Below are 72,089 nucleotides of genomic sequence, written 5' to 3'. Positions count from 1 at the left end.
TTAGTTGAATACCTCATACTTCATTTTTGAAACAATGTCATGTCTCAACTCATTCTTTGTTGCTGTAGAGACTTTTGTGAATGTGTAGTTTGCATTATTTGAGTTGTTCCAAACCCACTTTTGAACCAAACTTCTAAGGAATTCAACCAAGATATCAATGGGGAGATTTCTTGCAGTGTTGAGTGATTCTCCAATGTTGGATGTCATCATGGTGTATCTTTTTGTTTGCGAGTATGATCTTGCCCAAGTTTCATACTTGGCTTTCTCTAAATAGGGTCTAATGCGTTTGTCAAGTCTATCAAGGCCTCTCATGTATTGTTCACATTATGTTTTTGTGTATGTTTTTGCTGCTGCAATGAATTTCATTTGTAGCTCTTCTCCATGGCTTTCATAATTGCTTTTCAAATTATTGAGCAAGTGAAACATGCAAGCTCCATGGAAAGCATTTGGGTACACCATATGTACTGCATTTCCTATGCTTTTGTGTCTGTCGGAAACTATAGCCAATCTTGTGGAGTATAAATATTTTTAAATAAAAAACAAAAATGAAGTATTTTTTATTTAGTTTTTTAATTTTGGTGAAGGTAACCAGTTACTTTATTCAGATACTAAAAGAAATAGCATGTATTTGTGTATTTGGGTTTGGTAACCAGTTTCTTTGTATTTGTAAAGAAGAATATATAATTGAAGCTATCATACCTTTGGGGTCTCCATAGGTGTCTCTCAGTTTGGAGAAGAACCAAAGTGATGAGTTATCCTTTTCAGAGTCTGCTATTCCAAAAGCCAACACGAAAATGTTGTTGTTTGAATCTAACGATGATGCTGAATATAGGGTACCACCATGTGCATTTTCAAGAAAGTTCCATCAACAATAATTATAGGCCTCAAGTATCTCCAACCCTTGATTGAGTTAGAGAAAGCTATGTATAGATATTTGAATCTATCGTCCTTGTCTGTGAGTATGTGTGTTATTGTTCCTGGATTTGCTTGCTTCAACATGTAAAGATACATTGGCAAATTTTGATATGAATCGTCGGGGTTCCCTCTTACTAGACGCAAAGCTTTCTCTCTTGATCTCCAACCTTTTGTGTATCCCATAGGTACTCCGAAGTCATCATTCATATCATTCATGATGTCATTTGGAGTGTAATTTCTTTTGATTTACTTGTACTTATTCTTTATTAATTCACCAATTACGATGCTTTTTGCTTGCCTATGGTCTTCCATAACAATTTCAACAGAGCAAGTGTGTTTTGGATTGCATTTTCGTACCTTGAATAAATCTTGATTTCTGTACTTAGATGCTCTCACCAACCAGTTGAATGTTTCATCTGCGCAGGTAACTGGGTACTCTCTAGAATTTGATCTTTTTGTTTTGAACTGGAAGTTATGCAGCATTGCATAGTAGCTAAGAGCTGATTTGAGTGTGTTCTTATCCTTGTAAAGTTGCCCTTGCTCTATTGTGTTCACTCTGTAATCAGATATTACTATTTGGATTTCCTCCAACTTCTTTTTTCTTTTTGTATTGTCTTCAATTATGAAATCAGCTCCTTCTTCAGCAAAATGAGGTATGTATGGCACATTTATGCCCTCATTTGTTGTGCTTGATATTCCTTCTTCAAGTAACATTTGTTCATTGATGGAAGCATGGTTTGCTTGCATTAATAATGTCCCCACTTCCATTTCTTCTACTATAGCTTTTTGATTTGCTAGTAGAAGAAGGTCATTTTCATTGCTTGATTCTTGAACTATAATGACACACAATGGTAAGTATGTTATTTTTGCAGCAACTTTTTTCTTTATTTCCATGTAGAACAACACTGAATTGTCTGTTACAACTTTCATTGGTGGTGTTCCTTTTTCTACTTGATAAGAAACTTCAATAGTTGTCGTTGTTTCCTTTATCTCCTTTTTTATCAAATTCACTAAGTTGTTGTAATGCCCCAAATTCTCCGATGTGTTTTAATGGCGGGAATAGTAGGCCGGGAGGGCCATACTTGCTTAATTATGCCATTAATTGATAGAATGCATGTATATGTGAATTATATTATAAAATGATGTTAAATGCATGCATGTGGGTCCATATTTTAATTACAGGGGTGTGATGATAATTTGGCCCGTTGAGGGCATAATTGTATATTTGTATGCATGTCGGTGGTATATTGTTGAGACCCCATTATAATGTGGGTTTGTTCGAGCTATTCGGCATGAGACGATCTTGGATTATTGATTAGCGGTCTAGTCATAACAGGTTTAAGTTCGGGGCTCGGGATGAGTCTCGGGGTGATTTTAATGATTAGAACGTTACTGGAAATTAAAGGGTAACGGGACATAAATTATTGGTGTTTGGGATTATCGAGAATAGCGGGAATTGGAGAGCGTTAATTATGATTAACGAGATAGGTTGGAAAGGACAATTTTGCCCTTGGGAATCTTTAGAAACCCTTAATTGACCTAGGGGTATAATGGCCTTTTTACCCCTAGGATAGATATAAACCCTTTATGGCTGTAGAAATGAAGAGAAAACAGAGTGTGATCAAGAGCTTACCGTACCTTCATTCTTCTCCATTTCCTTTGTGATTTTTGAGCACTTGTTGAGGATTCAAGTTTGGGAAGTAGACCTTAGGAGTTTGGGAGAGTGTTCCACCATTGAAGAGCATCACAACCTGAGTTTGAGGTAAGCTTCTAGCCACTAGTTCCCTGGTTTGCTCTGTTTTGGTGTTTAGTTTCAGCTTGTGATTTTGTTAAGGATAGATGGAATTAATGGAAGTTTTGGTTGGGATTTATCTTGGGTTTTGATAAGGGTGTGATGTAGATCAAGTTTAGGGGTTGTATTGGATGTTTGGGTGGTGTTTTGGCTTGGTTTGAAAGGTTGGTTCCAAGGAAAATTGCAAGGGAGGAAAAAACCAGAGAATAGGTTGAACTGTAGGTTGGGCCGCGGCATGGCCAAGGAGAGTCGCGGCTCTTGAGGGGTGCTGAAGGAGGTCGTCTCTGTTTGAGGGGCGGGCCGCGGCATGGCTAGGGAGGGTCGCGGCCCTTAGTGGCATATTGGCCAGAAATGAGTTTTTGGCTTGGGGATTCTAGCCTTAGGCCTTGGGATTGATCCTACTACCCGGTTTAGTAGGATTCGATGTCCCGGAGGCTAGGTTTTGGTTTGGGAATCCTTTGTTATTCATTTTATTGATGGAATCCCATAATTGGTTATGACCAGGTAACCGCTAAAGGACCAAAAGGTCGATCGTTCTCAATGGTCGTTCTTATTATATTTCTCGCTCGAACCTGAGGTAAGAAAACGGCACCTTGTGTATATATGGCATGCGTGATTGCTATTGAGGCATGTTGATTGATAAATGTGGACATGGATTGCATATTAAATGCTAGTGAATGTTGTTTACTTGTATATGGTACTGAATAGTCAGGGACATTGACCTAAGAGTCAGAAACGGCATAAGCGTCCTGAACGCAGGGCCGAATGAAGATTAGATCTAATCGATATCAGCGTTGAATGGATCTAAGGCATTAATGCTGGACCGACCCTATGGTCGATGAACTTATAAGCGCTTGGCTAGTCTAAGACTAGTTACTAGAGCCAGGGCCTAAGGCCCAGGTGACTGTTTGTCACATGGCTAGGGAACGATGTTCCAGGGTTATGACTCTATGGTCATGAGGAGGGTTATGTTGGTGACTAGTCACCATGCACCTATCCTGTTTGAGCTTATAAAAGGTTCACTTCTCTGTTAAGCCTCGGTGACCGTATCGTGGCTATTATTATGATCATTGTTGATATTATATCATGCTTTATTGTGTTTTCTTGCTGGGCCTTGGCTCATGGGTGCTATGTGGTGCAGTTAAAGGGAAAGAAAAGCTCACCCAGCCTTGAGTGGAGAGCTTAGGTGGTGATGTGTACATATGTGGCCGCTTGACCACCACGTCCAAGGAGTTCTCAGAGGAACTAGGGGGTTTACTCTATTTTTGCCGCTTAGGTCGGCGGGTTTGTAATTTTGAAACAGTAATGACCATTTTGAGTTGTAAATGTTTTTTTGGGCCCATGAACAGTGTTATGAATTTAATAAAATATATCCTTTCTTTTTTATTGATTTTCCACCTTAGCCTGTTAATAACACTTAGATACACGTTTTAACCAAAGGACTCGGGTAGTGGGTCAAATTTCCGGTTCACCGATCACTGTAACTGTTCTGGGGTAACCAAGGCGTTACAGTTGTCAAGAGAACAATTTGGTGGTATTAATATCCCAGTCATTGTGTACCCTTGGTACTCGTTGTTTTCATTCCACTTGCCTCCATATTGAACCAAAGAAGTAGTATTGTCCATACCTGCAAAATTTGGCAATTTTTAAGCAATTGGTTGGTTCTAAATGGGCTAGGTAACTGGTTTCCTTAATCTTTAATCACTTCTTCTTGTGAAACATTTAGTTTTTGCAGGGTAACTGGTTAAACTTAGTTTTATATATTGACTGTTTTTCCACTTAGTTTTATATATTGACTGTTTTTGCAGGGTAACTAGTTACACTTAGTTTTTGCAGGGTAACTAGTTACCTTAATCTTTAATCATATATTGATTGGTTTTACTATTAGTTATATATAGTTTTAATTTCCACTTTAGTTTTATTTATTGACTGTTTTTCAAGGTAACTGGTTACTCTATTGTTATTGATTGTTTTTGCAGTAAAAATTCACACCTACATCAAATAATTTTTTCTATTGAAAAGACAATAAAATAGGATCTAAAATTTTCAGATTTCTTGTTTTCTGTCTATTTTTAGTCAATCAATATTCACAACCGATTCAGCCAAGAAAAATATGAAGAAAATAGTAAAACTTTTTATTAATTACTCTGAATTCAGTCAGAGAAAGAATACAAAACAATCCTTTTACTCGGTTCAAGATATGGCATTGAATTGCTCAAAAAAGGAAAGAAGAAAAAAAAAGTACTATATACATGGACATATTGCTAATTAACAGGACATGGTAGTTTAATATCCATAGTGTAACTAAGTAGTGAACCTCATAGATATATCTATTCCTTAATCGTAAAGAGTTTCTTTTAGCAAACCCTGTTGTGGTATTTTCCTTTCATTGTCTCAAGCAAAGTCTCTAATTTATGGCCTCATCACAATCAAGCAACTACATAAAGAGGCCAAATATTTTGATTTCCATATTTTTTTTTCATATTGAAATTATCTTCCATTATTGCAGCTATATATAAGTAATCTTTGCAATGCATGATTATGCATGAAATAGTTTTCTCAAATTTTACAGTTCTTTTTTCATTTAAAATGTGTTTATATTTCTTCCTCACTTTTAGGGGTTGATCATCATCAATCATTGTTGGCTAAAGATTGTATTGATGGGAAGGTAACTGGTTACCTAAATCTGTAGTCTCATACCCTACTGAAACATTTAGTTGAATATTGAACGCCCTGAAAATCAGCACGTACCTTTTTAGGCAGCTCGGGTACAGCTAGCTAAAAAGGCTATAATCGATGTTCCACATGTTCACTTTTCATCCGGGGGAATTTAGCACGATTCCCTAGACAAATAGCTCGAGCTGATGAGGTCAAAACAACATACTACCTGTAACGCCCCAAACTCCAGGAACCATTACAGTGTGCCTTGTAAACAGTACTAAACTCGTTAATCGAGTCATTTGGCCAAAAACGCGTAACTAAGTATGATTAGCGGTTTAGGGATTAAAAATTTTGGTTAAGATATAATGTTTCATTAGAACGTTTACTGTATACATTGGGATTCCAAAAATATAATTTCAGAGTCTATTATAGGAAAATATTTACAACAGGCCGATCTAGGCGGCAAAACAGGGTTTAACCCTAGTTCCTCTTTCAACCCTCGGCCATGGCGGTTGAGCAGCCGCATATGTACACATCGTCACCTAAGCTCTCCAGCTCAAGGATGGTCCAGCTTTCTTTTGCCTTTACCTGCACCACATAGCACCCGTGAGCCGAAGCTCAGCAAGAAAACTTAATATGCTCATGAACAATAATAACATGTCATCAAATCATAAGGCACACGCCTAGCAAATATAGCCCTACTCCAGCAGGCAAATGTGTTCACGTAATGTTGAGTATAACACATCAACCAATGACCATAATAGTCATCCAGGGCTTTTAACCCCAACTAGAATAGTGACAATGGTACATTCACTAAGGTGGGTTCCGTTCCCAATAGCCATGTGACGATAAGGTCACCAGAGCTTATAGATAAGTGATCCTTTCATTAGCTTAACAAGATAGGTATCTGGAGAATTAGTCACCAGCATAACCTGTCGAGTAAATAAGTAATCCTTTTACTAGCTTAGATAGGATAGGTGTATGATGACTAGTCACCAACATAACCTTCCTCATGACCATAGAGTCATAACCATGAAACACTGTTCCCTAGCCATGTGACAAGCAATCACCTGGGCCTTACGCCCTGGCTCTCAGTAACTAGTCTTAGACTAGCCAAGCGCTTATAAGTTCATCGACCTTAGAGTCGGTCCAGTGTTAATGCCTTAGAGCCATTCAACACTGATATCGATTAGATCTAATCTTCATTTGGCCCTGCGTTCATGACGCTATGCCATTTCTGACTCTTAGGTCAGTATCCCTAACTAGTCAGTGCCATATACAAGTAAGCAATGCCACCAAACATATATCACATATCCAATATATGAGTACAAGGTTTTCAGCATGCTTACTTAACAAATACTAGCACAATTAGGATCATGCATAAACACAGAGGCTCAAGCTCTAAACGATATCATACTCAGTATACAAAGCATTTCCTAATCACATGTTTCTCGTGCATCATATGCATCACATATAAACATCCAACATGCATCAAGTACAACCATGCATGTCATATATACCCAGGGTGCAGTTTTCTTACCTCCGGTTCGAGCGAGAATTAAAACAAGAACGACCCTTGAGAACGATCGATCCTTAATCCTTTAGCGGTCACCTAGTCATAACCAAACATAACCTCCGATTAATGAAAATCAACCAAGATAGGGTCTTGGCCTAAACCCCACTCTCGGGACCTCGAAACATGCCCACACGGTGAGTAGATTCGATCTCGGGCCTTAAGGATTGAAACCCCGAGCCAAAAACCCTTAAAAACACTCAAAACAGGGTTCTGAAGGAACAGTGTAGCGCTGCCCTCCTAGCGCCCCAGCGCTCAAAGTAGAACCAAAACCGTCTTTCACTCCCTGCAGGTAGCGCCCTACACTGGGCACTGTAGCGCTACCTTCAGCCAGCATCAGCCCAGAAAACTCTTCCTTCGATTCTGCCATTTCTAACCCAAATCAAAAGCTTCCAAACATCAAATTCAATCCCAAATGAACCCAAATATCAATCCCACATGTCCTAGGGATCACAACCCCAAGAACCCTAGCCAAAACTCCAATCAATTCCCAAGTTTCCAACCCAAAAACCAGCTGAAACTTAACTAAGAAAACAGAGCAAAACCAAAAGTTCTAATGGCTAAAAACTCACCTCAATCTCAGCTTAGCACCCTCTTCAATGGTGGATCATAATCCTAACTTGGCAAAGCTTGGTTCCATGGCTTAATTCCTCAAAAGAAGCTTGAAAATCCGAAGAGAAAATGGAGGAGAAAACTATCGAGAGAGAAGCGAAAGGAAACTCTGTTTTTACCTCTTCTTTCCATAGCCTTAATGGCTTATATCAATCTCTTAGGGTGAAAAGACCTAAATGCCCTCAAGTCTAAAATAAACCTTAACAGCCACCAAGGGCAAAACCGTCCTTTCGCACCTAATTCGTTAATCATAATTAACGCTCTCCAATTCCCGCTATTCTCGATATTCTCAAACACCAATAAATCATATCCCATTACCCTTTAATTCCTGGTAATGTTATAATCATTAAAATCACTCCGAGACTCACCCCGAGCCCCGAACTTAATCTCGTTATGACCAGACCGAACACTTACGTTTCATGATCGTCTCATGTCGACTAGCTTGAACCAGTCCACCTTATAATGTGGCTATATTAATTAATCATAAACATGCACCAAAATACACAATTATGCCCTCAACGGGTCAGATTACCAAGATTCCCTTATAATTATAAATACACCCATATGCATGCATTTACAATCATATTATAATATAATTCACATAAACATACATATGATCACTTAATATCATAATAAATCAATTATGGCCCTCCCAGCCTCCTAATCAAGGTCCTAAACCTTATTAGGAAATTTGGGGCATTACACTGCCTGGAACCATTTGTGGAGTATAACATCAAAAGGTGTGAGCTGACGTTACGCTAGCTCGTGGTATGCCAGAGATCTGACGTACCCCAGGATCTTTATAAAGTTGACTATGCAATATAAATGTGTGTAAACAGACATCATGTGTTTGTTTACTCCCAAATTCCCGGATACGCAATATAAATGTGCATGATCAGACATCACACGCCTGATTTGGACCATGTGACCCATCATCCATTTTACCTAATGATTAGACCACACTTCAATATAAAATGTAAATGTTAATCATTAGTGTCACAAGATGATGTGAGGGATCAAGGGATCATGGGATGACCCCAGCACCTATCCAAGGATCATTCTCCTATAAATACCAAGACCTTGGATAGAAAAGGGGTTGGGTTTTCTCTGTGTAATGCAAATATTCTGTCGAAATAGAGAGAGACATACAGTAATAATATTGACTCGTGGACTAGGGGGATTTTAACCTCCAAACCACATAAAAAGGGATGAGTGTTCTTAATATATCATTCTAAGTAGCTTGAAGAGTGATTATTCTCCTTACGGTTTACCCTTAAGCACTAGTTTATTCCAGCTAATTTTCGTAATACACTGTTGGCAAAAAATCGCGTCAACAGTTTGGTGCTTTCATTGAGAGCTGCAAATTAGTGCCATTGAAAAAGATTCAGGAAAAAGTTCATCATGGTGGTTACTTGTTCAAGGCACGGTAATGAAACGAATCAACATGGTGGGCAGGAGGCTCACCATACCATTGTTTCTGACGAACAAGGCCTGGAGATCCAGCAGCGATCGGGAAAACAACTGATAGGCCACGGCGACACCGGAAGTTCAGCACCTCTACCGCCGAATCCGAACCCGAATTACATGACTGCGGTAGAGATGGAGAACATGCAGTTGAGGAGCCATCTAGCCAAGGCAAACAAGCAAATCAAGGAAGTCTTGGCTCGGCTACCCTCTCTTGCAACCGACGTTAACATCGGAAAGAGGCAAGGCAGGACTCATAAGTCTCGTCGGGATAGTCGACCCAGGCCAAGTCGATCAGTTAGAACCTCAACTCCAAGTTCTACTCCCGTGTCTCTCAATCACCAAGAAACCCCGTTTAGTGGCTTTCCTAGGGATCACCAATGAGTCAGCTAGTCGGTCAGAACCTCGACTCCAAGTTCAACACCACCGTCGAATGCCCATGGCAACCCACGTAGACGGTCAAGGACAAACTCGCAAAGACGGCGTGTCCCGACCGACTTCCCTGTACCGCGATCAGATCGCCATGCACAGGGAACCAGAAATGGTGGAGCAGAGCAATCGCAGGCTATTTTGATCCGACCTAATGGGACAAGAATTGCTTCACCAATCAGACACCCTCTGTTGTCGATCAGGCATCCGTCCCCGCCTCGTTCTGCTCGAGACATCCTTGCCTACGGAAACAACAAGAGGAATCCTCCTCCCGCTGCCCCTGCTCATGTCCTGCGAGCACGCGGGAATGCTTCAGATCCTCATCCTTGACCACAAGCTCTGAGCTTCTCTAATGGAAGTTATTGGATGGAGGATCATCGAAGTGGTAGGACTAGCGCAGATTTGAGAAATCAACTGAGTTCAGCTCAAAACCCTCGGGTTGATCCACATACCAATCTGCGAGATCACCTAAACTCACAAAAGACCAATCCACCTCGCGATGGAGTCAGTGACACTCACCACAAAGGAAGTCCTTCCGAAGTACGCGACAACAGGAATGCCCCACCAAACCAAGCTCGAACTTGGAGGGATAATAACCCGAAAAATGCGTACAGTCGAATGGGAGTTGTTGAACAGCCCCAGGGAACCAAGGACCCAACCCTCGAGAGGCTGGCCCAGATGGAGGAACTAATGAAAAGACTCCTATCAGAAAAGGAAAAAGATGAGTACGACTCAGGGGACGAGCTCGAGCTTTTCGCCCCCAACATCGCAACAACACCATACCCACCAGGTTTCAGGATGCCCCATTTATCAAAATTCGACGGAGATGGAGATCTGTCCGACCACTTGGGGATGTTCAATACCCTAATGATGGCCCATAACATCGGACCCAAATTAAGATGCTTAGTATTCCCTTTGACTCTGGTCGGACCGGCCAGGCAATGGTTCAAGCAATACAAGAAGCATTCTATCAGCTCATGGAAGAGCTTCTCCGCTGACTTCAAGAGGGCATTCGGGCTTCTCAAGCAGCTCGGATAAAGGAAAACTCCCTGGAAAATGTAAAGCAACAGCCCAGAGAGCCTCTGAAGGCTTATTTGAGTAAGTTTGCCAACATTGTTGTGCAAGCTAGGGATGCGGATGAAAGCTCTAGGCTTGTGGCGATGAGAACAGGAATCCTTATCGGGGGCGACCTATGGAAAGAGATCCAGAGAAAAGGCGTCAACACAGTGGACGAGTTCCTGAACAAGGCTCAGAGATGGATCAACCTGGAAGAGGCTCGAGCTTCGATCACAGGAACCAGCCAAGTCCCTGCCCAACTCGTTGGAGAGGTAATGGACTTGGCAGCTACAGCTCAAACCGTTACCTAGAATAACCACGGTGGAGGAAGCAAGAGGAAGGGAAATGGCGAAGGCAGCCATAATGGTTCAAAGAAAAATAATCCCGTGGAGAAATTCAAACCTATCTACGTGACTTACACTGACCTCACAGATACCACGGAGCGCATCTTCTTGGCGAATTCTGCCCGCCTTCCGTGGAAGAAGCCGGGGCCTCTAAAAAATCAAAGGGCGAAGAGAGACCCTTCAAAGTTTGTCGATTCCACAATGACATCGGTCACAACACCGATGACTGCATGCATTTGAAGGATGAGATCGAGACGGTCATCAAGGCCGGGCCCCTGGCTCAATATGCCCAGAATTGAGTCAAATCCTAATTAGCCTGCTAGGAAAAATATTCAATCAGCTCTGAAAGCCCTCGCAAAATAGACTGGAGCCCAGGTGAGTCAGGACACCCCTCCTCCGATAATAGGAGGAGAAATAACCACCATCTCTGGAGGCCCCCATTTAGCAGGCATGAGCAGAAATGCCCAGAAGAGATATGTCAATGAGCTGAGGTCTCACAATGGAGTTGAGTTCGTCCCGGAGCAGCATTTGTCTAAACAGCAACAATTGGAGAAACAACCGATCAATTTTACTAAAGAAGACGCTAATCATGTCCAATTCCCGCATAACGACCCTCTAGTCATAACCGTCCAACTCGCCAATCGGAGAGTTAGGCGGGCCTTGGTCGACAATGGGAGCTTTATGAACCTGCTATTTAGGTCCACATTGGAGAAAATGGGATTTTCTGTGGCTGAACTAAAGGCAACCTCCATGATGTTGTACGGGTTTTATGGAGAAGGTTTGACAGCTATCTGAACGATCGAGTTGGTGATAACCCTAGGTGAAGGACCACGAACTATTTCTAAGCTGCTCGAATTTGTGGTCATGGATTGTCCAACCGCATATAATGCAATCTTGGGTAGGCCCACGCTGATGGCAGTCAAAGCTATAACCTCCGTCTACCACCTCGTGATACCCTTCATCCATGGGAATACGTACTGTCTGAGGTGATCAACTTGCTGCTAGGGAATGCTATAGCATTTCCATGAAGGGAAAATCACAACCCAGGCAGTAGACGATGGCCGTGCAGGATCGAGGAGAGGAATCCCAGGAAGTCAGAGATAATCCTGGGATGGAAGAACCTCAGTCAGTCAGTTGCAGGGGAGCCACCCCGAGTGAGGATATTGATCCCCGAATAGGTGAAGATAGATCTGAGCTCCAACCTATTGAAGACCTCAAAGAAGTAAACATTGATCCCAAAGACGCTTCGAGGGTAGTCTAGCTCGGGAAAAATCTTGACACCGAAAGAAAGGTGGAACTGGTAACTTTTTTACAAGAAAATCTAGATGTTTTTGCTTGGTCCCATGAAGACATGATAGGAATCAACCTGAGTATCATCATGCATACGCTAAATTAGGACAAAATCATGCCTGCGAAATCCTAAAAACAGAGGCGTCTGGGTACGACCCGAGCTGAGGCACTGGAGGAAGAAGTAGCTAGGCTGTTGAAGTGCGGCTTTATCCACGAGGCTAAGTATTCGATCTGGGTCGCCAATCCTGTCCTGGTCCCAAAGCCAAATGGAAAATGGCAGACCTGCATCGATTTCTCCAGTCTAAATAAAGCTTGTCCCAAGGATTGCTTCTCCTTGCCAAGGATTGACCAGTTGGTGGACGCCATCGCAGGGCATGAGCTCATGTCCTTCATGGTTGCGTACTCTGGATATAACCAGATCTCCATGAACCCTGCGGACCAGGAGCATACTAGCTTCATGACTCCAACCAACATGCACTGCTATAAAATCATGCCTTTCAGGCTAAAAAATGATGGGGCGACTTATCAGAGATCGGTCAACAGAATGTTCGCTGATCAGATCGAAAAAAAACATGGAAGTGTATGTTGATGATATGCTAGTCAAGTCAAAGACTGTCGATAACCATGTCTCCGATCTGAAGGAATGTTTTGGAATTCTAAGGAAGTATAATATGAGGCTAAACCCCTAGAAATGTACTTTCGGAGTGGCGTCAGGAAAATTCATGGGATTCATAGTCAACACCAGGGGGATAGAGGCGAACCCAGACAAAATCAGATCGCTGCTACAGATGCCTTCGCCTAGGTCGCATAAAGATGTCCAGAGTCTGACAGGAAGAGTGGCGGCCCTCAATCAGTTTATTTCTAAATCCACCGATAAGTGTTTGCCATTCTACAACCTGCTTCGGGGGAACAAAAAGTTCAAGTGGACTGAGGAGTGCGAACAAGCTTTCATCGACCTAAAGACACATTTGGCCGAGCCACTAGTGTTATCTAAACCAACGGCAGGAGAACCCCTTTTTCTCTATTAAATGCGGCCAATGCAGTGTTGGTCCGAGAGGAGGACTGAGTTCAAAAGCCAGTATATTATATAAGCAAAAGACTTCTCAGAGTAGAATCTCGATATCCCCTAATGGAAAAGTGTTGGTTTATATAGATCAAATCAGAGATTATAAGCAGCGGAACAACAATCAAATTGTTAATTTAATCCCACAAGATTTCTAGATCTACTTCTTCACATGCATATATATATTGAATCAAAGACATGAATAGAAAATTACCTCAGGCCTTCCTTGCTGCTATCTTTTTGTATGGAAAAAATCCTTGAGATCTCACACCAAGATCTTCCAAAATGTTCTCGGCACACAAAGAACGAGTGTGGGCTCGCTATACAAAATAATAGGCAAAATTTATTTATCAGATATTCTCAACACATGAGATCTGACAAAGTTTGGACCTAGGTTTTTTGAAGAACAGCGACCTTTGCTTGTATCACTGTTCTCTTTCTCTCAGAGAGATTTCAAGATATTTTTCTATCCCTGAAAAGTTACGTTCTGAAAAACTGATATCCTATATTTAATATATCTAATATATTAAAAATAAAATATTATTTATTTTAAACAATTTGAAAATAAATAATCAGTTATTAGATTATGTTTAAATCATAATATTTTTATCATATTACAATATCTCATTATTTATTTAATATTTAAATAACTAAAATTGTGGAACCAAGAAACTACTCAGAGTCTCTTATGCGTGTAGCACAGTGACTGTGCACTGTGTTACACGTGTACCACATGCCAGGGATGGCATGTGATTTTTCTCAATTTTTATTATTATTTAAATATCAAAAATCCCAAAAATAAATTAATTCAAAATTAATTATATTTTTTTTAAATCAAATAATTAATTAATTAATTACACATAATTATACAATAATTATGTTTGAAGCATAGAAAAATATTGTACTTATCAAATAAGTCCTTTTGCCCATTTTTGTATTTACCTTTGTCAGTGTTTGTTTGAGCCATTTTGGGGACCATGGACCTATAACATTAAGCTCCAATAAATTGAAGCTAAATAATTAAACTCTTTAATGATAATAATTAATTTATTAATTATGATATTTCTCCACTATAAATTCATAATTGCACTATTTATGTTATAGATATACTTTTACAGAAATCGTATTCTAAGTCATCCATTGATATAACCATCTTTCAATAGTTCAACCCTCTAATTAATTAGTTCATAAATTAGAATGGAACAATTATCATTTTACCTTTCTAATTTACTTCTTATGCCTTAAGTACCATTAATTCACTAGTGAATAATTAATCTATAATCTAATTATAGATTTGAGCTCAAAATCATTCAGTTCCAGAATTAACCCTTAAGGGAACTAATATACAATCCATTAGGAAAGATTAGATTCAGTATTGTTGATACATGTTCCAAGCCATCCATGATATTAAATCTCCAAAACAAAAGTCATTAGCCTCAATCTATGAAGAGACCTTAACGAATGAATGAAAAGATTTAATAAACATGAACAGGAGTTCATGAACATTCAGGATTTAGGTTGATCTATAAATGATCATCAGTTATGATATGAATTACAAGTCTTTATTGTTAAATAGTTTTTGGATAAAGACTTTTATTCATATCGTTCCATGTCATATATAATCATATTATATAAAGCACCTTTACCGAGATGTCTTACCACATCAATAAACCGAATCTAGATTATTTGTATCATCATGATACTCAGCAAACCGTACTTACAACTCCAATTAAAGAATTCCTTAACTTTAATTTGTTGTTGTTGATAATTTTTATTCATTCATGTGATCTTAATTCTCTCGTACTAATACAAGATCACATCCTCAATAATGAATATGGAATTTTTCTTATATTTACAAAATTATTCAAACAATAATTTAACAATCTAAATATAACAATAATAATAAACCATTATATTTATTTATTCACAGAAAAAACAAATGTCTTTTACATGCTTTTAGGACACACTCCTAACAAAAAGATGGTGTTCTGCCTTATTACGGCTTCCCGGAAGCTTAGGCCATATTTCCAATCCCATTCAATCCACGTCATGACCGATCAGCCTTTAAGGCAGGTGCTGCAGAAACCTGAGACATTGGGACGTTTTCTGAAATGGGCGGTTGAGCTCAGCTAGTTTGAGATACTATATATACCCCGAACTACGATAAAAAGCCAAGCCTTGGCTGATTTCATGGCTGAATGCACTGGATTCCAGGAAGAGCCCTTAAGAGAACTAGTGCAGGAATTATGGAGAATTTTCGTAGACTGGTCATCTAATGAGAAAGAGTTCGGAGCTGGGATCATCTTAATATCCCCGGAAGGACATCGTTTCCACTCCGCGCTGCGGTTCGGGTTTGTGGCATCCAACAATGAAGCCGAATACGAAGCCCTATTGGTCAGGCTTAGAGTGGCGCAGGAGTTGAAGGCCAGGACCGTCCACTGCTACAGCAATTCCCAGCTCGTGGTAAACCAAGTATCTGGGGAATATCAAGCTCGAGGGGCCCAAATCGCAGCTTACCTGGCCAAGGTCAAGAAGGAGCTATCAGAGTTTGAGTATAGCCTAGTCGAGCAGATCCCCCGCGAGCAGAACGCCAATGCCGACGCTCTGGCTAGACTCGCTACCTCCAAAGAAGCCGAGACTCTAAGCATAGTACCAGTGGAATTCTTAGAAATTCTGAGCGTGGAAGAAAGTGCGATGGAGGTCGAGATGATTGATATCAAACCGACCTAGATGACTCCCATAATAGAGTCTTTTACGATAGGAAAATTTCCTGGCGAACGGAAAGACACAAGGAGAGTACTCTATCAAGCTCGAAGGTACACAATCATAGACGGGACGATGTACCGACGTGGCCACTCCTTACCTCTACTACAGTGTGTTCTGCCAGAGGAAACCAAAACTATTTTGCAGGAGGTGCATGAAGGCTTCTGTGGGGATCACGCTAGGGGGCAAAACCTGGCTTTGAAAATATTACGGCAGGGGTATTTTTGGCCCACGTTATCAAAGGACTCCATCTCCTATGTCCAAAAGTGTGATAAGTGCCAACGATTTTCCACCATCGCCCGAGCTCCTCCAGTCGAGCTAAAAATGATATCATCCCCCTGGCCATTCGCGGTATGGAGAATTGATTTAATTGGAGCCCTGCCCACAGGGAAGGGAGGAGTTCGCTATACAGTAGTGGCTATCGATTATTTTACAAAATGGATGGAGGTGGAGCCCCTGGCTACAATCACTGCAAAAAGATTCCTCGACTTCGTGGTCAAGAATATTGTTTGCCGATTCGGATTGCCAAGAAAGAATGTGTCAAACAATGGGACACAGTTCGACAACGATCTTTTCACTGAATTTTGTGAAAGACACGACGTAATCCAAAGCTTCTCCTCAGTGACCTACCCACAGGCCAACGGACAGGTCAAGGCTGTAAATAAAACTCTCAAAGCAAGCCTTAAGAAGAGGTTGGATGAGGCCAAGGGAGTATGGCCTGACAGCTCCCACAGGTGTTGTGCGCTTACCGAACCTCCTATCGAACTTCCACAGGGCATACCCCTTTCTCCTTAACTTTCAGAAGTGAGGTTGTCCTCCCTTTCGAAACAAAGAAAGCCACACATAGGCTCCAGACCTTTAGCCCAGAGCGGAACGACGAACTACTCAGCGCATCCCTCGACCTAATTGATGAAAAGCGAGAAGATTCACAGCTATGGCTCGCACATTATCAACAAAAAATCACTCGTTACTTTAATTCAAAGGTCAAGAAGCATGTCTTTGGATTTGGAGACCTGGTACTCCGAAGGGTGTTTTTAGCAGGCAAGGACCCCAAAGACGGTGCCTTAGGCCTGAGCTAGGAAGGGACCTATCAGATAGTGGAAATCGTACAAGAAGGTACTTTTAAATTGGCCCGACTTCGCAGAGAAACGGTATTGCGGACCTGGAATGCTATGCATTTGAAAAAGTATTATCAGTGATGAAACCACCTATCTATGTAAGGCTCGAATATAAAAGCGATTTAATTTTGGAAATATATAAAAAAAAAATGTATATGTTATATTTGTATCTTTGTACGGTTTCATCTGCGTGTTAGTTCAAAGTAACCCAGAAAGTCCACTTCCTGATTACTTGGGGGGCAGACAACCCGACGACCAGGTTCCAAAACTTAGAAGTTGGTTAAATTGATTAACCAATATTTTTCTAAAAAACGCGAGGTGTCAATAAAACTAACGCGAACTACGTTTTTAATTAAAAATCCTGGACACAACCTGTAACGACCCGGATTTTCAAGACTCGATAATGCGGAAATATAAATGTTTTCATTTAACAAAATATCTCAAAAACCTGTATAAAAAAAAACTTTTAAAAAGTCGTATGGCCATACTTAACATTTAGTTACAAACATATTTTATAAGGAGTAGAGTGAGCCTAGTTTCAAAAAATTACACAACATTTCCAAAAATAAAACGGCTTCCCAAAAGGTCGGTCCACATGTACATTTGCAAGGAAGACTCCAGCGCTCACTGCTCTGCCTTGCCCTTGCTCTTACCTACAACATGAAACAACTAGGTAAGCGAAAACGCTTAGTAAGATCAACTTTCAAACAAAAGCATGTAGAGAATTAGGGTTTCGGACCCATCCTGACCCTACACAACCAATTTCAAGAACGTTAAAGCGTCCTGGCGAACTTATGGTCATGCCTGATAACCAATGATAAATTATATTCATAACTAGATAAAATCATGCACTCAGAAAATCCCAGAACAAGAAGATATATTATATCACAACTATATCTTATCAATAATTATATCCCTGCACTCAGAAAATCCCAGAGCAAGCAGAGATATTATATCACAACTATATCTTATCAACAAATATATCCCTACACTCAGAAAATCCCAAAGTAAGCAGATATATTATATCACAATATAATTCGAGACCAACGCTCGACAATTTCCAACAATTCAGGCATAACGCGCCCTCCAACATAATTGTTAATCTGTAAAAGAGAACCGAGTCTCCACACTAAGATCTAGCCAATAAATATCCTCATCAAGGGTAACTATCGTGTTACCTAGGGCATCGCTACTTATCCAAGAGTGTAATCCAATTTACACGGTTTTACAGAGACTTATATGTTAATCAGTGGTGCTGGTGAGCAGTTGCCCCTAGGGTGTTCAGCCTCACTCAATCTTGGCAACCCCTAGTATCTCTAGGCACTCTCACTGAATGGCCAATATTCACAGCTGCTATCTGGGAATAACTTATCTGAGCACTTGCTCGGGTTCTAACCATTCAATGATTAAGTAAGCATGAGGGCCCCTAGGTCCCATTTATTTTGGCGCCCCTAGGTTTAACCAGCTAATCCTCACCTCTTGGCCACTCGTCGCAGTAATGAGCCGGACATAATAAAATCAAGTAGTGTGACGGGGATCAACTGTCTAGGATATGAAGGATATCTACCATTCATATTTTCTAAATCAGCACTCACTAGACTAACGTCTCTAAGCAACTTTCTATGACTGTCTATATATGTGCATGTATCCATATACTAACATACAAGACAATAATCATTTCATGTTGCAGCCATACAATATAAGTTGGCTTACTTGGAGTCCTTAGTGCTCAGCAGTTTTTCACCCTCCAACGTTCAGTCCAGTTACGCTTAGCCAATACTGTAGTTATCCATACAGCATACTCGGATTAATTATGGCACTCATAATTCATTATTATTATTTTGGGTGGTTTGGTCATTTTAATAAAAATCATTTGTAAGGATTTATGATCCTTATTTGGTTTTAAACTTATTAAGGAAATTCATACAAAATATTTGAGACTAAACCCTAAGTCTCGGGGAGACCTATCATATGGTCTCAATACCTAGGCTCGGATATCACGATAGTATTTTCCCACAATTCGCTAAAAATCTTATTCTTTAAAGGTATCGCTATTAACCCGCACTTTCGACAAGTCGGTTAAAATATTTAAGATTTTAGCCGGTATTATATCCAGAAAATACTAATAAATTCCTTAATTATTTTTAAAGAAAATAAACTCTTAATTTCCCTTTTATTTTTCTTAAGGTTTTAAATCTCTAAAAACCGTTTTAAGAAAATTGCCTAATTTGTCTTAATTAGGAAAGGAAAACCGTTAAAAATTTCCCACCTTGACTAGTTAATTTTCCAAAATCAATTAATCAATTTTACTTACTAGAAAAATAATTCATTTAATTATTTTCTCAAAATATAGGGTTTTAAACCCTCTTTTAATTTATTAACTATTAATAAATTAAATCTTTTATTTTTAAAAAGAATAAAAATTCTTTAATAAAAATAATTCACACTAAACTCAAAGTGGTAATTTTAGTGAAAATGTGTTTTCAAGACTTACCAATTTATATCTTGAAATAAGCAAAATTTTACTTTTTTACCTTATGTTCCAAAATCTCATTTTTACACTAAGTGTGAAAAGCATATTTTTCACATTTTTAACTACATGCTTCGTTAGTTCATAACTTGAAATTTACTTACCCAATTGTTACTAAAATTTCCCAATTCCATTTTTGGTATGCCATCTAGGTCTTTGTAAAATCTTAGTTTAAAATGAGCATTTTTTTTATTGGTGAAATCATTTTCCAACAATGAGGTAAAAATGACCTTATTTTCAAGTCCTTATTTTTTCCAAACTTTGACAGTTAATAACTTTAAAACCGTTCAACATTTTCTTACCAAATTTTACAGTGGAATACTAGGTTATGCGAAAAATACTTCCATAAAATTTTAGAAAAAACTGGGTTAATTTGCCCTATACAGTGGCTGTCCAAACTTGGTTCCGAAAATAAGAATACGAAAAAACAGTTTTTTACCTAAACTTTGAAATAACATAACTTACTCATTTCTAAACATTTTTTAGTGTTTCAAAAGCTCAATTTTATGCACTCAATCTCAAAAACATCACAGTAAAATTTAATTTTACAAAAATCAATATACAGTAGCTGCTTGACCCCTTGGAAGTCACAGCTCAAAACATGTTTTGTTTTAGGGTTTCCTACAAAACTCTTGGGGGTTTTGGTTCCTATTTTCAAAAATCAATACACAAGCATCATAAAAATTATAAAACAAGTACCATAACCTTATTACATCACCAATAAGAAACTTTAAGCATTAAATATACAAAATAATGCTTAAAACTAAAAACCCTACAACAAAAATCATCAAAAGTAAACTTTTTACCTCTTTGGTGTTCTTGCTAAGGTGTGGATCTTCCTACTAGCCTTGGCTCCTTCAAAACCTTTCAAAACCCTTACCAACTTCCCCCAACAACATAGTTAATTAGCTATTTAAAACTCTATGATTAAAACTTTACAAAAGTCTAGATTGATGAAACTTTACCTTAGGGAAAACCCTTCCTAGACCAAGACTTAGCTTCCAAGTTTCCTTGGTGTTCTTGGGGTTGAAAATGGAGAGAAAACTTGAGAGGGTCTTCAAAAATCAAATGAGAGTGATTGAGAGAGTGTGAGGGTCGGTTTTGAGGGTTAGAATGGCTCACGCAACTCTTCAAAATATCCTAAAACCACTTGAGTGTTTCACTACCCACTTGCCCACTTGACATTATCCCTAAAAAAAAATTTCACTCTTATTAAGTTTTAAATCAAAAAACTTAACATTAAATAATTAAATTAAATGTCGCACACATTTAATTTAATTAATCACATTATAAAATTTAACCTTAGGTCTATTCATGGAATAAAATTTCTCATTTCGGTAAAATTAGGCATTTAACACAAAATGCCCTAAAATTTATATTTTTCCTTAGGTTTATTATTTTTGACCAAACTTTAATTTTTATGAATGTATTTTATGCCCAAAATATATTTTCCATAGCTTTTCATTTTATTTTCTGAGATTTTTACCCGATCAGGGTTTTTGTGTCGGTCTAGGACCGAAAGTCTTATCTTGACTTTCAAATCACAAAATTCATAATTTGGCTAGCAATAACTCGTGGAATAATTTACAAACAAATATAATATTATTTAAAATAATATTCTTAACTCGGGGACAAAAATCCCGACCCGAGTCGTTTTAAGGTACCCGAAAATATAGGACGTTACACGACGAGGTTCCAAAACTTAGAAGTTGGTTAAATTGATTAACCAGTGTTTTTCTAAAGAACGTGAGATGTTAATAAAACTAACGCGAACTAAGTTTTTAATTAAAAATACTGGACACGACCAGGTTCCAAAACTTAGAAGTTGGTTAAATTGATTAACCAGTGTTTTTCTAAAAAATGCGAGGTGTCAATAAAACTAACGCGAACTAAGTTTTTGATTAAATATTCTGAACACGACCAAGTTCCGAAACTTAGAAGTTGGTTAAATTGATTAACAATGTTTTTTCTAAAGAAAAAGTGAAGTATCGATAAAACTAACGCGAACTAGGTTTTTGTTAAAAAAAAAAAAAAAAACCCTGGATACAATCGGGTCCAGGGCCTGATACTTAACAGGTAAGATATAAATCGTCTTTTTTGGTTCTGACCAGGAATACCGATCTCGACCTAAGGGTTATTTCCTAAGGCTTTAAACGTGCACATCATAAAGCATGAGAAAGAGATCAAGGAATAAATATAACTTAGATAACTGAAAATAATATATATAAACTGTCTCGGGGAGAATAATCTCGTGCTTAATGTTTACAAAAGAAAAATATACAACATAAAAAAAAAAAAAAAAAAGAGAAAGGGCAAATAAAATTAAGACCCTTCAGGCTGCTCTGAGGACGTCACCTCCTTGATCTCCTGCTCGCCAGTGACAGAGGCCTCCCCGGTCTCAGACTGCAGCTCTTGTTGTAGCCGAGCCTTGAAATTCTCGAGGTAGTGCCCCCACACTTCAGAGGCCATGAAGGAGAAGTTGTCGTCCTGATTGAAGGCCCAGCACTGGTACAGCATGCTCTCCATGGAGGATGTCGATGCCTTTTTCTCCTCCTGAATGGCCGCCTCGACCTCCCACTGTTTGGCCTTGGCCCCCTCGAGCTCGGCCTGAAGGGCTACCGAGGCAGCCTTTGCCGCCTGCTCACCTTCTTTAGCTGTGGTTAAGGCAGCCTTCGCCGCCTGTTCACCCGCTTGGGCCGCCGCCAAAGAAGTCTTGGCACTTTGTTCGCTCTGTTGAGAGGCAGCGAAAGCAGCTTGGGCCACAGTCAGGGTGGCCTGAGCAGTCTAGAGCTCGGCCTTGAGTTCATCATTCCTGGCCATGGCCCGAGATATGCTGCGATGTTGAGCCAAGACTGCCTGCAAAAAGCAAAGAAGCAGTTAGGCACATACCAGGGAAAAATAATAAAATTCAGGTCAGGGAAAATGCTTACTATGAGCTTCATCCCCAGGGCAGATTCCATGACGTTCTCCGGGCTCCTCTCCTCAATCGCCCTCAGGTCGTTGGGCTTGGCCTTATAGAAATGCTCCACCGAGTAGTTCGCCGTCTCATAGACGGTCCCCCGAAAAGTGTTTGGAATTTGCTCCAGATCCTAGGGGTTGACGGGGATGCGAACAGTGGAGGTAGGGACCAGTGGAGCTAGAGGACCAACCAGTGCTACCTGATCCCGAGCAGGAGCTGGGGGAAAGCGAGGAGGAGGTGCAGTCGGACCCCTCTTCTCCGGGGCTGTGGCGGGTAGAGCTCTCGAGCCTGAGCCTTTCCCCTTAGCCGGGGATTTGGAAGCAGTCACGGCCGAGGAGGGCATTTTCTTTGACGTGGGTCGAAGTTTCTTGACTGTGGGACCCTCGTTGGATCTCCCTTCCGGGAACATCAAGCGAATGTCAGGTTCCCCTCGCTGTGCCATCTCCTCACCTGAAAAAGAATGGGAATGTGTTAAGTATGCATATACATTCATTAATTTACGAAGAAAATACATACGAAGTAACAAAAATCCTACCCTCCGAGCTAGAGGAGGAGTCTATTTCCACGACCTCCGACCTCGGAACTGCTATAGGGGAAGGAGAGTCTAAGTCAACCACTTCTTGGATTAGGGGAGGTTCCGGGTCAGGCTCTACCTTAGGACTGGACTCATCTCCTCTACGTATTGTATAAGTCTTGGAGCAACTATACCCTCGAGAAGGGAAGGCCACGACCTAAGGTTGGTCCCATACTCCTCAAAGAAGGTCGACCTAAAAGACAAGGTGTTGTCTACTACTACGGTGCCCCTAGGACGGCCCATGTCATGACGTAGTACTAATTGATCTACGCACTGGAGCAAGGTTATATTACGGTCAGGGTCATTTTGGTGACGATGTACGAGTTGGTTTGGGTTAAACCTAACTAGCCTAAGGTCTGCGGCTGCCCTGTCTAGGTCCCGAAAAGGGTATGGGTTACCTTGGCCGGAGGGACCGGCTGCTGCCCCTGATTGAGCTCGGTCCACATCAAGTTCCCAAGCGATCTCAAGAGCTCACCTCTTTTGCACAAGCGGCACCTCGGGCTCTTCTTCCTACTCGTCGCTATCGTTGATCCCAGCGCCTCCCTCGGGGATGGGCGCCAGCTTGCGAGCTACTGAGTAAGTAGCCCACGTCCTCCTCAAGGCCAGAGTCTGGCCTGCAGAGATTAACTTACATGCCAACATCGTGTCATCAGACACGAGCTAGCGGTAGTCCTTCTCATTGGGCGGAAGCCCCGCCAGGGTATCATATTGACCACCAAGGGTCACTGATTTGACCGTCGTCACAAAAATGGCTGCACAATGATGCTCCAATCAGTATACACGCGAAAAATCTAAGAATAAAAAATAATAATAATTTCGCGAGCTGAGAATAGGAAGGAAACTTATGAGGATGGTTGAAGTAATGGTATATGCAATTGCGAAACCCATTCAACATGAAAAATTGGTCTTTGAAGTCGTTGGGATGACTGGGCAGCTCGATGACTGAAGGCGAGTTCGGGAATCGGGTCAAGTAGTAAAACCCATCACCTCGCCCCCTTTGGTCCGGGCTGGCTTTGAGGCAGAAGAAATAGAGGATATATGCCGGAGTGGGGACCTCCCACAACTGCTTCAGGAAGAGATACCTCAGCCCAGCCAGTAGGCGATAAGAGTTCGGGGGAAGTTGAAATGGCGCCAATCTCACATAATTGAGGAAGTCCGTGAAGTACTGGTCGAGGGGGAGAAAGGCCCCGGCCTTTAAGTGCTCATCACTCAAGGCCGCGAAATTGTCCTAGAGTGGTGCACAGCTCCGTTCCCCCTCGTAGGGAGGTCGGGCGATGAGAGCCCCCGTCCCAACCTCGATGTTATGGGACAGCAGGATCTTGTTGACCCTTCCTTGGGTCGTTATCTTGGAGACAATCCTTTCAGGCTCGAAAAAGGCGTCAAGAGCGACTGCGACCTCCTTCTCCACCACGGGGCCGAACTCAGGCAGGGGGAATCAGGGACGACCTCCTTTCCCTTGTGAGATTGCTGGGACGACGAGCCAGCTACATTTTTCTTGGATGCGCCTTTCTTGGGTGCCATCAGCTCGCCTATCGAATAAGAATGACGGAGTTTTTAGTGGGCGACATATAATTTTTTGAACAGGAGAAATAACAAAGGCCAGGGGTCCTAACACGTGAGCTGAAGTAATCTCAGCTCGCGGTGTGATGCCACGCGCTGCCGTGAACACGCGCCTAGGTTTCCAACGAACCCCTGATATTCAGGGATCCGTGTGTCAACTGAGTCAAGCCATTACTTGCCTTGGGGAAAGGGTTTTAAAAAAAAAATGCCTAAGAAACGTGACCCTTAAGCTACCCGATTTTATACCCTAAAAACCTCTCGTCTTCCATATCCCGAATGGGTATTTCCTAAACTTACCCAGAAATCACCCAGAAATTACCTAGTTATGAACATCACAATCCTAGACATGTTTTAGAATTTACTCAATACGCCTAAAATCGAAACCTATGCACCAAAGTTATTTAGGAACAACCTATTGTTGATGTCTATAAAGTGCAGATTCACATGACAAAGAAAAAGGAAGAAAATTGAAACACGCGAAAAACAGTAGCATACAAGTCTCGGAAAAACAGGAAACTTACGATATGTTCTTCAAATGAAAGTTGCAAGCAAAGTAGAAGAAGGGCTCCTAGGGAAATCCTTGATGACTGGGTTTCCGAGGGTATTTTGTAACGAGATTTTGGGGATTTCTGGGATTTTAATCAGAAGAGGAAGAAGAGTTTTTGAAGCTCGGAAGAGAGAAAATGAAGAAAAATTTCGAATGAAAGGTGATGAGTACTGAAAATTGCCAACCCTATTTGTACGTAAAAGGCATAAGGAAACGAGGACCGTCCGATCAAGCTAATGCGAGATACGAGGGTCATGATTCAAAAAATGAAACGGCGGCAAAAAGGTGGCCAGACCATTTAATACAATCCTCAAAACCCGAACAGACGCCAATCATGGCGTTCCACGTGTCCAGTACTCAAATGATGGGCAGGGCCTGGATAATAGCAATGGAAGCTTAAAAGTCCATGTTGTGAAAGTCAGAAGTGACATCATAGAACAGGAGCAAGGACTTGGGGGCAAATGTACGCCCTGAAAATCAGCACGTACCTTTTTAGGCAGCTCGGGTACAGCTGGCTAAAAAGGCTATAATCGATGTTCCACGTGTTCACTTTTCATCCTGGGGAATTTAGCACGATTCCCTAGACAAATAGCTCGAGCTAATGAGTTCAAAGTAACATACTGCCTGGAACCATTTGTGGAGTATAACATCAAAAGGCGCGAGATGACGTTACGCTAGCTCGTGGTACGCCAGAGACCTAGCGTACCCCAGGATCTTTATAAAGCTGACTACGCAATATAAACGTGCGTAAACAGACATCACGTGTCTGTTTAATCCCGAATTCCCAGATACGCAATATAAACGTGCATGATCAGACATCATACGCCTGATTTGGACCATGCGACCCATTATCCATTTTACCTAATGATTAGACCACAGTTCAATATAAAATGTAAATGTTAATCATTAGTGTCACAAGATGATGTGAGGGATCAAGGGATCACGGGATGACCCCAACACCTACCCAGGGATCACTCTCCTATAAATACCAAGACCTTGGATAGAAAAGGGGTTGGGTTTTCTCTGTGTAATGCAAATATTATGTCGAAATAGAGAGAGACATACAGTAATAATATTGACTCGTGGACTAGGGGGATTCTAACCTCCGAACCACGTAAAAAGGAACGAGTGTTCTTACTATATCATTCTAAGTAGCTTGAAGAGTGATTATTCTCCTTACGGTTTACCCTTAAGCACTAGTTTATTCCAGATAATTTTCGTAATACACTGTTGGCGAAAAACTGCATCAACAAATATATTGATTGTTTTTCCAGGTATTTGGTTATCCTAGTGTTACTGAATGTTTTGGCAGTAAAAATTCAAACTATCAAATTATTCTTTTTATTGTAAAGACAAATTAGAATGTAAAATTTTCAGAGTTTTTATTTCTTGTCTATTTTTTTGTTAATCAATGTACACAAACTATTGGGTTTAGATAATTTCTTTCAATTTTTTATTTTATAAATTGTTTGTGTTTTTCAGCAAGCACATCATGATCCTGATCATTTATCTTTATAATCAAGATAATAGTCATCTATAATTTTGATTTTGTATGCAAATAATATTGTTTTATGTAGAAGATTTAAGATAGTTTCCAAATAAAAGAAAATGACGTTAGAATAGAGTTGACAGAGGAGACAATTTCTGCAAACCTTGTTTCTTGATCGTGTACTGGATATGCAGGTCGCCGGAATTTTCAACGATTGGAGCTCGTATGATTGGAAGAATGTTGGAATTTATTTGATTTCTGTAGAAAATGATCAGTCATTATTTGTCAAAGTGAAGAGATTTTTGTTAAAAAAAATTGCAGAAGCTGAGGTCGAACATTTGCTAGTATTGATCGAATGTTGTGGAAATGGCCGGAGGTAGGAGTTGTCGCCGGAGAAGAAAGCTATCGCTGGAGAAGGGAGTGTCGGAGATGGAAGCATTTGCAGAGAGTTACGTAGTTTTGGATAATGCTTTTGATCGTGTTTATGCTTGAGTAGAGACGTTAATTACATTTGTGCCCTTGATTGTGATGATGTGTTTTTGTTTAAATTTCAATTGGCCTATGTACTTAATTTTTCCATAAACTAAGTTTTTCTTAATTAAATTCTTCCATACATATTATAAAAAGATTAATTCACATATTTTTATACAAGATTAGCTAAATAGTAATCCCCAAAATTGTACAACCCATAAATTTACTCCAAATCAGCCTATTATAAGTTAAAATACAGCCCAGCAGGGCCCACAAGAATTTTAAGAGGAAAACACCCAGAAATGCTATGCCCCATAGATACCCATCAAGAAGGTTATATACAAGTTGTTGAAAGAAAAAGTGTAAAGGGTTGATTGAAAAAAAAATTAATAAAATTCCTTTATATACTTTTTTCACCTTTGAAAAAAAATCAAAATCATGCTGGTAGCCCAAATATTTGATTTTATAACAAAGTGATTTAAACTTGGGACCCCTAAACTAGAGGCTAAAGAATCAGATAAAGATATGTTTGTATAATTGGTTTATCTATTTATTACATAGATTCTAACCAGTGGGTGACATATCACAAAATAGATTTTTTTTAAAATAAATGAACGAGTGTTTTTCAATATTTACAGAGGGTAACTTTGTAATTTTCATTTTAAAAATTAAGAAACAATGGTCGGTTTTTGTAAATTTTCCAAAGAAAGTGGTAACAGTGGCACAACGGTGCAGCCACATAACACTTCATCTCTTTCGAACAAGGGAACCAAACCATTGAATAAAGACTTTTCCTTCTAGTAAAAAAAATTAATAATAATAATAAAGAATAAAGAGTTTTCCACGTTTTGGTGTTCGAATATTGGATTTCAATGCCGGCAGGACTTATTTAATGATTAATATTAAAAGCCAACTTGGCTACTAACGTACCATGTTGTTCAATTTTTTTGGTCTACTATTATATGATTGAATTTAAAATTGATTCTAACCATAGTGTAAACCAATATATAAATGACACCTTTTACATGCCAACATTATTTATATATATAAATAAAATATATATAAGAATACAAAATAATAAGGGCACAGATATATGTAAGAGTAAGACCAACCCACCGCGTGAAAACCCGTCATATTAGAAAGGAAGAGGGACTACACCCGATTTCGTAGACATGGATTATTTCATACTTAACTATATGGCCTAATATCTCAGCTGTTAATACAATTGGCTCAGCCGCCACATGAATCCTTATGTACAAAACAAGAAGAGAAATTAAACACAAGCCCACCGAATATATAAATATATTTATATATATATCTTCTTCCCAATCCACTCATTATTATAAATACCACATATTCACATATTAAGCTACTTACTAACTTTTTCTCTTCATCATCCTACTCTTAATATAATCTTTATCTCGTATAGTTTTTTTTAATTTTCTTTTTGGTCCAAAAATTAAGATGGAATACTTGGATCAACCCATAAAACGTTTAGATCAGAGTAAGAGTAATATAGGAGTTGGCAGGGCAGCAACAACAACAAGGCCTTTACCATCTTCTCCTAATGTTAATAATAAATCTTATGGGGGTAGTCTTTGCAATCATCGTTCGGAGTCATTCCGGACATTGGAGAAGGGTGTACCCGCGAAATCAGAATCGGCAGAGGTGAGATTAGCATGGCTTCGTTCTCAGATCATTGGTGGTAATTATGAAGTGGAATACAACTCTCCTTTCGGCAAACGAACCATCGTGTATGCCGATCACACCGCCTCTGGTCGATCCCTTCTCTACATTGAAAACTTCATCATCTATAACGTTCTTCCTTTCTATGGTACCTACTTAATTACACCACCTCATCATTATTCTATTATAATAATAATATATTATATATATAGGGAGCGAGTACAACGCATGTCTTTTTTGCAATATCGGTGCATCATTTTTCTATTTCGGTACCTGAATAGTTATAATCCCAAATATTTTTATATGATGGTGTACATTATACCTATCTAGAACATCCTACAAATTTTCAAGAAATTCTAAATAAATTATGGTACCGAAAGAGAGTATAAACTGTCTATTGCACGCGTGCCTATTTTTTTGTATACGCGTGTAAAATTTGATAGTTTGAACTCTATTTTCGGCTTCCTAAACTATTCAGAATTTCTTGAAAATTTGCAGGATATTCCAAATACCTACAATGTACACTGTCATATAAAAAAAATTGGAATTATATCTATCGAGGTGCCAAAAATAAAAAAGGATGTACCGATATTGAAAAAAATGGAATACATTGTAATCGTTCCATACATATATCACCTATAATATAACAATACTATATTTACCACTTGTGCAAAATTACGTGTAGATAGAGTATGAATTGTTAGTGTTTGTTGTTCGATAGCCTAGAGACTTCCTTATATCTATATCTATATTTATTGAGCTCAATTAATTATTGGTGTCCACAATTATATTTTTGTGCAAGTTGGAAATATTTAATAAATGTTTTCATTCATTCATATCAAAACTATTTAGTATAATAATTTTTTTTTTCATTTTGGTCGTTCTAGGCGCAATGATTTTTTTTTTAAATATATTTAATTGAGGAACATTAAAAAAACAAGGCAATGAAAGAAATATAAATATATATTTATAGGCTATACACAAGAACGACCGATATCGATGGTTGCTTTAGTTTGGTTAAAGGCTTTACTATATTTCACATTTTCAACAATTTAGTATAAGAATCTTATCCTTATAGGTATATTTCATATATCAAAGTTCATATCGAAGGAGCTTTATTTATTAGTTATTAATATTATATTATACAATACGTGTGTAGGAAACACACACACGTGCGACAGTCACGTGGGTCACCGAACAACAAAAATGGTTCATGAAGCAGGGAGCTACGTAAAGAAATGTTTGGGAGGTGGAGATGAGGATGCCCTCTTGTTCTGTGGGTCAGGTACCACTGCGGCCATAAAGAGGCTCCAAGAGGTTATGGGGCTTACGGTGCCATCCATACTGAGAGAGAGAGTGATGAAGAGCTTAAGCAATGAAGAGAAATGGGTCGTTTTTGTTGGACCATTTGAGCATCATTCGAACATTCTCTCATGGCGCCAAAGCTTGGCTGAAGTAGTTGAGATCGGTTTAGACGAAAATGGGTTATTAGATATGGAAGCTCTAAGATTGCAGCTTGAGTGTTACAAATATGCCAACAGACCTATTTTGGGTTCTTTCTCTGCTTGTAGTAATGTGACTGGGATTTACTCTGATACAAGAGCAATAGCCCAACTTCTTCACTTGTATGGAGGCTTTGCATGCTTTGATTTCGCTGCTTGGTAAGTAGACTTTACACACCAAAACACACTAATTATTATTATTATTATTATTATTATTAGTTTACTAACTATTTAGGCTGCACACGTATGCAGTGGTCCCTATGTAGAGCTGGACATGAGATCAGGAGAGATGGACGGCTATGATGCTATTTTTCTTAGCCCACACAAGTTTGTTGGTGGACCTGGAACCCCTGGCATACTATTGATGAGCAAGGCTCTCTATCAGCTCAAGACTTCACCCCCATCAACTTGTGGAGGTGGAACCGTTGCTTACGTTAATGGCTTCTCTGAAAAGGTAATTAGACACTCTTGTTTCAGAATCATTCACTCGATACTGCTAATATTTACATGAATTTTTACTTTTATCTCGTTTTTTTCTTTAATAAGGATATAAAAAATGAAAATTCAGACCGGAAGAAAGGTAGAAATAGTTATAATCATTTATAATGTGAAAATGACGTGAAATCTAGAGCAAGCAAGAAAAGATCTCTAGTTGGAATTATTCTGGCGTACCAAATTAACTCCCATCCCATCTGGTCCAGACCTACACTTCCCAAATGATATCTTCATAAGATAGATATACATAAAAGTAATAATAAATGGATTAAATTGCCGCTAAAACAATTCATATTTTCAAAATGTTTCATTTTTATAATTATTCAAAAAGTAAATATATTCAATGTATTAAAATTGTCACACTTTTATACTTAAATTTTATTTTGCAGCTAATACACTTAATATTTTTAAAATATTACACTTTTATACTTATTTTTTATTATTATTTTGATAAATAATAAAAATAAATTGAAAAATATAAATTTTCAATTTTAAATTATTTTATCTTTCTTATTATTTTCTCAAAATAACAAAAAAAATCATTTAAAATTTTAAAAATAATTAAAATTTATATTTTCCCTTCACTCTTTAAAGTTTAAATTATTTATTATTAATTTTAATAAAATATTTATTATTTTTTAATTTAAAATAATTATTTTGAGAAAAAATAAGAAAGATAAAATAATTAAAAATTTATATTTTTTTCTAAGTTTCATATTATTTCTCAAAATAATAAAAAAATAGATATAAAAATACAACATTTTAAAAATATTTGGTATATTTATCATAAAAAAAATAGTTATAAAAGTTCAATATTTTGAAAATATTTGATATATTTACTGAAAACAAAATTGAGTATAAAAATATAACATTTTAAAAACACTGAGTATTTTAACCACAATTTACTCAAAAAAAAAAAAAAGTTCTTTTATTTTTTGTTTGAAAGGGTATATAGCCAAGTTCAACTTATCAAATATTTAATATGTTGAAAACCCAGTAATCATCATTACTTTTACATGTGATATTTAGCGTTTTTTTTTCTTACTACAAGCTATGTCAAATAAAAGTAACTAATTCAAGTAATATTACTTCATGAATGCAGGAGACGTTATATTACGAGGACATTGAAGAAAGGGAGAATGCTGGGACACCACAAATAATACAAACAATAAGAGCAGCGTTGGCCTTTTGGGTCAAAGAATACATAGGTTATGAAGTGATTAAAAGATATGAGCATATCTATGCAGAAAAAGCACTAAAGAGGCTTCTCCCAAATAAGAACATACATGTTTTAGGAAATACAAGTGTCAAACGACAAGCCATATTGTCGTTCCTCGTTTATTCCACAACAAATTCTTGCTCACCTACAGACCTTAAAAATGGGTGTGGCAATGACAGCAGAGACGGCAAAGAAGGAGGGCTTTTCATGTGGGGAGAGATTGGCAACAATAGAGATAAGCCTCTTCATGGAGCTTTTGTTGCAGTCCTCCTCAATGACCTCTTCGGCATCCAAGCTCGAGGTGGTTGTGCTTGTGCGGGACCCTATGGTCACAGACTGCTCGGAATTGATGAGGCTATCTCTCATGCCCATAGATCTGCCATTGTAGAGGTGAACAATTTTAAATGCTTTAGAACAACATGAATCACAGCACAGCTATAAAATTAAGTTTGAAATCTCTGTTGTGTATAGTTAAATTCACTTTCTTTCTATGAAGAACACTAATACTAAGCCACAAAATTTGCGATTAATTGATAGACATACTTCAATAATGGGATGCTTATTTCTGATAATACTCCAGTTAGAAAAAGCTTAACTAAATCATGTTTTTCCTAATTATGAATAGGGCTACGCCGGAGCGAAACCTGGATGGACAAGAATCAGTTTTCCCTATTATATGTCCAACGAGGAATTTGAGTTCATTTTGGCAGCATTGGAATTCGTAGCTACTTATGGACAGCGGTTCCTCACTCTTTATCACTTTGATATGCGAACAGGTAGCTGGACTGCCAGAGACAAAGCACTTTTATGCCTCATCAAGAATAATGCTTGCAATGTTCATGGCGTTCCTCTAGCTAATGGTACAAATGCAACAGAAGTGGAGAGTGAACAACCCAAAAAATTCATAAACATAGAAGCTAAGCATAATGGAATTGTCACTAAGTTTGAGCAGTATTTAAAGACTGCCAATGAGATTGCACATCTCCTTCCCAAATTCCCTCCACAGCGCACACTTCCGGGAGCATTAGATCTCAATTTTTTGCAATTCAGAGTTTAATCCAATTCTTTTAGTCATATACAACACTTGACATTGTACATTTTTGTTCTCCAATTTATTCGTTTGCAATTTATATACTGTAATTGCTGAAAAGAAAGAGTGTTGCATTTCTTCCCCCTCCCCCGCCATTCCCTCTCTTTCACAACACCTATTATGATGTATCATGCTAGCTATAAATTAATAAGACAACTATCTTTCTACTTCTTTGGTAGATTGAGCCCCTCCTGGGTATTTACATAGCAATTGCTATAATTTTCTAGTTCCCAAATATTGTAGGGTGAAGCAGGGAATCTAGTTTTAATTAAATGTGTAGAATTACCAATCATTAAACATAGCATGTGTCCTTGGATTATCTACCATAAGATCCAGTAATCCTTTGCCTGCAAAAGAGGAATAACACAAAATTTCAGACATTTTAGCTCTATATAGTTAAAACAAACTCAAAAGGAAATGCTAATCTGCAAGAGTGAAAACTTTAAGGAAATTTTTCCCAAAGTGGGATAAGCTACAGGTCCACTGATCAAACACAATGCATGAGCTGATTGATGTATCTTGCACAGCCACACTCAGGTAATCTGAAACTTAATCGTCACCAAATAGCTAAATTCCAGACATTTTAGCTCTATCTAGTTAAAACAAACTCAAAAGGAAATGCTAAGCTACAGGTCCACCGATCAAACACAATGCATGAGCTAATTGATGTATCTTGCACAGCTACACTTGCACAGGAAAGATACTCAATGTGGCTCTCTCTCTCTCTCTCTCTCTCATGAGAGTGAAACTATTCAAGCAGCATATGCAGTTGCTCCTTGGCCTTGCCTTTGGTTTCACAGTAAAAACAATATGATAAAATTTTGAATAAGCTGCATTCATATTAGGGAAAGATGTTTACTTCTATAGAAAATGGCTGGCCATTAGAAGTTGAGGTTTCTGTTTTTCCTCTTCAAACACTGCTGAAGCTTCAGCTTTCATGTCTTCAATTTTTTTATCCCAAATGTCATCTATTAACTTCCAGGTTTCATCATTCACCTTTTGGGTCTGTAAGATAATGAAAAAGAAAAAGGGTACAAAAGTCACATTAATTGTTGAAACAAAAAAGCATAACAAAATCCCAGTAGCATAGTATCTCAGATACCTCCATGGGTCTGGCTGCACCAAACGTTGAAAATCCAACATTGCCAGGTGCAAATGTAACCCTCCCAGGAAGTGAAATCCCATGTATTCCCCATCTCCCTGCATATATTAGGGCTCCATATTCATCCACTGGACTCACAGCCGGCTGGGAATGAATTAGAGTACATAAGAAACAAAATCGTTTAACATACTATCATTAGAGTTGGAACAGTAAGCTATTGTACTACATCAAAATACATCCACTGATAAATATGGCATATCAGGTACAGAGAAAAGAACAACGTAAGCCATGATTGCAAGATTTAAGATGTGTATTGAAAAGCTATTACAAAAACATATTGCATTCTCAAAATAATAGGAAACATATTGCATTCTCAAAATAATAATAGGAAACATATTTCCATTTGGACAAAAAAAAAGTATGCAAAACTAGCTTTGTAGATAATGACAAAAGTAGTCCAAAGAAAAAAGGTAATTCATAACTATATAATAGCAATTATGTTAAGTTAACAACTACCTGAGGTATTTGAGCAGCCCTTTGGTAAATATCCCAAATTTCCTCAGCTTTAATTTCTCCCTTTTCAAGTAAAAGGTCTGCATAATAAAAAGACATGGCAAGCCAAAAAGTATTCAAACATTACAATTTGATATCTAAAGTCAATCTAGTAACACTAATAATGATGTAACCTCAAGCAAAGTAATTAGAGATCAAAGTATACACTGTACTAGTATTAGTTCGAACTTCAAACAAACAAATCATAAACACTAATCACCTGTGATCGTCTCCACAGCTAGATGGTACTCCCTCAACACAGATGAACATTTATCAACAGCATAACGCATATATTCATCCCTAAGTGCTTCAAGCTTAGCTGCAAGCTGTTGCAATTGAACAAAGGCACCAATGCTAGTAATGTGAAATAGTCCTATCAACAAATGCAGGGATTGAAGTTCAAATATTTGGAAAACTCAAGCATACATTGGGCACAAGATCACTCTGATTCCTGTAGAATGCTTTCCCAAAAGCTGTCATTCCAGTCTGCAGGATTAAAAATTCTGCCAGCCTCGAAGCTTCTAATGTTGCCTTTGATGAGATCCAACACAGATTGTCAACCCCAAACATCTCCTCCTCAATAACTCTTGCTACAAAAAGATGCAGTCAATGAACTCTAAGCATATTTATACTTCTTTCTCTTTGATAAGGCTTATTGTTAACAATCACGAAAATAAAAAAATGACAGAAGTTCATTACATATCTACAATAAAAGTAATCAATTACCAATATGAATTAAAAAGCATTTGAAGCACCAAAATCAGGAACAAACCACATGCATAAGGCATGATTAAGAACAGAAACAACAGGCAACCATTTTGACAAAAATAATTCAAACTGTTCCACCATATCTAACCATTTGACCCTAAGCATACATGGTACAACATTCATCAATAAATTAATTAGCTGACCTTATCCCCTAACGACCACATTAAAAGTTTCCCAGTATAGTCCTAATTCCAGGAGTTTAACCTAGTAATGTGGCAGTTGAGCCCTAACCTTTGGCTAAACAAAGAGAGTGACAACTATGCTAGGAAAGTTTAATTTTATCTGTAAAATAAAACGTTTGTAACAAAATTGGTAAGAGTGATTCTTGTATAGCGGACTGGGGCCACATGTGGTCTCCTCCTACTTGCTCCAGCACTGACCCGATTAGCCTTTATTGTAATTAGTATAATTTTTTTTTTTTTTTGAAAAAGAGACAGAGGCCTTTGTCTTAGACTGACCTCCTCTCAAATATATTGAGAGCCCTCACTTTTGGCGGAAGAATACCGTGGTAACAAAAACAAAAACAAGCACAAACCACCCACAACAGAAACCCCCCTCCCCAACACTAAAGCCATAAATTGCCCCAATCTCTACAGAGATCCAAAAAAGAAATCCCCTCAAAACACTTGGATTTAAACACCCAAGTTGCAACCCAAAATTTGATCTTATCCCAAATAGACTCAACTAAGCTGAGCTAGAGAAACCTTCAAAAATTCTACTATTTCTTTCAAGCCATAAGGCCTAAAAAGTCGCAAGCAAAGTACTCTGCCACAATCGAGACACATTCTTGCCTCTCTCTAAACGACCAATAAACAATTGAGAACAAGAAGAGGGCATACACCAAAAGACGCCAAACTCAGCCAACACCTTACCCAAAACCTCCCTAACAAAATGACACTCCAGGAATAAGTGTCTGGTTGACTCCCCTACACTCTTACAGCAAACGCACCAATTAGGGAGTAAACAATAACAGGGTCTCCTCCTTTGCAAGTTATCATGAACATTTAATCTATTATTGAAGACCAGTCAACCAAACACTTTAACTTTCGAGGGAAAAACACTCTTCCACAAATTATTTGCCCACCTCTCTTCTGGACCCATATGAGCATAACTTAACCTCCAAAAAGGCTGACCTGCAAAAGAACATCTCACTAGTGTCAAGAATCCAAGCCCTTCTGTCCTCTAAGATTGCCAACAAAGCAACATTCTCTAACAACTAAAACAGCCGAGTCAGACTAGAGACCTCCTTATCAAACAAATTCTTTCTAAAACGCAGATCCCACCCCAGGCCTCCTAAACCTCCCTCACCCCCAGAAACCACCAAATCCTTAATCAAATAGTTATTGGCCTTGGAAAACGGAAATAAGTCAGGAAATTGATACTTTAATGGAGTATCGGTTATCCAACCATCCTCCCAAAAACGAATATGATCCCCCCTTCCAACCTTGAACCTGGCCAGCTGGCTATAATCCTCATACAGAGACGATATGTCTTTCCAAGGGCCACGAACAGACAACCTCCCTCCTCTACCAGTATCCCAGAAACCTCCATCCCCCCATACCTACTCTTCACCACCCTGTGCCACAAAGTCTTGCTTTCCAAAGGAAACCGCAACAACCATTTCATGAGAAACGCCTTGTTCCTCAAATCCAAATTACCAATGCCAAGGCCCCCATGACCACGCGATTTGCAAACTTCCCTCCAAGAGACAAGGTGGTTAGAACTAAAGTGATTCGCACCCTCCTAAAGAAAATCTCGCATCAACTTCTCCAAAAACCTACCACCCCTAGACAGGAAAGCACACTTCCACCCATCCAGGCATTTGACACATCTCGAAACAACAGGCTCCCAAAAACCTTTGGAATGAGGGGAAGCACCCAATGGTTACCCCAAATACTTCATAGGCCATTGGCCCGCCTCCCACCCGATTTCCTTAGCTCGAAGGTCTACTGTCTCCTCATCCAGGTTAATCCCTAAGAGCTGACATTTCTGGAAATTAATAGATAACCTGGAGACAACACTAAAAGCCTTCAGAATATCAAGAAGAACTGACAAAAACTCCTTATCATTAACAAAGAAAATCGTATCATCAGCGAACTGAAGATAACTAACCTCCACTTTATCCTTGCCCACTGTGAAACCTCTAAAAGTCGAAACACTCTTAGCCTTATCCACCATTCTGCCCAAGACATCCACAACCAAAGTAAACAAGAATGGTGAAAGCGAATCCCCTTGACGAAGGCCTCTAGATCCCTTAAATTTTCACCTTGGTCTCCCATTTAAAAACACAGAGAAGGATGTAGAAGACAAATACCCTAACATCAATCTCCTCCAAACTTCACCAAATCCTTTCTTACCCAGGACAAAGTCCAAAAAGTCCCAATTCACACAATCGTAAGCTTTCACAAAATCAATTTTGAACACCCACCCCGTTTTTCCTTTACAACCATCTTAATTTGGATTAATGTTCACTTCTTCCAAGAAATAGATAACTCGAAAATATACTAATAATCTTAAAGACATCACTATAACAAAGAAATATCAAACTTAGTTAATAAATATATCTATCTTTAGTCTAAGCCTCTTGGAACAAATAAAGCAAATAATTTAAAGAAGTACCCAAGTATGAAATGATACATTTATTTATTATATTATAGAAATGAAAAGAGTATATAGACGTGATTTGATACAGACTTCAGATCCTGATACTAGCAAATCTGGATTTAAAACTTAGAGATTCCAAAGTTAAAGAAAGCACAAATTTGGCTAAACCCAAAGATGTAATGGCCAAAAATTTTGATAAACGAAGGAATATTTAAAGTAATGAACAAAGAAGGCAAACCCCTGCAGTCTATTATGATTTTGTTAACAAGATCATCTTCATAACTTACGAGCACATGCACGCACTATAGAGTTCACATAATCTGATTTTCTTGCAAAGACCTTGCCCGGAATGTCATTATAACACATATTTGGCTGACTACGAATTGATTTTATATCCGTCTGCATACAACAGAAGGGATGTAAAATTACAGTGTTCCTAGGAACAAAAAGAGTTTAAGAAACTAAATAATAAAGGCAGCACCATGACCTGTGTAAATGGACGGTAAGGATTTGGAAAGTAGCAGGCAAGGACAGCAACAGCTGCTTCTCTGTATGCCAACCTTAATTTTAGATCCTCTGGGATTTCAGTATTATCTTCCTGCCCTGTTTCAAATGTGCCTTTTTGCTGCAAAAATTATTGCAAAAAAAATACAAAAAAGAAATGATGATGTCAGGGGTCAGCTACACTCAAGTTTTAGATGGCATGAGGTAGCCCAGCTAGGAGATATGTTATTGGAAAGCATTACTGACCCTTTTCAAAGCTTCTAGCAGCTCTTCTCGACCAATGAAATCTAAATCCTTCCTGGCAGTCAAAATTCCAGCTTCATTCCTGTCATTAGATTGATTAACATAAGCCTTTCTCTATCTTGATGCAGAACAGGGGAAAAAATTGTGGATTAAGCATTTACAGTATGTTCTGCAGTTCTGCCCCAGTAAAATCTTCAGTAAGCTCTGCTATTTCCAGAAGGAGAACGTCCTTCTCCTCCTCAGAACGGAAATATTTATTTCTAGCATGCACCTGCCATGCTCAAAGTATTAATGTAAGGTACAAACTTGAAATGGTATCTATACCTACAATGGTCCCAACAAAAGATAAAATAATGGGGAAGAGGGAAAGTGTAAGAAGAAGAGAAGGAGAAGTAAACCTTCAAAATAGCCAATCTACCATCCTTAGATGGCAAACCAACTCTTATGATCTTGTCAAAACGACCCTTTCGCAGTAGAGCAGGATCAAGAATATCCAGTCTATTTGTGGCACCTATTACCAGTACCTAACAAACCCAAGTTGAACAGTCAAAAGCAGCCAACCCCTCTTTAATCCACTTAAAATTTGAATATAAACCTGTGAGGTAGAAACTTTAAATCCATCCATCTCTGTCAATATCTGAAGGAGCCCTTGTTCCCTTTCTGCACCACCCTATACAACAATAAATTACAATTTCAGACTACATACAAAGTAAGAGTTATAATAAGTTCCATATGGTTTTAGAGTAACATGGTTTTGCAGCCAGTACCTCATCAACTTTGAACTATATCACAATAAATGAAGCTTTTCAAGTCCCAAGGTAGAACTTGGAGATCAATCACAAGGTGATCCTTAGAAAATATTTATCCACATTTTAATCTTGTCATTTAAAGCTTTGGCAGGCTCTATTTATTTATTTATTATTGTTTGCAAAGAAACTGAACTTTGACAGGCTATACAATGATACTATATATCCAATACCTTCATAAAACCATCACTACCCTTACCTATCTCAGCACTAGTTGTGCAATACAATTGCTAATACAATGTTCCTGAACAACCTTGAATAGCAATTTTTCTTTTTAAAAAAAAAATTCCTATTTGAAAAGTCTACTGAACTTCAAATTTGTCAACACTCCAGCAAACACTTGTATGTTTAATATTTTCCCTTTGGACTCTTTTTTTTCTTTCTCCTGATGAGCTAATCCTCCAGTTGAACTGATGGAGGCAAGAAACTCTAGCAAATTGCTAGGTGAGTCTCAGGAGGGCATAACCATTAAACCTAACTCTCATGATTCCTTTTGACTTTCTGATAGAGAAGTCAAATAATTTTCAATGAATTTAAAAGGTCATCCAAGGACCTACTTATTAATCATTATACAATAACGATAAAAAAAAATTAAAAAACCTTGTAGTCCACGCGTGTATCAGGCCCTGTGCATGACACATCTCAGTCTCACAAGGTTCAATTATGCTCATTAGGCATACAAGAGATGTTTCAAAAATCGCTTACAACATGCAACACAAAATGAAACTCGAGCCACCAGAATAAATTCCACTTCTATTTTAGTTTGCATAGAAATGATAAACATAAAATAAATATAAGAAAGAAATAACAACCAGTCCCGCAGTTTGTTTAGGCTATTCCAATTTTGTGAGGTGGAGTAAACCAACAGGAAGATGGGGCATCAAAGAATATGGTATTGAGTAAAGCATGATATGTATTAACCTACCCCACCAATATCAGGCCCACCACGTTTACTACCAATGGCATCAATCTCATCAATAAATATAATTGATGGTGCATATGATCTAGCACTAGCAAATAGATCCTTGACACGAGAAGCTGCCACACCTACAAACATCTGGAGAAATATAAGTTAGAAAGTTTGCTTTAAATTCTACAATGCCCAAATAATGAGAGAGAGAAGAAAGGATAAGATGAAATCACAACTCTGCATTGAGTGACAGATATATACCCATTACATCTAAGACCGTCCATAAGAAAGAGAGAATATTGAGATCAAGATTTTGTTGACTTAATAAGGATCTAGATTTTATACTCATAAAAAAGAGGCCAGATATATCCAATCAATGAATATGATGTGGTTTATTGGGGTAAGGAAAACAATAAATCCCATTGTTTGTCTAGATAAAAATAATAAAAAAAATAAATGAATAATAATAATAATAATAATTTGATGAAAAACCCTATACTTTTAAAATATCACAAAAAACCTTGCAATTTTATTTTTTGTTATAAAAAAGAATAATGATTGACACACATTCATTTTACACACTCAAAATGCATCCCATGATGTGGCATGCATTTTTAACCCCACATTAAATTAGTGAGGTCCTACTTAATAAATGTCAATGATTAAAAATGTATGTCACATCATAGTGTGTAGTCTAAGTGTGTAATATGAGTATGGGCCTAGCATTACTCTATAAAAAAAACCTAAATTTAATATATTCATCAACAAATCAATGACTGACAGTGCCTTGTCAAATTTACAAAAAGGCAAAATATGACTCAGTAAAAAAAATTATAATAATAACAAAGGAGGCAAATGATTTCCATTTAAAGGTAATGTTGTTTCAACCTTAATAGCTATATATGTCCTCAATTTATGTTTCTTGGATCCTACCTCAACACTCCCTATGGAAAGTTGCTTAGTTCCCAATGCGATTATGTGGGTGTAATCATTCTCACATAAAACTACTTATATTGCAAGTGGATCTCACATGAAACTCCTTGTATGGATATACTTTTTGTTATATATCCCAGAAAAAGTGCATAAGTATCATATTGTTTCAATAATATGCTACTTTATTAATCAAATTATCTTTAATTGAGAAGATAAGTTAATCAGGCCTAACCTCTACAAAATCAGTGCCATTTGCCGCAAAGAAAGGAAGTCCTGCTTCACCAGCAATAGCTTTCGCTAGCAGCGTTTTACCAGTTCCAGGAGGTCCATGGAGAAGTACACCTTTTGGGCAATAAATGCCTTTGTCTTGAAATTCTTCATCATCCTTTAAAATTCTTACAATTTCCTGCAGTTCCCTCTTTATATATTCCTGACCAGCAAAATCATCAAAGGTGATACCAGTAGATTCTTCTGCTGATATAAATTTTGCCCTGGTTGAAAGCAGCAATAAAAATTAAATCAGAGCAACAAACTTTATATCAAATTCATCTCTTTTCAAAATAAATAAATAATGTTCACTTTTTTTTCCTTCCAGAAAATGATGACAATCTACCTTTGTCCAAGCAAGAACATATAAGAAACATTTAGAAGTAAAATTTAATTACAAAATGTAAAATTCAGTTAGTTCTAATAATTAACATCAAACTGATTGCTACGTATGATTCTAATAAGAATTTTTCAGAATATTTCCATGAGCAAATTCAATTTCTATTTGTTAATCATTGGTAACTTACAAACCTAGTTGTCATTTGAAACAGGTAAAGAAGCATGGTGTTATAGTTGTCATTTGTTAATCTAGCATAAATATTTAAGAACTAAAATTTATTTTAAAAAAATAAAGTTTAAACTTAAATTCAGAAGCCACTCCATCAGCCTAAGGACACTAGTAACAACCACAGTTAAGAGACATCTTTTTCCTATAAGGGTAGCCTCAAAGAAACCTTTTGCCTCATAACACCATGAATGGACCAAAAACAAAGTGAAATTTGATACATAAACTTGTCCTTGGAAAATTCCACATTTATCTCTTTGTAATTTGTAATTTTGCATATTCCTAATACCAGTAATCCCTTTCTTTTTCTTTTTTTTAAACTAGGCTCCCCGCCTAACCCTACAATATTTGGGGACTAGGAAACCATAGCAATTGCTATGTAAGTATAGGTACCCAGGAGGGACTCAAACCCCAGACCTTATGGGATCAAACCACATCTCTGCCAATTTGAGCTACCCCTCTTGGGTGATACCAGTAAGAGAAATGATATGTGCACCCAAAATATGCACCCAAACATTACACACAGTGACGTGTCACCGCTCTTTAAAACAGTGGGTCCCAGTTTTAATAAATGTGATTGGCCAGGCTAAACTGCTACATCACCGTGTGTAATGTTTGAGTGTATATTTTGGATGCACATATCATTACTCTTACTGGTAGAAACAGAGAATCAACACTCTATCATTACTCCCTTGGGCTTGATAGAAACAGAGAAAATGTAGAAACAGAGAAACAGAGAGAATCAACTTGGGTGGCAACATATCATTACTCTTACTGGTAGAAACAAAATGCAGAATCTCTGTTTCTCTGTTTCTCTGGGCTTGAGAGTTGGGCTGGGCTATCAGAATCAAGTTGCAACAACCAGCAAATTTAAACTATGTTGCCACCCAAAAATTATAGAAACAGAGAAGAATATGAAGAGAGAGAGAGAGGGGATTTTTTAACAGCTACTTAACAAGAAAGTCAAAAACATGCCAATGGGAAATCATTCCCCACTTACCGACTTTTTCCTAAAGATCCAAGTGCACGGCGCTTGAGGGGCTGCCTAATTTTTTTGCCAGGTTTTCCTAGATCAGTAGGAATCAACTTGGCATATATTGGTCTTGTCAAGTTATCAATCCAAATATATAAACCAATAGAAAGGGCAAGCCGCATAGACCAAATGACTGCAGTTGCAACAGTTGTGTATACTTCTGCAGGTACTGTGTCCACATTATAGACATCAACATTTACTATTTGCTGGTGCAACTTCTGCCAAACTTCATTCCAGCAATCAATTGGCATGCGGTCAACTACATGACGCCTAAAAACAATTTCCTTATTCAAAGTTCCCTCAGATCCTCCTGTTTTCTCATCTTTGTAATAAGGTAAAATCACTGTAGATATAAGGAAACTAACTTTCAGAACAATATTCCATGGCAAAGTTGACACCCAAATGGAAAGAGCGAACAAACTTTTTACCTGATACTGTTTGACCATAATTTGAATACTCCATAAATTGAACGTTATTTGAGTTAAGAAGCCTCCAAAAATCACTAAAGTCAATCCTATGTGAGATTTCAGGATCCCACTCAGTTCCTTTCAACTTTCCACGCATAGTCAACAAAACTCTACTCCAATAAGAAGCCATCACAAGCTGCCTTTCCAACTGCACATTTGCCTTACGGTCAAGTTCTTCCAATTTATCAATCCGTTGTCTCTCAAGATCCTTTAATTTCTGGAAGAAAAAAAAAATCAACTCAACAATGAACAATTAACAAAGGTGACATAAAAAATTTTAATGAAAAGACAAGAATTATTTTCTTCAAGTTTTACGTAAACAAATATCTAATAAAAATGGATGAAAAGATGGGCTTCAAAAACAAGTTATTAGAAAGTTTTAATATCCTGATACAAAGATTGACAACTGAAGTGAGGAATGTATAAGGAATGAATAGGATGGGGATAACTAGAATGGAGTAAATGCAAAAATATTATTTATTTGACTTCTTTGATAAGACTAATGTAAAAAACTAACAAAATGAAAATGTACAGCTAGACAGGGAGAACCCTAGAAACAAAATGCATAATTCTGATAGCCCAGCCCAACTCTCAAGCCCAATAGAATTGGACCCTCAGAAGCTACAGGACCAAATGAAAGAGTGGGAGAGTTATACGGCCCAGGAAGCTGATGCAAAGCAGCCGAAGGAGAGGAGCCACACCAGAAATGAAGAAGGAAACGAAGATGAGCAGTGCGAAGAGGGAGAAACAGCGCGTAAGGGAAGGATGCGCTTGAGGCCACGTTGGCTCAAGGATTACATGCTGCACCTAGTTCGTTGAGAGAGGAGTGTAGCTGAGTAACTAATTTCTGTTATGCACTTTTTGTAATTGCTGAATATAAAAGGATTTTTGTAGGCAATTATGCCATTCAGGTTGTTAATTGTAATAGCAAGTTTTGCTGTGGAGATTCGCATTGTCTCGAAGAGTGCTTGTTACTATCATTGGTGCTTTCATTGAGTCTTCACCATGAAGAACGAGGAAATTGTCAATCTGCTACAGGCTATGGACCTCAAATGGGAGCAACGTTCTGAGTCTCAGCTAGAGCATTTTAAGTTGTTGGAGTAGCATGCGACTAAGACAAAGGAGAAGATTGCTCAGGTACAACAACCATCATCTCTGGCGACAAGCGGTGAGGGCAGTGTTGTGCGCGACTTTGGTCGCTCGGGAGGAAGACCATCGGATGTTGATACCAATAACAGGGATTTGAACTCCATTCTCAAAACCCTACGAGTCAAGGTCCCAAGATTTGATGGTACTGGCGTGGAGGATTGGGTTTACAAGATCAATAAATTTTTTGATCTTCACCGAGTTGACCACTCTATGAGACTGTCTGTGGTTGCCTTCCATTTGGATGGTGCTCCCTCCACTTGGTTTCAATGGATGGAAAAGGGCGGATCATTTTCAGATTGGGAATCGTTTCTCCAGGCTCTTCAATTGCGCTTTGGGACATCAATTTACGATGATTCACTGGGTCGTATCTCTAAGCTTACCCAGACAAGTAGAGTTTCTCATTATCGAACTGAGTTTGAGTCTTTGATGCCACGGATTCCTGGGGTGCAAGAATCCATGTTCCTGAATTTTTTCATATGGGGATTGAAGATGGAAATACGCCAAGAGTTGTTGATGATGAAGTCGGTGGACCTTGTTGATGTTATGGCGAAGGCTCATATCTTTGAGGATAGACATGACGATTTGTCTGGTCGTACTCGTGTCGACAATGGTTGTTCGAGGTGGTTTTCTCGCACAACAGCTACACAACAGGTCTCTCTCTCACCATCTCTGCAAGGTTACAAACCAAATTCAGCTTCTCAGGTACCTTCGGGCCAGAAGACTACTCTAGCAAGTAACCCATCTCTTCTTGTTAAAAGATTATCCCCTGCTGAACTGAAGGAACGTTGAGATCGTGGTGTTTGTTTTACCTATGATAAGAAATTCCATTATGGCCATAAATGAAGAATAAAATGCTCATTTTATGCTGTCACGATGAGGATGAATATGAGGTCCTCCAGGAGACTAATTCGCAGGACATGGAAGATGTGATTGATGAGGAAGTAAGCTTTATTCACTGTCAAATTCATTGAATCCGCGAATTTTTCGAATTTTGGCGAAATAAGGGGCTGAGGTTTTAGAGGTTCTTATAGATACCAGGAGTAATAATTACTTCATTCAAGAGTCTTTGACAGCTCAATTGAACCTACCATGTGTGGACACCAAGTGCTTTAAGGTATATATGGGCAATGGAAATTTTTTGCTGTGTTCTAAGATATGCAAAAGTGTGGAGTTGGTTTTACAGGGACATAATTTTGTGGTGGATTTGTATGTGCTTCCTATTTGCGGGTTGGATGTTGTTTTGGGTATGCAGTGGCTACAAACTCTAGGGCCTTGTGTACATGACCATAAGGCACTCACCATGGAATTTACTTGGCAAGGCAATGTGGTGAAACTTGCTAGGTCTACGGATGTGTCTACACATCAATTGTCTTATTCTCAGTTCCATACCCTCTCAAGAGAAGGAGAGGTTAAAGAGATTTATCAGTTTTATGCTATGTTGGAGGAACCCACTACCAAGGTCAATGAATTGGCTAAGTTGGAGAAACAATTTCCTCAGGAAGGCAGGGGGTTACTAACTGACTTTGTGGATGTCTTTGAGGAGCCTAAACAGCTTCCACCTTATCAAGGGGTTGATCACAGGATTTTTTTACAGCCAAGTTCTAATCCGGTTAATGCCCGACCTTATCGGTATCCTTATTTTTAGAAGGATGTCATTGAGAAACTGGTTAAAGAAATGAGTGACATGGGGTTTATTCGACCGAGCACTAGCCCTTACTCTTCACCGGTGTTATTGGTAAAGAAGAAAGATGGAACATGGCGCTTTTGTGTGGATTATCGGGCACTTAATGGGATTACTATCAAGGACAGATTTCCTGTTCCGACTATCGATGAACTGTTGGATGAGTTGGGCAGCGTAGTGATTTTTTCCAAGTTGGATTTGCAAGCCGGATATCACCAAATCCAGATGTATCGCCGTGGTGTGCACAAGACAGCTTTTCGCACTCATGAGAGCCGCTATAAGTTCATGGTTATGCCATTTGGGTTGACCAATGCCCCTTCCACTTTCCAATCAACAATGACTCAGGTTTTTCAACCCTATTTGCGTCAATTTGTCATTGTATTTTTTGACGATATTTTGGTGTACAATAGCAACATGAAGGAGCATGTTCGACATCTTGGGAAGGTGTTACAGTTACTCAAACAATACAGCTTCTATGTCAAGGCTAGTAAGTGCCATTTTTTTTAGCATACTACTGAATATCATGGTCACTTGGTCTCTTCACAAGGTGTTAAAAGTGGACCCGTCTAAGATCTCAGCTATGGTGGATTGGTCGGTGCCTACTACACTCAAACAGCTGCGAGGATTCCTTGGTTTGACAGGATACTACCGTCGATTTGTAGCTTCATATGCTACCATTGCTGCCCCATTAACTGAGCTTCTAAAGAAAGATAATTTCAAGTGGTCTCCGGAGGCTGCTGATGCCTTTGAGCACCTTAAGAAAGCTATGACAGCAACCCCTGTTCTCAGATTACCTGATTTTAACAAGGAGTTTGTGCTCGAAACAAATGCCTCTAATATGGGAATTGGAGGGGTATTAATGTAGGAAGGTCACCCAATGGCCTTTTTCAGCAAAAAGCTTGGTCCTCGATTTGCCGGAGCCTCGACATATAGCAGGGAAATGAGAACAATAGTAGAGGCGATTACCAAATGGAGACAATACTTGCTAGGCCAACATTTCATCATTCGTACAGATCATAAAAGTCTCAGGGAGTTAGTAACACAAGTGATTCAAACCCCCGAACAGCAACACTTCTGATGCAAACTTCTTGGTTTCTAATTTTCCATTGAGTATAAAGTGGGGAAACAAAACTCAGCATTTGATGCACTTTCTCACCAGCAAGAAGGAGTTGTTTCAGCTATTCATATAGCAGTTAGCTCAGGATGTTTCGAGTTTTTAGAGACTCTACGCCAAGAAACATCATCTGCCCGGATCTTCACGACTTACATACTAAGTTTCAACAAGGGGAATTGGACACAAAGTTGTATTCTGTGAAAGATGGGATTCTATATTTTCGGCAAAAATTCTTCATTAGTGAACACTCGAGTTTGAAGTCACTACTTCTACATGAATTCCATGCCTCACCATCTGGGGGTCACGCAGGAGTAGAGAGAACTTTTCTGCGCTTGGGGCCTAATTTCTTTTGGCAAGGAATGCATAAAGATGTTCGTTTTTTTGTGCAAGCTTGCTTGGTCTGTCAGACAGTGAAATATTCACCTTCGGCTCCTTATGGGTTGCTCCAGCCTTTGGAAATTCCTGAACGAGTGTGGGAAGATTTGGCTGTGGATTTTATAGTGGGGCTGCCAAACTCACATGGGGTCTCCAATATCTTGGTTGTCATTGACCGTTTTACCAAATATGCCCATTTCATAGCATTAACGAACCATTATTCTGCCACAAAAGTCACTGAACTTTTTTCTACTATGGTGATTCGATTACATGGTATGCCACGCACAATTGTTTCAGACCAAGACCCTATTTTCACAAGCGCGTTTTGGAAGAAATTATTCGAACTAATGGGCACTAGACTCAAGATGAGCTCCTCTTATCATCCTCAAACGGACGGACAAACGGAGGTCACAAACCGTTATTTGGAGCAATATCTTAGAGCTTTTACAACAGATAATCCCTAACAATGGAGCAGATTTTTATTTTGGGCAAAATATCACTATAATACAAGCTTCCACTTAGCGATTGGCATGACACCCTTCCAGGCAATGTATGGATGCACACCCCTGTCTATACCTTCTGATACTCGTGATACTACAACTATACAAGCAATAGAGGAAGATTTGCTATCTAGAGATGAGATTTTGCAGCAACTGACTACTAATTTACAACAGGCTTAGAACCGTATGAGGCAACAAGCAAATAAGAAGTGTCGTGACATTGAGTTTAAGATTGGAGAATTGTTAGTAAAGCTACAGTCATATAGACAGACGACAGTGGCAAATAGATTGAACTCCAAGTTGTGCAGAAGGTACTTTGGACCCTTTAAGGTAACTGCAAAGGCAGGTCCAATTGCATACACACTTCAGCTCCCACAAGGCAGCCGCATGCATCCAACATTCCATGTTTCTTTGCTTAAACCATATCACGGAGCGGAGTCATTCAACTGCTACCCTCTACCTGAAATGAGCATTGCTAATTGACCCATGATGACCTCTTTGACTACTTTAGCAACTCGTGTTCTACAAGATAAGAACAAGCCTATCAAACAAATGTTGGTTCAATGGACTTTGAACGCACCAGAGGACGCCACCTGGGAGGATTTCACCTTTTTTTGTCGACTTTACAGTCTGCCCAACCTTGAGGACAAAGTTGTTTTTGGGGAAGGAGGCAGTGATAGCCCAACCCAACTCTCAAGCCCAATAGAATTGGACCCTCAAAAGCCACAAGACCAAATAAAAGAGTGGGAGAGTTATACGGCCCAGGAAGCTGATGCAAAGCAGTTGAAGGAGAGGAGCAACACCATAAATGAAGAAGGAAACGAAGATGAGCAATGCGAAGAGGGAAAAACAGCACGTAAGGGAAGGATGCGCGTGAGGCCACGTTGGCTCAAGGATTACATGCTGCACCTAGTTCGTGTTGAGAGAGTGTAGCTAAGTAACTAATTTCTGTTATGCACTTTCTGTAATTGATGAATATAAAAGGATTTTTGTAGGCAATTATGCCATTCCGGTTGTTAATTGTAATAGCAAGTTTTGCTATGGAGATTCACACTATCTCGAAGAGTGCTTGTTACTATCAAAGCAATAGACAAGGAATCATCAAAACATATGTGCCATGTCAACAAGATCACTCCCTTATTAGATAATTCCAAACTTGATAATGCTAAAATCTGCACAAGAACACGAATAAGTCTGAAAAGAAAAATGTCACATCTGAGAAATTCTAATCTAAGCCTCCAAGACTCATTTCAGAACATTAAGACACAGTACTCTGTATAACCACACCCGCCTTCCATTGGAATGAGAATAAACAGTTTAATTGAATACAACTACTAATATATTATATACCTTCTAAGGAAATCACCCCTTCCAACAAGTTCATGTAACACAGTCTCCATCCTAATCTACAACTACGAATTATTACTTCATATACATTCATCAAACAAGAACCATATCCCAACCCCCAAAAGTCCTCTCAGGAGACAGAAACGATTCCACTTTCTTTTGCAATAACAATTTCATTGGAAAATCCAGATTCCTTTTCACTCGTCCTCCATTTTACCAGCAGCACAGCACATATTAGTAAATATGCTCTGCACTGATAAAATCCACAACAATTTATCTTTAACTTTAGCTAAATCTACAATCAAAAAAAGAAAGAAACCTCGAATAGCTGAGCAGACTCAACGTCTTCCTCGGCGTTCGTGGGCACTATAGCCGAGTTCGAACTCGAACCAGAAGCTTTGCAGGCGCGAATTCTGAGCTTCGCTGGGTTGAGAAACTTAGCATCGTCACCATAGGCCTGAAACTTAGCTCCCAAATAACGTTTACGACGTGTTCGATAAAAGGCCGGAAAGGAATGAGGAGGGGTTTTAGAGGGGTGTAACAAGCGGTTTGGTAGTTGAAGTATATCACTTCTCGTTAATGGTTGGGAATTCATTTTCCACCATTAAAGGATGCTTTTTGCCGTTTGTGAGTGTGTATTTTCTTGCTCTTTTCTCCTATTTTCCGGTGTGGAAATATCGGACGAGCCGGAAAATATTATCCAGCACCTCACGGCCAAAGCCAAGTATATGCCGTTTTGAAAGAAAACAGAAATATGGGTTTTGAAAAAAAATAATTAAAAAGTTCCAAATACTTCCTCCAACTTCAATGTTACATTGAGAGCACCCTGTGGTTTCTCTACTCTATTATTTAAAATACACACCAAAATTGTAATTTTTAAGTTAGATCATATATGAAATTCTTTACATTTTCCTTACTTTATAAAAAATATATATTTTTAATTAGAAAAAGACGCTATTCAAATAAAAAAGTTGTAGAGAAAAAAAGCGTGAGAAATTAATAAAATAAAATATTTAGAGCACTACTATAGCTGATGTAAAAATATTGTGCATAATGTAATATTATTTTATAATATAATATTTTATATTAAATAAATGTGACAAAGATTATCATATATTGTAACATATAATAGAAAGTTATAATATTTAGCTATAGGTGAATATCCAAATATGTAACATATTTAGTGTTACAAATTTGTAACTTCCAAATATTGTCATTTATTGTGTAGATATGTTGTTACACAATTTTGAGTTGAATTTCTTAAAGTCATATGTGAAATGGCTGCTAGAGATATGATTTTAACTCCAATAATGTATTTTAGAGGTTACAAAATCAATTGGGAATGATTTGGAGTCGTCTGGAAAAACAACACATTTTTATGTGCTGAAAATGGTCAGTGGCCACGACCAGGGATGTTGGTGGCCACGACCTGGGGAACAGAGACCAGTGGTTGTGGCCACTGAAACTCCTGCCCGCGGCCACAGATGCTGACTGACCAAATTTCAGTTTTTTCCAACTCTTTTGAGTGGCTCCAAAACACAAATAACTCTCAAATCTCATTTTTAATTCCATAAATATTCAATTAATCATTGGTAACAGCCATAGGGTTGGTGGAATTGGAAATTCAAATAGTGTCTCTAAACTCTATAAATAGGAGTCTATTGCTCACTTGTAAGACACAACTTTTATATCAATTAGAGTACTTGGCTAGAAAACACCTAGAGACTTGATTATTCCAGAAAGAAAATTCCAAATCTATTAGAGATCCCTTAGTGCTTGAGTTAGGAGGAAATAAGCTTTTGGACAAAGGTTTCAAACCTTGTTCAAGTTGGTGATCCCCAACACTCTTCACTTTGGTAGTGTGAGTGAGAGTAGTTTGTTCTTTGATTCTTGTTCTTTTCTTTTATTCTATTGTTTTTCATCTTCATATTCTTCTTCTCTATTTTCTTGTATTTCTTGTTTAGAGTTTTAATCTTTTCTTTTCTTTTGTTACAAACACTTTTGGTTTATTTATATCATTTTGTTTAGAGTTGTATTTCTCCATTCTCTTCTTCTAATTCTTCTATTGTTTATTTGTATTTTTCAGTCATAGAGTTGTAACATTATTTAATCAACCTTGTTTATTTGTATTATTTTGTCTATAGTTATAACTATTCTTACCATTTCCATTTATACAACATATATTTTCCTAACATTCAAAAGCTTAACCCTTGGTTTGTTTCAATGGAAGGTGAGACCATCAAGATCATGAATCAAGACCTAGTGAGGTTGGATAGGCTTGGTGGATCCAATTTCACTAGATGGCAAGACAAGATGGGATTTCTCTTGACCACTCTCAAGATCGCCTACATCCTAGAGTCCACCCTTGAACCTCTCCCAACTCCATTTAACAAGGACACTCCTGAGGTAGTGGAGAAAAGAAGGAAGAGGAAGGAGGACAATCTCCTTTGTAGGGGTCCTATCCTCAATACCCTTTCCGATAGGCTCTATGACCTTTATACAGAGACCAAGTCAGCAAAGGAAATATGGGATGCACTTGAAACAAAATTCAAGGCGGAAGAGGAAGGTACCAAAAAGTTTTTGATATCTTCAATATATTGATTTCAAGTTTTTTGGTGATAAACCTATTCTTCCTCAAATACATAAATTGCAAATAATTGTTAACAAGTTGAAAGTTTTGAAGATTGAGCTTCCCGAGGCATTTCAAGTTGGTGCTATAGTGGCAAAATTACCACAAACTTGGAGGAGCTATAGGAAAAGAATCCTTCATAAAAATGAGGATTATTCTTTGGAGGAAATCCAAAAGCATATTTGAATCGAGGAGGAATCGATTTGTAGAGATAAATTTGTGGAGGGGTCTACTGGAGAGACTTCCAAAGCAAATGCGATGTCACAACCAAAACATCTCAAAAACAAAGGGAAAGGCAAGAAGGGTAGTGAGATATCCTTGGGTCTAAGAACCAACCCAAACAAGTTTAAGGGTGAGAAAGGTCATTGCTTTGTGTGTGGGAAAAAAGGTCACTATGCTAGAGAGTGTAGGCATAGAAAAGACCAACAAGGACCTAAGGTAAATGCAACTCAAAAGGAGAATATAGTTGCTACCCTTAGTGAGGTGAATGCGGTCCAAGGCAAAGTGAAAGGATGGTGGTATGATACATGTGCCACCGTCCATGTCACCTGTGACAAATCATTGTTCAAGACCTTTGAAGAGTCAAAGGGCAACCATGAGATCAAATGGGCAATGAGGGCAAATCCAAGGTACTTGGCAAATGTACCATTGAAGTCTTTTTCACCTCAGCAAGAAAGTAACATTAGTGAATGTGCTTTATGTTCCCGAAATGATTAGAAACTTGGCAAGTAGTGATTTGCTTGGCAAACCTGTAACCCCTAAACTCCAGGGACTGTTACGGTGCACATTGCAAATAGTGCTAAACTCGCTAATCAAGTCATTTGGTTATAATCGTGTAATTAAGTATGATTAGCGGTTTAGGGATTAAAAAATTTGGTTAAGATGTAACGTTTCACTAGAACGTTTACTGTATGCATTGGGATCCCAAAAATATAATTTAAAGGTAATAACTCTACAAAATAGAGTTATTTTACTACTTTTTATGTGCTAATTGTTGCGCAATTCTTGAGTTTTTAAGTAATTTATTAAGTTTTTAAGTAATTTTGAATTTATTAGGTTTATTTTAATTTTTTAGATTTTTGTGTGTTTTTATAGTTATTTTGTTGTAAAATATTGTAGTTAATTATTTGAATTATTGTTGTTTAGTTTGAAGTAAAATTTTTTGTATCATTGAAATTAAATGTTAAATATAAATTAAGTTATAATTAATATTTTCAAATAATTAAATTGATTTATTTTATAGTTGAAAATATTTTATTATGATTTATTTTATATTTATTTTGTAGGGAATTTATTGTATTTTTGGGCTTTGAAAAGAAAAGATATAAAGCTGAAAAAAGAAAGAAAATGACATTTTTCAAAAGCCATAAGCCTCCTGAGCCTTGCCACCTTCCAGGCCCAATACCTGATGCACCACGTTCAGCATCTCATGGGCACCTGATGCATGCAGCCACCAATTCTAGCTGCTCCCAGCCTTCTCCCAACGCCACCTAGTCTTCAGCAAATGCCACCTGCCAGCTTCAACATCAACCAGCCCCCATGAGCCTCCTGCTCCAAGTGCCAATCCTAGCAGTTGCCTCCAACTGCCTCCAACGCCCAGCAGCCCAGGCCCAATCCCAGCCACCTGCCTCCAGCCATGCAGCAGCCACAAGCAGCCTCTTTTGTGTTTTTTTTTAGCCTAACAAAAGCACTATGTACTACTGTCCCCTATGTTAAAAAATGTCACATTTTTACCCCACTTTCTACACATTTTACCCCAAAACATTATTATTACATTCTATAATTTATCTCTATTTGCCATATTATAATTAATTATATTAATTTAATCAATTTAATTATTTTAAATTGATTATTTTAATGCCCATTTTTTGGCTATAAATAAGGGATTTGGGGTGCAAATTTGGAGGAAAGGTTACTATACCATAATTTCTACACATTCAAAACCTCTCAATTCTCTTCATCTTTTTCTTCTTTTTGGTTACTTTCTATGTATTTTTAGAGGAAAAATTTGGGGGTTTCTCCTCCAAATTTTCCTATTTATGTTTGTAATTTTTAGTTTGTATTTGCTATTCTAGTTATGTGTTTCTAATCTTTTTAAGATTATTAAGGTGATGATGAAACAATTTGTAACTAGATAGTATTTATTTTGTATGTTGATTTCTCATTTTGTACAACAAAGTTTATGGAATTTTCTTCTTTAAATATCTTCTTTCATCTTAAATATCATGTATTTTGGATTGTTAGCACATATTTACACTTTGTTCTTCATTAGTGCAAAAACATAATATTCTTTGTGTAAGATGTGTCATTAAATTGTACAAATCCATGCTTAGAACAAAAATATTATGTTTTGCCTTATAAATAATGTTCATTGATTTATTTGTTATTTCATTAGATTGATTTACACTAAATGCTTTGAAATTATAATTTTGAAAAGTGAAGAAAAATCCTATCTTTTTAGAAGTAATTTGTGCTTAAAATTATAAATCTATTTGGAAAATGATAGTTTGATTTATTTTAACTATCACTAAAACTTGGGAATCAATGTACTTATAAATATTATTGAACTTATATTTTGTGGATTCTAATCCTTAATAATCTTAATTTACCATCTTATTTACAATTATTAATTTAGTAATATATATTGTCTTTAATTTCTATATTATTGTCTTTTATTTTATTTTCATTATTCAAAATTCTCATCAATCTTTGGAACTAAGTTAGAATTTATTAATTTTGGTTTAAATAGTTTTCTTTTCGATTTTAGACAACTCTTTTGGGTTCGATCTCGTGCTTACACGAACACTATATTCCATATACGATTCGTGCGCTTGCGAGTTATAAATATTTAAAACATACCCGTTTTGGGTCTATCAAAAGGTTTATTACAACAAAATATCTACAACCAGCCGATCTAAGCAGCAAAACAGGGTTTAACCCTAGTTTCTCTCCTTCAAACCTCGATCGTGGCAGTCGAGCAGCTGCATATGTACACATCGTCACCTAAGCTCTCCAACTCAAGGATGGTCAAGCTTTCTTTTACCTTTACCTGCACCACATAGCACTCGTGAGCCGAAGCCCAACAAGAAAACTCAATATGCTCAAGAACAATCATATCATGATATCAAATCATATCTGGCATGCCTAGCAAACATAGCTTTATTCAAGCATGCAAATAAATTCAAACAATGCTGGGGAATCAAGGATCAGAAATCTTGCCCTCCTGATTGGATGACTATCAAGTCAATCCTAATCAGATGAGTGATTTAACACTAGAGGTTCTAGTAAACCATACTGAGTGACTGACAAGCAAGTCACCATGGGGCTCAATACCCAAAGTCATGCAAATGATGATCAGAATGATCATACAGAGCTTATAGCTCTGAACAGATGAGTGAATATCACTTTGAGGTTCTGTTAACCATAATGAGTGACTGACAAGCAAGTCACTATGGGGCTCAGTGCCCATAGCCGTGTAACGAAATCGTTACCTAGGCTTTCCTGCAATGGCTCTAATCAGATGAGTGACTGATGGGTAGTCACTAACTTAAACAGATGAGTGACTGCTGGGTAGTCACTAACCTTAATAGATGAGTGACTGCTGGGTAAGTCACACAAGCGCTTTTAATTTTCATCGAACTTGAGGTCGGTCCGGCATTAATGCTCTTGTTGAGTCATCTAATGCAGATGTCGATTAGATCTAATCTTTTATCGGCTCTGCGTTCATGACGCTTATGCCGTTACTGGCTCCCAGGTTGGTAACACATGACCAATGCCAAATCTGAATGATCAGGACCATGCACAAGTAAGCAATGCTACCAAACATATATCATATGTCTAATATCCAAATACAGGGCATTCAGCATGCTTACTTAACAGTTATTAGCACAATTAAGATCATGCATAAACACAGAGGCTCGAGCTCTGAACAATCACATGTTTCTCGTGCATCGCATGCATCACACTTAAACATTCAACATGTCTCAATAATAATCATATACAAGTGAGCAAGATTGCTAAGCATTCAATATGCTATCAATGTTCACATTTAAACATCCAACATGCATCAAGAATAACCATGCATGTCACATATGGGGTGCAATTTTCTTACCTTTGGTCCAAGCACAGGTTACCAATAAACGAGCCACAAGCACGATCTTGATTCCAAGCCTCTAGTGATAACCTAGTCACAACCACAGCTGGTGACCCAATGAGTTCAAGTTCTAAAACCAATCTCGAAACCAAGACCTAGCCTCCGAGACATCAAACCCCACCAATCCAGGTAATAGGAATGATCCCAAGGCCTAAGGTTTGAGTTCCCAAGCTTAAAACATCATTTCGGCCTTAAATACCCTCAAGCGTCACGGCCCCAACCTCAGACCAGCCATTTTTCCCCGTTTCCAACCTTTTAAAACCTCCCAAAAACATATCTAAACATCTCCAAACTCAAAAATCAAAGTTCCCAAACATCCCCATGATCCAAAACCTATAAAACCCAAGCTTCAATTCAATAAAAAACTCATCAAAACACAAAGTTCAATTCAAGCTTAAAAACTTTAAAAACTTAAAACTTGAATTACCTCTGATTGAGTTGTTTCCAACTAAATCCTTCGGCTAATAAGCTTCTAATCTTCCCTAGGATCGCTATGCCTCGATCCTCGTTTGAATCCGAGTCCTAGAACTCAAGTTACCTTCGAAAATGCGATCGGGAGACGAAAATGGAACTTTGAGGGAGAGAGAACGTGCAGAACGTTCTTTTTATTTCTTAAAATGTTACTTTAAGCTTAAGCAGCCTCAACCAAATCCTAACGCTCGGGGTCCCGAAAACACTCCCCGGGGCAAAATAGTCAAAACCTCCAGAATGTCCCCCTGATCTTACTAACTCCCAATTTATCACCAAATATTAATTATCATGACCCAATAACTCGGTAATGCTCTAAATACCCCTTGACGCACTCCAAGTCAAGAATAAATCTTGTAGTGACTTTCCCACTATCTTACCTCCTAGGATCGTCTTGTGCTGAGTAACCCTAGCATAACCAAACAATAATAAAGCACCACACACATATCACATATATGTCAAATATGCCTGAAATGGCCAAAATATGAAAATCACCCAATTACTTAGAAATGGGTTCACATGTATATTTAATACACCTAAACATGCATATTATCATTTAATAACACAATAAATCAATTATGGCCCTCCCGGCCTCCTAATCAAGGTCTTAAACCTTATTAGAAAATTTGGGGCATTACAAAGCCCGTCATTAAATTCATTTTTGAGTTCGATAAACTTATTCTTACCAAATCCAATGTATTTTTGGGAAAGGGGTACTCTTGGGAGGGTATGGTTAAGTTGTGTACCAATGATGTAACTTTCAATATTATCAATAAAAAGATAATTCCGCCTATATTGTTGAGTATGATTCTTTATTTTTATGGCATCTTAGACTATCTCACATAGGTTTTTCATCCATGAAAATAGTAGTAAAATGTGGTATGATTACATGCAATATTAAAAACTATGGTAAATGTGAAACATGTGTTAAGGCAAAAATGATTAAGAAACTATTTCCTAGTGTAGAAAGATTATCTAATTTACTAGATTTAATCCATAGTGATCTTTGTGAATTAAATGGTGTTTTAACTAGAGGTGGTAAAAGGTATTTTCTTAATTTTATAGATGATTTTAGTAGATATACCTATGTGTTTCTTTTAAAGCATAAAGATGAAACTTTTGATGCTTTTAAAGTTAATAAATTAGAAGTTGAAAATCATCTCAATAAAAGGATTAAGGTGCAAAGAAGTGATAGAGGAGGAGAGTACTTCTCTAATGAATTCAATACATTTTGTGAAGAAAATTGTATAATTCATGAGTGCACCGCACCTTATACACCACAACACAATGGTGTTGCCGAAAGGAAAAATATGACTTATCTAGAGATGATAAATTCTATGTTGGTGTTTTCTAAGTTGAACTTCAACGTATGGGGTGAAGTGTTGTTAACTGCTTGCCACGTTCTTAATCGAATATCGATGAAGAAAAATGGGATATCTCCATATAAGTTATGGAAAGGAAGAAACCCCAACATATGGTACTTCAAAGTGTGGGGTGTCTTGCACATTGCAAGAAAAACGAACCTAATAGAGCAAAGTTAGGTTCAAGAGACATAAAGTGTGTTTTTGTTGGTTATTCCAACAATAGTAAAGATTATAGGCTATTAGACTTAGAGTCTAATGTTGTGATTGAATCTTGAGAAGTTGAATTCTTTGAGAACATGTTATGTGACAACAATTCTCAAGCTTCAACGTCTCTAAAGGAATACTTGTTATAAGAGAACAATTCTCAAGCATCTACATCCAAAAATGATTCTCAAGAGAAGAAATCTCAAAGGAATGTAAAGCAACCCATTGAACTTAGAAGAAGTCAAAGGGTTAGAAGGGAGAAAAGTCTAGGATTGGATGAGATAGATTCTCAACGAATTTCTTTCTACATGGTAGAAGGAATAGAGAGGAAGTCATTAGGAAAAATCTTATTGTACTTTCTTGTTGAGGATGATCCTAAGACTTATAAAGAAGCAATGCAATCAAGAGATAGTGCATTTTGGAAAGAAGCCATCAATAATGAGATGGATTCCATTCTTTCCAACAACACTTGGGAATTGGTAGACCTCCCACCGGGGTCTAAACCAATTGGGTGTAAGTGGGTATTTATGAGAAAATACCACACTAACGGCATTATCCAAACCTTTAAAGCTAGATTAGTAGCTAAAAGGTTTAGGCAAAAATAGGGTATCGATTATTTCGATACCTATGCGCCTGTTGCAAGAACAACTTCTATAAGAATTTTGTTCGCTTTGGCTTCTATACACAACTTTTATGTTCATCAAATGGATGTCAAAACGACATTCCTTAATGGCGACCTCAATGATGAGGTCTATATGGAACAACCCAAAGGGTTTATCCTACCAAGATATGAACATAAAGTATGTAGACTTGTAAAATCCTTATATGGATTGAAACAAGATCCTAAGCAATGGCATGAGAAATTTGATCAAGCCATCATGTCTAATGGGTTTAGACATAATAATGGAGACAAGTGTTTATATTCCAAAACTTGTAAGGGATATGTGATCATTGTTTGCTTATATGTGGATGACATGCTCATTCTAAGTGATAGCATGAAAGGGATAGAAGAAACGAAGATGTTTCTATCATCAACCTTCAAGATGAAAGATCTTGGAGAAGTTGATGTAATGACCCAAAATTACTAATAAGGTTTAAGGGCCTTGATTAGTGTGCTGAGAGGGCATAATTGGAGGTTAAGAGAATTAATGGTAAGAAAGTATGAATATGGTTACTGGATAAGCAGGCGGGCCCTGTTTGGCTGGAAGGGCTTAATCGTAATTTTGGCCCGTTAGGGCATAAATGTGATTGTGTGTGATAAATTGTTGAGACCACATTATTATGTGGATAGGTAGATATATATATGTATATATGTACGTGTTTGTAGCTTTCGGCACGAGGCGATCCTAGAGAGCAAGTAGCAGGAAAGTCACAACGGGGCTTAATAGTTGGCTTTGGATAAGTCAGGGGTATTATAGGTATCAGGTAGTTATTTATACTATCGGATTATGAAAATAAATATATGGAGATATATTTGAGGTTAGGAAGTCTAGGCGGGAATATTGGGGAAATTTACCATTTTGCCCTCGGGGACGTTTCCGGCACCCCGAACCTCGGGATTGACTTAACAGGATAAAGGATAGACTTAGTTAAAATAGAAGCTAGTGGAAAAGAAGATTAGACCAAATCTTTTTCTCTCCCCCTCTTCTTTCTCAAGGAAACTAGGAAAAACACAAGGAAAAACAGAGGAAATTTGGAGGATTTGGGCTGGGATCTCAGAGGGTTTCAGTGGGGATTTAAAAGCTTAGCTCAAGGAATATCCAAGGAGCATTTAATCAAAGCCAAGGTGAGACTCAAACTGTGTTTTTGAGGTTCGAAACTCTGAGTTTTTCTGAGTAGTAAGATAATTGTAATTTTGATGTTTAAGGTTGAATTGAAGCTAGAAACTTGGGAACTAGCTGGGATTCTGCTTAGAGAAGGGGTTCAGCTGAAAAGGTAAACTTTAATTTATGATTTAGAAGCTTAAATTTGAGTTTTGTATGGTTGGTTTTAGTGTTTGAAGTTCTTGAGTTTCAGAGATTGAAACATGGATTGCAATGAGTTTTAGGTTGGGTTTCCTGTTGAATTATGCTGTTAAAGTTGTCTTAAAAGTGTTGGGAATGATTGATATTGAAATAGGGAGCTTTGGGATGATTTTGGGTAAGGTTTAGAGGTTGGAAATGGTGGAAATTCTGGGCTTGGAGGGAAGGGCCGCGGCTCTGTTCTAGAGCGCTGCGGCCCTAGGATGAAATGGCTCGGCCAAGGGTGAGCGTCACGGCGCCCAAGGCAAGGGCCGCAGCGCGTGTCTTCTTCCAGGGGTGGCCTTGGTTCTGTTTAAGGGCAGGGCCGCGGCTAGGCTTCAAGGGCCGCAGCCCTTAGGTGTGTACTTGAACATTTGGGGTTTTTCAACTCGGGAATCTAGCCTAGAGTGCTCGGGAACGAATTCCCCACCGTGCTTGGTGGAATTTGATGTCCCAAAATTTAGTGTTATACCCGGCGATCTTTATTTGAATAATAATGGAATTCATTATCTTGGTTGTGACTAGGTGATAAGCTAGGGCTCGGGGAACGGATCGTGCTCAGGGGTCGTCCTTCTTAATTAAAGCACTTGGAATTAAGGTAAGAAAACTGCACCTGTGTAGGTGGATAGGATGAGACTAAGTGTTCCCTATATTTGATTGTGTTGCTATGTGAATATGTTGGGACTAAGAGTTCCCTATAATTATATGAATGTCATGAGGTGGTATTATGCCACTGGGACATGTGATAAACGGCCTAAGGGTGACGAAATCAATACTTGCGCACATGGCGCGGCTCAAACACTGGTATCTGAGGACAGCTTATTAATCACTGAGCTCGGTTAAGCTGGCCGGAGTCAGTGGGTATGTCACGGGGCATGGCCTAAGCGAGCCAAAGATAGTGAATTAAACAGAGGGTGCGGCCTGCAGGCATTAACCCTAGTTATTGCTTGACATAGGTTCTATTGTTGATTATGGTGTATGACTTGATGAGTATCTGGAGTTTAATTATTGGTTATTGACCAGTGTGCTGCCTTGAGTGTATTTTATGATTTGCTGGTAACTGATTAATGCCTTGTAATTATTTGGATCATGCTCAACGAACTGTTTAGCTGCTATTAGTGTTATGTTATGATGTTATGTTTTCTTGCTGGGCCTCGGCTCACGGGTGCTACGTGGTGCAGGTAATACTAGTTGGCCATGGGTTGGAGAGCTCTCGGGGCGAGGTGTACATTGTCAGCTGCTCGGCCACCACGGTCGAGGGATTGTACAGGGATGGAAACCTAAATCGTAAATTTTGCCATTAGAGTGGCTTGGTTATTTATTTGTTAGCGAGAATTTTGTATTTACGTTATTTAAACCCTGTTTTGGGATCCCATGTATCAAACATGTATTTTAGTAAAATTTAATCGTTTATAGCCAAAATTCTTTTTAACCTAACTTGTTTATGTCATTAGTTACACATTTTGAGTCAAATGACTTGATTAGCAAGTCTTGCACTATTTCAAACACACAGTGTAACGGTCTTGGCTATCCAGGGCGTTACAGTTGATACCATACTTGGTATCAAAGTGAAGAAACATAGAAAGGGTTTTGCGTTGGGGAAAGCCCACTATGTTGAGAAAGTATTGAACAAATTTAATCATCTCAAGGTTAAAGATGCCAATACTCCATTCGATCATAGTGTAAAACTAGAGAAGAATGAAGGAAGAACAGTTGCTCAATTGGAGTACGCTAGTGCTATAGGGAGTCTTATGTATGTTGCCCAATGTACTAGACTTGATATAGCATTTGCGGTAAGTAAACTTAGTAGGTTTACAAGTAATCTAAGTGTAGATCACTGGAAGGCTATTGGGAGAGTCCTAGGTTATCTCAAGAAAAAAAAAGGACTAAGCCTTCACTACTCCAAATTTCCTTCAATCTTAGAAGGATATACAGATGCAAGCTGGATATCCAATCTTGGGGACAACTTGTCCACCACTGGTTGAGTATTTACACTTGGTGGGGGTGCAATTTCTTGGGGTTCCAAGAAACAAACCAGTATATCTTATTCCACTATGAAAGCAGAGTTTACAGCTCTAGATGCTACTGGAAAAGAGGCCGAATGGTTAAGGGATATATTGATAGAGATACTCCTAATCAAAGATAATGTATCCATTATATCAATACATTGTGATAGCCAAGCAACATTGGCTAGAGCATACAACAGAGTGTATAATGAGAAGTCTAGACACATTAGTCCAAGACATGGATATGTAAGAGAATTGATTCCAAGAGGAGTCATCTCAATATCCTATGTGAAAACTTGGCGTATCCTTTCACTAAGCCACTAACGAGAGATTTAATGACTACATCCTCTCGAGGGATGAGACTTAAACTCCCTAAAGAGATTCACGATTGATGGTAACCTATCTTAACATTAATTATTTAACTAGTGTTAGATTCAATAGGTAATAAAAAGTCAATAAAGTGAATATTAGTTGTACTCAAAACAAGTCCCATTTGAGATGTTGAGTACTTGTGAGTTACCAAATTTAGGGTTAAAACTGAGAGGTTTTTTTAATAGAATTCAGTCTTGTGAAGACAAGTATTTTTGGTAACAAAATACTGTAAGAATTCTACCTATATGGACCTAGGGGTGGTGCCGCCTCTCATGAGAATTGGGAGTATTCTCAAGAATGTCCATGAATGGAAAGTGCACATGGCCATTAACAGTGCAAAGCGAGACATAGAGGTCTCAAGTGAACATGGAAAATGTGTGTGTGTTATCACCGATTTGTTATCATGGAAAGATCGTTCAATGCCTAGTGCAACCAAATTTTGTGATAATTACACTATAGTAAAGTTCAAGTTGAAAAACACGTTACTTTATGCACCAATGCAATGGCTTCTATAAGAAAGAGTTATTATTTAATCAAATGGAGGATATGTTATATTTTAAATATAATGTTGATTGATTAAATAAGTATTAAAATAGATCAATATTTAATCTAGTGGGGGAATGTTATATTATTTTATAATATAATGTTTTAGATTAAATAAATTTGACAAAGAGTGTCACATGTTGTAACATATAATTGAGAGTTACAATATTTAGATATAGGTGAATATCCAAATATGTAGCATATTTGGTGTTACAAATTCAGTTACAAATTTGTAACTTTTAAATATTACCCTTTATTGTGTAGATTTATTGTTACACAATTTTGAGTTGAATTTCTTAAAGTCATATGTAAAATAACTGTAAGAGATATGATTTTAACCCCAATAATGTGTTTTGGGGTTACAAAAAAATCAATTGGGAATGATTTGGAACCGTTTGGAAAAACAACACATTTTTATGTGTTGAAAATGGTCAGTGGCCGCGACGAGGGATGTTGGTGGTCGCGGCCTAGGGAACAGAGACCAGTGGCCGCGACCACTGATACTCCTAGCCACAGCCACAGACGCTAACTGACCAAATTTCAATTTTTTCCAACTCTTTTGAACGGCTCCAAAAATACAAATAACTCCCAAATCTCATTTTTAATTCCATAAACATCCAATTAATAATTGGTAACAGCCATGGGGATTGGTGGAATTTGACATTCAAATGGTGTCTCTAAACTCTATAAATAGGAGCTTATTGCTCACTTGTAAGACACAACTTTTCTATCAATTAGAGCACTTGGCTAGAAAACACCTAGAGACTTGATTATTCCAGAAAGCCATTTCCAAATCTGTGAGAGATCCCTTACTGCTTGAGTTAGGGGAAATAAAATTTTGGACAAAGGTTTCAACCCTTGTTCAAGTTGGTGATCCCCAACACTCTTCACTTTGGTAGTGTGAAGTGAGAATTGTTTGTTCTTTGATTCTTGTTCTTTTCTTTTATTCTATTGCTTTTCATCTTCATATTTTTCTTCTCTATTTACTTGTATTTCTTATTTAGAGTTGTGATATTTTCTTTTCTTTTGTTACAAACACTTTTTCTTTATGTGTATCCTTTTATTTAGAGTTGTATTTCTCCATTCTCTTCTTCTAATTCTTCTATTGTTTATTTGTATTTTTCAGTCATAGAGTTGTAACACTATTTAATCAATATTGTTTATTTGTATTGTTTTGTCTAAAGTTGTAACTATTATTACCATTTCCATTGATACAACATATATTTTTCTAACACAATACAAACGAAAGCTCATTTTTTCACTAATTTCTAAAAAGTATTCTTTCGAGAATTGATTCTCTCTAAAAATTTAAGGATAGACCATCACCATATTTTTTAAATATATATAATATGCAACTTGACAAAAAAAATATTATATTTGATACTTGAAAATTCTACTCCAAGACACAATAATAATTTAACATATAAATTGATATTAAAAACATAACTATCATTAAAAATTATTTAATTAAATAAAGTTTAAAAAATAAAATATTTTATTAGTGATAACTCATAAACTAGATATTTAAAAATAATTAATAATAATATGTAGAAATTAGATGGAGTACCCAATTTTAGAGGAAGACTTTATTTTCTAGTTACTTTCTAATATTCTTACTAATATACCCAATATTTCATTGAATCTACCCATTATACCATTTTATTAATTTTTCTCTCACTCAATCCTTCCACTGACCCATCATCTTCCATTTCTCAACCCCGCACAACTATGTGCTTCTATAACTCTTCGGAGTTGCGAACTGCCGTCGACCATAGCAAACTGCCGATTAGGTTTTGGTCACCATTTTCCCCTCTTATTCCGCCGACTTCTCTCTTTCATTATTCAGAAACCTCTTTCTCTCCCTATGCTCTTTCTCTCTCTCTAATTCTCTATGTCCTCTCAATCTCCCTCTATTTCTTTCTTCTAGATGGCGACGTAAGGCTTGGGGACGACAGCAATGGGTAGTGGCGCGACGGGCTGAATATGGTGGCTCAGGCTGTAGTGCGATGGTGTAAGACTTCAAGTTAGTAATTATATATATTGATTGTTCTCTATCTTTGGCCATCAAACAGTTTTAGTTTGCTCCATTTTCAAAACCCAAAGCAAAAAGATACTTTTGATTAAACCAATTAAATTAATTGGTATTTAGAAATCCCAAATAATTCTTATCTTTGATATATATTGCATGCTTTCTTGTCATTTTCTTATTGTTCTTACTATTACAAAAAAATTTATGTGCTCCTTGATCGGTATCCAAAGTGATAGATATGATAATATATAAATATACATATAAATTTCACGGCCGAAAGTTTCAATTTGCTAATCATTAAGTTATTTACTCTTTTTAATCGCTCATTGATAACTGTTGAATTTTGATATGACTCAGTTCTTGTGTAACAACCACCTTAGGATTTTCCTAAACGTTGGCACTTTTTGATGGCATAATTTTGTAGCAGGGTGATATTTCTTATAAAGGAATGTCCTAAATGCATAATTATGTTCTAGTTACTCTTACAATTCTTGTATTTTTTTGCTAGACTTTTTTTCTGTTTAATACTAATGAACATGATAATTTTTTATATGTGTAATCTCCATTTTGCAGGCCTATATTTACCAGTGTGATGCATTTTTGGCTATGTTTAAGTTGCTGGAGTTATTGCTAATTTATGTGGCAATGGTATGTTTATATTATATGATGTGTCGTTTCTTTTTCTTTTTAAGAAATGTTATGCTTAACGATGGAGACGCATTTACTATTATGTGGCAATGGCAATGTTAATCCTTGGTCTAAATTTGTTCTATTGAAAGTCAAATAGGAAATTTGGTTTTGAGACTAATGCATCTAGGTACATGTCTTTGAATTAGTGTTTCCAATGGGTTCTATGACAGACAGAATCCCGTGACCCGCAAAGGGAAAGACCAGGTAAAAAGTTGTGCAATCCCACACTGCCTGGGGAAGGTCAAGTGTGATGATTCTAAGACTATGTAGGTATGAGACTACACAGTTGAAGATGACTTAAATGGATTGATGGGTATTACCTATGCCAACAAGATGCATCTTCTTTTCGGTAGACCATCACTTGAGAACTCCAAAGTTAAGCGTGCTTGACCTAGAGTAATCTCAAGATGGGTGACCTCCTGGGAAGATTTCCCAGGAAGCATGCGAGTGAGAACAAAGCACGCTGGAAAGACTCGTGTTGGTTTGTAGGGTCAGTCATCATTCCAGAAAGCAACCATAGTGATGTGGAGTGTTACAAATGGTATCAGAGCCTTGACCCAGCCGAAAGTGTGGCCGACGGGGACATTGGGCTCGTAAGGGGGGTGATTGTGACAGTCAGAATCCTGTGATCCGCAGAAGGAAAGACTGGGTAAAAAGTTGTGCAATCCCACATCGCCTGGGGAAGGTCAAGTGTGATGATTCTAAGACTGTGTAGGTATGGGACTACACAGTTGAAGATGGCTTAAATGGATTGATGGGTACTACCTATGCCAACAAGATGCATCTTCTTTTCGGTAGCCCATCACTTGAGAACTCCAAAGGTAAGCATGCTTGACCTGGAGTAATCTCAAGATGGGTGACCTCCGGGGAAGATTTCCCAGGAAGCGTGCGAGTGAAGACAAAGCACGCTGGAAAGACCTGTGTTGGTTTGTAGGGCCAGTCGTCATTCCAGGAAGCAGCCATAGTGACGTGAGGCATTACAGGTTCACTCTCTGGATGCCCATAGTAGAGTTGATGTTCCTCCTTTTCGAATTTTGAGATTAAACGGGTGATTCTTTTTTTTTATTTGAAAAAAAATATATATGTAAGTATACTCTATACTAATAAGAATCATTCTAAAATGCTTATTATTCTGTTATAGTCATTATTCTATATTTCAAATGCTTTGGAAGCCTCCACACATCAAGTTCAAGAGTGAAAATAATTGTCATGGTTTTGCTCATTACTCTGTTTATATTTTCAAATGGGAAATGGGGTTTGCTACATTCTATTTAAACACTTTAAGAATTCAAGTTTTTTTGTCACGAGAAGGACCCTTATCGTGAAGCTCGTAGTATTAATTTGTGTTAATATATAACTTATTATTGGGCCTGGTGCACAAATATGTCATTATATGTGTATGTAAACTAATTTTATGTATATCATTAGTATATAGATTAATTTAAATAGGTGGTAATTAATAATTATTGTTTATGCAATGGAAGTGAATGGTAAGAATTACAATTTGAACTAATATTCTTTTAAATAAATATTATATATATAGTATTAGTCACCATTCATTAGTTTGAATATTATAAATTAACAGTGTTTGTTATAAAATTGTTTTACTGTGTAATTTTTGTTTAGTCTTGGATGTTGTAAGGGATATAAGATCATGAGTTATTTTTTCTCTTCACAGATATTGTGCTGTTCAAAATTCCAAAATTTTAAAGCCAATTGCTTGTATGGTTTCTGCATTATTTAACTCAGCTTGATGATGTCTTTGTATACACTTATATTTATTTAAGTTTTGATCAAATTACAGATGTTCCCCAAGCTTTTTTGCATGTACGCTTTGTTTTCTCTTTTATATACTTTAAATTTTGGTATGTTATAATTGCTTTCTTTGTTTGTTTTGGATATGTACTTTGTGTTTTGTTTTTGGTTAAAAGTCTTTTGAATTCATATAAATAGATGAATAAAAGTGTTTTTGGTTTCTTACTTTTAATGCCTATATGCATTCTTACATATAAGTTTAAGATGAAACTTAGGCTGCTTAAGATAAAAGTCTAAAGTCTCCTAGTGTGAGGCTCTTGTGAAAAAGATGTTAAATCTAAAGCCAATAGAAGTAGTCTACTTGCTAGAACTTTAGTGGATAAACCCTATAACATATATGTTATCTATTATATTATTTACTCTTGTAATTAATACTTGTCACTTGTGATTTATGCATTGCTTAACTACATATGCTTTTTATGTGTGTAAAACTAGTGTAAATGTTTTAATTAGATTTGTGAATAATGATGATGATCCAATGACATATATTTAACTATTTTCATTTTAAAAGTTATATATAACTACTTAAATTTTAAAGAGTTGTGGTTTAGATTTTAAGCATTGAGGTTTGCATTTAAAAGAGAAGTGGTTTAGATTTTAAGCCTAGTGGTTTAAATTTTAAGCCTTGTGGTTTAAATTTTAAAGAGTCTTGGTTTAAATTTTAAATAGTAGTGATTTAAATTTTAAGTCTTGTGGTTTAACTTTTAAAGAGTTTTGATTTAGATTTTAAACCTTATGTTTTATAGTTTAAAGGGTCGTGTTTTAGATTTTTAGTCAAGTGGTTTACATTTTAAGCTTTGTAGTTTAAATTTTGAAGAGCTGTATTTTAGATTTTAAGCTTTGAGGTTTACACTTTAGAGGGACATGATTTAGACTTTAAGCCTTGTAGTTTAAATTTTTAAGCATTGTGGTTTAGATTTTAAATGATCATTGTTTATATTTTATATGGTTGTGGTTTAGATTTAAGCCTAGTGGTTTGACTTTTAAGCTTTGTGGTTTAAATGTTAAAAGTGATGGTTTAAATTTTAAAGAGTTGTAGTTTAATTTTTAAGTCTTATGGTTTAAATTTTAAGCCTTAATGTTTAAATTTTAAAGAGTTGTGGTTTATATTTTAAGCCTTGAGGTTTACATTTAAAAGGGACATGGTTTAGACTTTAAGCCTAGTAGTTTAAATTTTAAGCATTGTGGTTTAGATTTTAAAGGATCATGGTTTATATTTTATATGGTCGTGGTTTAGATTTTAAGACTAGTGGTTTAATTTTTAAGCATTGTGTTTAAAATTTTAAAGAGACGTGGTTTAAATTTTAGTCGTTGTTTAAATTTTAAACAGTTGTGGTTTAAATTTTAAGCCTTGTGGTTTGAATTTTAAAGACTGGTGGCTTGGATTTTAAAGAATCATTGTTTATATTTTATATGGTCGTGGTTTAGATTTTAAGCCTAGTGGTTTAACTTTTAAGCATTGTGGGTTAAATTTTAAAGATTCGTGGTTTAAATTTTAACACTTGTGGTTTAAATTTTAAGTCTTATAGTTTAAATTTTAATGTGTCGTGTGTTGACCCTCGATTTAGTCAACAATATAGAGTCACAAAAATGATAAGAATTATAGAAATTAGTGCAAGAATTAAACGACACAATGGTTTTATTGTGGTTCGGCCTTAGAGACGGCAATAACCTATGTCCACATAGTGTTTTTATTGATGTAGACTTCTAAACATGCGATCAGCAAACTAGGGTTCACTAAGTTTCACAAGCTCCGAAGTTAAATACAAATATCGTGTATAAAAGCATTTGTTCTCTCTGAAAACAAAATACTGCACTTGAAATAAATGAATCCTATGAGTCTTATTTATGGGCTCATGAATGTACATATGGGCCTATGGGTCATCCTTAACTTGTGTTACAAGCATAACCAAATAGTAACAGAAATAATGATATTTACATACAAAAATAATCAAATATCTTGGGAATATCTAACCCATAATTGTTTCTAAGAATGTCTTGATTCATCGAGCAGCTCTGGTCGTATGCATCCACACATCTTCTTTTCCTGCTGCTCAGCATATTCCTTGCGCCTATCGAGAAGCTTTAATTTCCTCTTGATATTCTGGTTGTTGGTCGACCAAGTCTTCATCAATAACCAGTCACATGCTGTCCATGTGCCTCTTAAACATGCCATGTCATCATGCAGATATTTTAGGTATAACATTTGCCTCCAAGTTTATTTTAATGCGATCAACATTTAATAAACTTATTCGACCAACATTCTCGCTAACCTGTCACATCCGACTGTACTTACTCCCATCGAAAATGTAAGTAATCATGACCCTTTTGGTTTCCCAGAAATGATTCGACAGTTATTGTTATTCCCCATGCAAAAACCCTCAAATCTCATCATTACTTGTCAGATACCCCTGACCGATATAAATACCCATCTCCTTCCTTTATTTCATTTTTACACAACCATTCTCTCTCTTCAAGAATACTAAAAAAAACCTCCAAGAACTTCAAACACTTCAGAACGATCTAAGGAGTCTTTGAGCAAATTCGAGCAAAACCTTCGTGATTTCTTTGACAATTCGTACTCCAGGTAAGTTTTCAAACTCATCCTCTTATTCTTCGTAGCAATTTTCATGCATTTTGACCATGATTCGTCTGTTTTCACAACTGGATTTTGAATGTTCTTGATGAGGTTTTGGGTAAATCGGGTTTAGGCAAAAAACACCCAAAAATAATATAATAAAATATGTATTGTAAGCAATGTAGTGCATAAAACAATATTTAGATTGGGGTTTATTTACACTAATTTCGGATCCAAAATCGAAGTGAAAATTCAATTTTGGGTATTTAAGGAAAACTAGGTTTTTTCTACCCATCTTCGGAGTTGAAAAGTTTTTCCAATTTGTTTTTTCATATTCACTTTTTGATCCATTTTTCCAACTTGTTCGCATGTTTGTTGTGTTTTTATCATGATGATGCTGGTTGTATAAAATCTTAACTTTTATACACGAGCAACGCTATCCTTACTTTTCTTTTTCTATTGGTCGTAGATTCTCACTTCCCCTTTGCTCTTCTTAGATATTCATGCATGATCCCTAGGGAGGTGAGAGACCAATAGACAATGATCTACTTGCTTTGCTGTTCGAGGATCAGGAGCAACCTTCTCTGCCTTTTCCAGAGCCTTCAACACCACACCCAATTCCTACAACCAGCCTTCCTCAAAACTTTCCAAAGAAACAACCAAATATGGGTCGTGTCAAACACATTGCCCATAGAAAAAGAAAAACCACAAACTCACCTACCAATCAGCTAGCTACTAACACTGAGGGTCCTTCGAACGGCCCTCAACCCTTGAATGTTGCACCACTAGAGATACAACCCAAGGCCCGTCCACATGAAGGCCCACGAGCAGAGGTACCTTGGTACATCGCCCCTCCAAGCTGTTGGGGTTTTATGCCCTAATTAAAACCCAAATTCTTTGTAATCTCATTTTATTATCAATAAAAGAATAGAAATTATTTTTTGACTTGGTTAATCACTTTGCTCACATGTTTTATTTTCATGATTATTTGTTTAATATAAACTTCTATTAAATCCCAAGCATATAGCTAATCTTATTTATAGTGACGTAATCACAGTTGAATATAAATATGATTATATGTTCAAAATAAGTTAGTCCTAAGATTAGTCAGTGCAC

The 72,089-nt window shown here is 37.5% G+C and overlaps 2 protein-coding genes across 3 annotated transcripts; one reads left to right on the top strand and one right to left on the bottom strand.

Moving 5' to 3' along the window:
* Positions 1-28,451: 28,451 nt before the first annotated feature.
* On the top strand, positions 28,452-33,503 carry LOC133802383 (uncharacterized). The gene is made up of 5 exons (XM_062240682.1): positions 28,452-29,044; positions 30,056-30,557; positions 30,651-30,852; positions 31,996-32,502; positions 32,738-33,503. Exons 1-5 carry the CDS (start codon positions 28,675-28,677, stop codon positions 33,167-33,169), a joined length of 2,013 nt encoding a protein of 670 aa, XP_062096666.1. The 5' UTR covers positions 28,452-28,674; the 3' UTR covers positions 33,170-33,503.
* On the bottom strand, positions 32,305-50,915 carry LOC133802369 (probable inactive ATP-dependent zinc metalloprotease FTSHI 4, chloroplastic). Of its 2 annotated transcripts, XR_009877278.1 has the most exons (18): positions 50,442-50,915; positions 43,918-44,173; positions 43,457-43,832; positions 41,857-42,115; positions 40,707-40,838; positions 39,571-39,645; positions 39,374-39,499; positions 39,137-39,246; positions 38,979-39,057; positions 38,716-38,853; positions 38,516-38,627; positions 35,283-35,446; positions 35,077-35,182; positions 34,821-34,897; positions 34,305-34,448; positions 34,062-34,207; positions 33,489-33,549; positions 32,305-32,488 (listed from the first exon to the last, which is right to left on the bottom strand). XR_009877278.1 is itself a non-coding variant. In XM_062240676.1 (17 exons), the coding sequence occupies exons 1-16, from the start codon at positions 50,715-50,717 to the stop codon at positions 34,064-34,066; spliced, it is 2,574 nt and encodes an 857-aa protein (XP_062096660.1). In that variant the 5' UTR covers positions 50,718-50,915; the 3' UTR covers positions 33,347-33,549; positions 34,062-34,063. The 2 variants fall into 2 exon arrangements, 1 of the variants encoding a protein (XP_062096660.1); XM_062240676.1 differs by lacking the exon at positions 32,305-32,488 and having other exon boundaries at positions 33,347-33,549.
* Between the last annotated feature and the right edge of the window lie 21,174 nt (positions 50,916-72,089).

Source organism: Humulus lupulus, chromosome 1 (assembly GCF_963169125.1).
Source record: "Humulus lupulus chromosome 1, drHumLupu1.1, whole genome shotgun sequence".
Classification (NCBI taxonomy): Eukaryota; Viridiplantae; Streptophyta; class Magnoliopsida; order Rosales; family Cannabaceae; genus Humulus; species Humulus lupulus.
Note: the sequence above shows the minus strand (reverse complement) of the source record. Positions and strands in the feature narration are given on the sequence as shown.

Excerpts from the sequence above, each read along its gene's own strand:
- LOC133802369 (XM_062240676.1), bottom strand. The coding sequence starts at position 50,717 with ATGAATTCCCAACCATTAACGAGAAGTGATATACTTCAACTACCAAAC. Across the intron at positions 39,058-39,136 it reads GCAGAACTGCAGAACATACT|GAATGAAGCTGGAATTTTGA; the intron begins GTAAATGCTTAA and ends ATCTAATGACAG. Across the intron at positions 34,449-34,820 it reads GGGCTGCTCAAATACCTCAG|CCGGCTGTGAGTCCAGTGGA; the intron begins GTAGTTGTTAAC and ends ATTCATTCCCAG.
- LOC133802383 (XM_062240682.1), top strand. The coding sequence starts at position 28,675 with ATGGAATACTTGGATCAACCCATAAAACGTTTAGATCAGAGTAAGAGT. Across the intron at positions 29,045-30,055 it reads TAACGTTCTTCCTTTCTATG|GAAACACACACACGTGCGAC; the intron begins GTACCTACTTAA and ends ATACGTGTGTAG. Across the intron at positions 30,853-31,995 it reads TTAATGGCTTCTCTGAAAAG|GAGACGTTATATTACGAGGA; the intron begins GTAATTAGACAC and ends TCATGAATGCAG.